Here is a 71456-nt window from a genome sequence, read left to right on the forward strand (position 1 = left end):
GAGAACCAGCTCACGGGGTGCTTTTAATACCGCCACAGTTCCAGTGACGACTGGGCTGTATTGATTGTGCCCATGTGGAACTACGTGCGCCTTCTGGGGAAGGATCTATTTGTGTCACCCTGGGCTGGGATGGGGGCTCCACCGGAGGAGTAGAGAGCTCAGCCAATGGAGGATGCCAAAAACATCAAAACAGCCATGTTTACAGATTACCCAAAGGGAAAGCAAATTACAGCAATTATGCAGGCTGTGGGAATACTGATATCAGCATACCTGCTATTCCACCCAGAGACTACTTTTATGAGGCTAGAACACATACAAAACAGCACACTCAATTTGATTTGATGGCTAAACCCTCAACAAACGATGGGGTTTAAACAAAGCACTGCACATCAGATGCATGCAAAACAATGTCTTTCTAGGGGATCACCCTGTTTGTGTATGTCAAGTCCAAAAAGTCTTTTCACTTGTTTTGAAACTAGATATAATAGCTCACACAAATATCTGTGAGGCTAGCATGTATCTGGCAGGCACAGAGATGAACATGTTATATTGAACATCATCTCTACCATAGTTCTTTTTTTTTTTTTTTTTTCAAACAATGGCAATTAATCATTCTTTGTAAACACTGCAAATTGCTTTACAGAAAACTCATTTACCCTTGCTGCATTTATCTCATATATCAGCGCAGAGACAACATACAGAGGAGTCTTATCCAAATCACGGCCCTTTGTTTGCAGCTGTCGTGACATATTCATGACTGGGGCCATAATAGTCAGATTCCTGTTATATCCCCCAGGGAGAGCAGGGAGAATGGTGTCACATCCAATTACTGCGGCACACTGTAGAGGTAAATCAAAACTCATACCATGAACTCTGGAATCTAAGGTGCCCGGGCGCGCGTGCACACACACACACACGCACACGCACGCACACACACACACACACACACACACACACACAATTCATGAACAAAGCGAGACAACACTTATGCCAACACTGATAGATTATTGGAAAACACATTCTCCTGGTAACTTCGAGGTCATGTATGGATTACACAGGTAAATGGGATTGGCTGGAGGCTGTTGGCTGCAGTCTTCTCAAAATACAAATTGACATAATATAAGATCTAGGAGCAAGTGAGGCAGACTGCGCTTGCTCAAGATTTTATAATTATAGATCTGTTCGCAAGCGTGCGGAAATTGAAATTGCAGATGATGGCAATGATATGCTCTTTATTGGCGGAGGAACAATCGGGTCTCCAAGAGCACCCACACCTGCTCAGCACCACTCAGATGCTTTTCTATGGAGTGAAATGAATGCCTTTGTCTTTTCCTCCACAGTAGTCTTTGGGAGGCCTGGTGGTTTGGTGGTTGGAGAGTATCTCAGTAGTGCATAGCCCAGTTTCACCCTGGAGCGGTGCAAAGCTCCTGCCCAATAAAACAGGCTGCATCCCCAGGGCCCCTCCCTCAAGCCTCCAGTCAGCGCTTGTTTTTGCACCATTTATTTAGTGTGACACATCTCCAATTAAACTGTGGAGGCTGCTGCATTCCCCCCATAACTACCTCTTATACCTCCCCATAGACTTTCTGTCACACTGAGAGTGTGGGTATGAGAGAGAGTGAAAGAAGGGAGAGTTAGTAGAGAGAGAGAGAGAAATCACATCTTGCCTGCCAGCTATGATCACAATGTCATTTTCCCCTCAGTGGTTAGGAGCCTCCTCTGAAAGGTGCCCTGAATTATAATTATCAAAATATTGAACAAGATAATCATCCTCTTAAATGATGTTGCCACTTCACTTTTTGCCTTACCATCATAGAACATGCATAGACTAATGCTGGCTTGTAGCTTTCTTAATAACTCATTTAGAGCTACACAGCTGAAGACATCTTTTGTAAAAGACCACACTTTGTAATATTGACTGACTTAGGTTGGTCATTATAAAAGTATTCAAACTCGGCCAGAATTCCTCCACTGCCTCGCTTTTAGTTATGCGCCCATCAATTTTAATTCCTGAGCATTTAAAGGAAATCTTTCATAGAAGGTAAGACTCTCCTTGCCACCTCTTCATCCTACCCCCACCGGCCCCAGACACAGTCACAGGAGGAGTGACTTTGTCCGACCCCAATACCGTCTGCGAGAGCGCAGCTGAGGGCAGCAGCTGCCAGGGAGGACTGGTGGGGGAGCGCCCAAAACGCCAACTCTGCCAAGCGGAGGGGCCGGGGGGAGCCCCAGTGGCAGCTGGGAAGGGTGGGGCGGCCAGCTGTGGAGCAGCAGGATGGTGGGGTGACTAGGAGATGCCACTAAACCTGAGCAAGGCTACACAAACTCACATATAAATTTTGTACGTAGGCACACTCCAAAAGTTCCCACTTCCTTATTTCTTCCAACACTTCTGCAGCACTCACCCACATTTACACACCTAAACACTCATCATCGGCACCAAGGCAACCCAGGCAGTCTGTGGCCCTCTTAACACCAACACCACTCTCCCATCACGTGCTTCGGCCACACATCTGGTGTACCATCTGTATTACTCCCCCCAATGTGACAGGTAGTCCCTCTCCCTCGCTGGAGGGAGCAGAAGGGGAAAGAGGGACACGGAAGGTAATTTTGGGTGTAAATGTGCTCTGGACCTCTCTGGATGCATCTGGACAAAGCAGACATGCTGCTGAGCGGTGCAGGGTCATTATCAGTTGGAAACCGATTACCAGAAAGCAGATGAAGACAAAACAATTATATCATACTGTCACATTATGACGGCACCAATAGTGCACGTCTTGTTTATGTTGTCGTAACGATGAATGATTTTGTACTTTTGTAGTAATTAATAGCACGTCAGTAAAAGGTCAAATGCTATAAAGAACACACGTCAAAATATATTAAAGATTCTTCCAATTTATTGTAATGTACAGTTATACATTGCCATGACACAAATGTGACCACTTGGATGGGGTGCAGAATGCAAAATATTAAAACAGCCATATAAACAATATCAGAGGGCAATGAAGTCCTCTTCTTTCTGCTGCTGTACATATGGGATCAATAAAGTATGCACCATAAAACAGATATCAAGCCAGTGATATAAAACTGCACAACCAGTCTTTACTGTGAAATTAAGGAATCCATTTCAGAACATTATTTTCACATCTTATGTTACATATTTGACAGTAACAATCTTTATTATTCACACACAACACTATTTGAATGACATCAACTAAGACGTTTATTCAAAAAGGGAAAAAGGAGATTCCAGCATTGTCAAGACTAACAAAACAAAGTACTTGTCGTAAATATGTAATATACCAACTTTGATCTTTCCCATTCACCAGTTTGCAGTCAATGGACAAGATTGAGGTGCTTGTATAGAAAGAAAAGCCTCCAGAGAGAATTAACTTACAGTTTGCAGTGGAATCTGCTACATATCACCTCTCTGGGCACATAAGTCAAATGAAAGCCATTGGCCATTAGTCTGTCAGGTAATGTGGATAAAAGAATCTATTCATGATGCATATTTGATACATATTTTCAGACTTCAATACAGAGCTTAACACAGGATACAATTGTTTCATGTGTTTTCAGACATGTAACATTTTCTAATTGCAGGTTTCGCTGTTTGTATTTGTCCTTCAAGCAATTTCTGTGGATGTTAATTCATTTTCCTTTTTTTTTTTTTTTTTTTTTTTTTTTTTTTTACACAAAGAATTCACGGTGTCCATGTCACTGAAGTAGCAGACCCAATTGAATAGTTATACAATTCAACACAAGAAATAAAAAAAAAATGTGCTGGATGGGCTCGTCAATAAAGATCATAAAAAAACATTGACACGTACACTTCATGAAATAAACAACACAGCTTTAGTACTAGTTTCCAATGTCTTATACAAAGTTAGCTTGATCTAAAAAGCATAAAATATATTTTTACATCATCACATACATCAAGACATGTACCATGGCCTAGCGGGAAGTTTGTCTGGTGCATTATTTCATCTCCAAGCCCCCACACGTTTCCCTACTGCTGGCATTATTGCTTCTTATGAACAAGGAGCTGAGGGATAGAGAAACAATGCACCACAGTAGATTGAAACTGTACATTTAAATCATCTCTGATATCCAAAATTTTGTTAGCCTGTTTCACAATCTGCAATGCTAAAGGATAAGGCAGTTCCATTTTTAAGGCATTGCTGCTTTGAGACATACTGGACCAGAGGAAGAGTCATCGACTTTGACGTTATCAAGTCAATGTACAAGATAAACAGAACACATTTTTTTATAGGCAAAGATATGAGCCCAAACAGAGGGGAAAACGTATCTCGTATTTTTGAGTGTTGTATGTTCGTGTCTGAGGGAATGACACAGTGAGCTACAACCATCATTTAAGTCTGCTTAGCAGTTGAGCAGAGGTCAAAGCTCAGACAGAGATCAGAGCAGAGCTGTGTGGGATGCTGTGACCATCTCTCATTGCTGGTAATTTCCATACTGGCCCTGTGGAGAGAAACGTGACAGCTTCATGTTACCGACCTTCTCACAAATACAGAGTAAAAGCATGTATTCACAAACAGGGTGCAAACAAACATCAGTGGTTTCAACCATATCATACTGCAAACCATGATTTATGACTGCATTTGCTGGTGTTGACCAGCAGGTGGCAGCACGGCCTCACAACTTGTGAGCCCTAAATTCTATCTTGATACCTCAGGTTTGGGCAGCAGCATGGCTGAGGACGATAATCCTTATTTAACAGTGGACACTAGTTTCAAGTGAGACAAATTCAGTGGAAGAACAGTAGTAGTTGATGCATTTCTAAACAGGGGTCGAAGTATTGGTTCTGATGGAAACTACAATGGAAACAAATTTGGAGGCAAACTATGATTTGACAGTCTGATATGCATTGCATTTTAAATTCAAATATATATGAGTGTTATCATGAGCACAAAAGTCATCAACACCAGTGTTGCAAACTGAAAAGATTCAGGATACAGCCAAAGTACTAATGTTTTGGCTGTTCTACTGCAGACTAAGCATGCTGTGTTTCTGGACCTCGTGACTTACATTTCGACCCCTGGTTAATAACAAAATAAGAGTACAAAAAAGGAACAGAAAAAGAAAAAAGGATGGAAGCAAGATAAAGACAAAAGGGAGACAGAAGAAACATAACAAATGCAAATTAAGGCTAGGTGGTCAAACGTCTAGATTGGACGTTGAGGTCTTCACAGCAACCATTACCTTTGCTTCTTACAGAGCTAGTCAGGGGTTCAAATCCCCGGGTCTTTATTTCCTCATGTGCCCCTGAATATTCAAAGATAAAGATATCAAAGTGTAGCTGTGGTCCCCACATTAGACCACAGGAAATACAGGGCAACAAATAGATCTCCTTAAACACTAGAGCAGTCTATTAGAGCATCAAGTTTAAGGAAGAATCCTCTTAAAGCCCTCATATTTCACTTAATTGGTATACCATTTTAGCCAGGATACATAAGACTCAAATTAACAAGTGAAAGACAATAGTAGCACATACACTCTTTTGGGAAGAACACATTTAAACCCCAATATGATGACAGCATGCATAAAATACTACCTTTTAATGTTTACTTCATTCACATTGGTCTCAGGTCTCACTACACAAAATGTTTAAGTAAGTCTGGCAATAAACCTAATAAAGGACAACCTAAGACGAATGTATAAACAAGTCTCTGCAACTGTCCAATGTTGTGGGTATACTCACCTGGTCATAGCCGTAGGGGCGCTGCTGCTGGGCCTGTGGGGGTCCAGGCTGAGGAGGGCGATAACCCCCGTACTGCTGTCCCTGCCCCTGAGGATAGTTGGGATACTGTCCTGGGCCAGTTTGGGATGGACCTGAGACCAAAATTGAGAACTCAATTTAAAATGATGTATGCTTGTTTGAGTTAACTTGAAACAACCCAAAAAAATGCTTTTGGGCACAGTCAACACAAACTCTCTAATCAGGTATTTCTGAACTATTTTATTTATTATTTACTACTAGAAGACAGAAAAAGGGGTTCCCTTCTGCTCAAAGAATGCACCAGCATGCACTGCCTCATGTGCGAAGCCTCGAATATTTGATTCCAACATTAAATTATTGAAAAGGTTTTCTTACAGCAGGCATACAAAATATGTGGAAGTACCATCTGCAGTTCAAACGATAGCTCTAGAGCTGGCAAAACTCCACTGGATGACACAAAACTTCTGCTGGCGGATGAGCAGGGAGCTCTGAGTGCAGGCAACATGGAGGCAAGTTAAACATTGTACATTTGCATATACTAGCCACGTTGTGATGACACAAAGCCCTGTCGAAAAGTGTCCCTTAAACTAAAATCAGCAAGTTTGATGCCAGACTATACTGTAAGGTGCTTCTGATGACTTCCAAAACTGTAAATGGGCTTGCCCCTTCATAGCAGTCTGACCTCATTATACCTGACACACTATGGCACTACACAGGACTCCTGTCTGTCCCCAGAGTTAAAAAAAAAAAAAAAAAAAAAAAGCTGGCTGCAGGGACGTTTTCCCATCGTGTCCCTTTACCTGCTGACATCAGACAATCTGACTCTGTTCGGGCCTTTATAACCAAACTTAAAGCTAATTTTTTCCCCACCTTAACTTTCAATTAGTGCTTTGTCTTGGTTTATTTCAATGAATTTCTTCATTCTAGCACTTAGTCCATGTTTATCCTGCAGACGAGAATAAACTGCAAACTTTCCAGCAGTTTGGCAGCTCATGGGGTTGTTCAGTGTCCTTCTGGATCCACATTCTAAACATATACATTTTATAACATTCATTTATCTGCAATGCTGTCATCATTATTTGTATACACCGATTTTTGTTGCTCTGTTCTGTTCTGAGTTTTTCCTTATTCGCCTTAGTCTTACACTGTACTGATTATAAAGGGTCTCTGAGGCAAATAGTTATTTACAAGTTACTCGACTTCTAACCTTTAATCATCAGCATGCAATAATACCAATGTTAATGGTATTTCAAAAAATGGCAGGTAAAGTACCATACTAATATATGAGCACATTCAAACCAAACTTGATAAAATTTTAAGAGTGAACACTTTTTCCTTTTACTGCAATGCAATCTTTCGGTGTATGACCTGCTTAGAAAGACATGGGATGATCTAACTCAGGTTTGGAGTCAAACAAAGGAGCCCTGTGTCAAAACAGCCCAAGTTTTGCTCATTAACCATTACCATTTCCTACTTGTTACTCTGAGAACTCTAGGGAATCCCTGTTAGTTTACCATCACTAATGGGCTGCAATAAAAAAGCTGATGGATGACAAAGACAGGATGGTGGATGTGTCAGGCCCATTTGTTTAGGCTGCCTCCACAACGCCTGAGTCAGTAATGAATGAGAATGAGCGAGTCAGGTTGGAGCCGGCCAGTGGTTCCCTAATGCAAGGAGACATCAAGGAGATTCTGTTGGTCTTCATTAGAGGAGCAGACTTCATTAAAAAAAAAGGGGGAAAGAAAATCACTTCATCATCCCCCGTACACTGTAGCCATCTATGCAGGTGCTGTGAAGGACCGAGCAAAGCTTGACTGGGGCTGAAGTCAAATGAGGCCCACGCAGCATCGTTAGGCGCTCATAATGCCTTATGCTGTTGAGCATAACCTTGTGGGGGCCTGCGAGAGAAGGCGTGTGTGCGTGCCAGATGGATCTCACCTCACAGCCTCTGCCTCTCTGCTAGCTCATTACTAACATGAGTTCTGGCTCAGACAGGGCGTGAGTGATGGAAAGTTCCACTGAAAAATGGGATGAGGAGGAAGACGACCAAAGAGCTGCAGGAGCCTAAATACTTAAATTGCATGTGGAATCGGTTTTAAACGTCCTTTACTTAATTCATTTTGGTTAAACGGTTAAACCCCAAAGCCACGCGATCATTGTGAATAATCTTAAGAAATATGGAAATATACGCACAGAATAAGTAGAAGTCAATTAAGTGTTCTAACTTAAGTGTCCCAGACTTTTGTTCAAATAGGGTTTTTTCTTTGTACGTTAGATTGCCTTTTCTGTCAGGAGCACCACGATCACTGAATGTTGCAACGATTGATAGCGTCAGGCCATTTCCTGAACATTTATTGTCTACTATCACTTAACTTACACCTATTCTTGAATACGTTTGGTAGTTGTTTGTCACTTTAGGACATTTACAATCAACACATTGCCTAACTATTTATCCAAAATCCTAAATTCCGAGGTTTCAAAATGTTTGGCTGGCAGTCTACACACACTTTGCCCAATGTCTCTACCCATCAGCAAAATCTCCTCTCCCACTCCCTCAGAAGTGTGTCATATCAAACTGGAGTACCAGGAGAAATGCTAATGTGGTGCCAGCCACCACTACTGATTAAATTTCTCTTCCACCAATCCCCTAACCATTCATTAAGGTGGTCCTTTAATTCCTTGCTCTTGATGATGTCTTGACATGCATTTGGCACCGTTACATTTCCAAGGGGCAGTAACCAGCATCTCACTCAGGAGGAATTATTATTCAACAGCTAAAAAAAAAAAAAAGCTAGCTGATAGTGCCTCCTACAGGAGAAAGATGTGGCCCTATTCGAGAGAAGGTAACTCACCATAACCCTGCTGCTGAGGTGGGTAGCCTTGTTGACCTGGGTACTGCTGCTGTGGAGGGTAGCCCTGCTGCTGGGGAGGCCCTTGCTGGTATGCTTCCTGCTGTTGGCCATACTGGGCATTACCTTCAGGGGGTAACAGCAGGCAATGTGAGCAACATGTTGACAACTACAGCGCAACAGCAAAGCAGACATTGAATAAGGGTCTTTTTTCTATGCCATCACTCATGAAATCAATTTTTCCCATCATCAATCCCAGATTATGCACCTCCACTTACAACATGACATTAGCTGGCATATACAGCCATTAAAAAACAATGCAGCATTATGTCATCGGCTACTATTAGCAAGAGTCTAATCATTAGACACTGTCCAACAGTAAATGATAGACATAGTGGCAGTAAAACATTCAAATAAAAGTGGTTAAAGCATCAAGCAATGTATAAAAACAAAGCTGGATAAGATATTAAGTATTTACATATTCAAATTTCAGACACTATTTTTGAACCCAAATGCTAGCTTAAAGAGGCATCCAAAAATTTAAAAAAGACTAAAGGAACTAAACAAACCCATGCAATTATTTTCATGAGCACACTTAGGAGAAGGTATAAAGATCCCTTCCATGATAGCAATGTTGTGAGGAATTCTCATAAAAGGCCTAACAATATCTTGATCAGGACTTAAACTAATTACTATGACCTGCATCAGCTCAATACAAGGACATAAAATGAATTGAAGCAAATATCATTAATTTACTCAGGTAATGCCTGGCGCTTTAAGTTAAGATCTCAGTGGGAAAATATGAAAGCCATTTTTCAACAACTCGTGCTTTTGGTTTTTTTTTTTGTCTTTACTTCAAAAAGGGAAAGGAGTCATGTTTGAAAGGTCAAAAGGAAAAAAAAAGTGTAGTCAGTAGAGAAAACAAACAACAAATAAGTAAATGTTAATTGGACAAAGATAGAGAAGGAGATGTTTATTGTGGATCAATAGTCTTTCAGTGTGGCTGCTAATGTAATAATAACGTCCCTTAACACACCAAGATGGAGAACATCTGCAGTATAAGAAGTGTTACGTTTCGAGAGCAATGCAGTGGGAGCATATTTCACCAAAACAGTCAGTTTAAGAAACACTTCATAAGGATTATTTGCTTTATTAATAAAACCTGGATATTTACTAGGAGTGGCAGTTCGCTTCACATCATTACAGATCGGCACACTGAGACGCACTTAAAGATTACGAGTATTCTGGCTTCTACTCCAAATATGCAAACACGTAGCATGCCATGTGTTCTTTTTAATGAGAGGCTGAAGCATTAATATTTTACTTTAAATGCAGCTGTGAATGTCAAGACTCACACCAGACTCTGCCCCTGACTTTTCTTTCACATCAACATGTGGAGCACCAGCCACGACTTGGGGGGTGGCTTTACAAGCCCGAGAGGGTGCTAACTTGCCCGTGGACTGAATCACCTTTCGAAACAGGGTGCACTCTGGCTTGTGGAGGTTTCCTCAAAATTAGGTGTCATATTTTTTCTTTGTTAGAGCCCAAAGTCACTTTGATTTCCCAGAAAATGAAGAAACTGAAATTTTAGTTTTGTCGCAGTCTCTTTGCATCATTTGTGTTTTAACACAAATCCTGGGTTCAGTTTTGGGTGGTTTTCTCCAAGTGACTGGAGGGTTCTCCTACCTTCTGAGGCTCCCTGTCCTGCGTGACTGTACTGGTCCCCATAGTAGTCTTCCTGCCCTGGGTACTGCTGAGGGGGTCCTACATACACATACACACAACATACACACAAGTAGATTCAAGGTGTTGTTGGATCGGTTGTGTGAGGGGAAGAGTTGAGAGGATGGATTCCTTGCCGCTAGTTCTTGTTAGAAAGCTTTCCTTTGGTCACTTGGCTAATTTTATGATTGGAGGCTTTAGGTTACATGTTTAGTCATCAAGATGTCTGTGAGCTACGGTGGAAATGGAGGAATTGAGAGGAACAAGAGTAGGAAATCCAGGAGGGTGGGTTAGGTAGAAGAAAGGCCAACACTCACAACTTGCACACTTAACAGACACACTCTGAGCAGTATACCTTGCTGTGGGGGTCTGTAGGGTGGCATTGGCCTCTGTCCCATGACATGGTTCCCTTGGCTGACCTGGCCCATCATGCCCATTGGATTCTGCTGTCCTTGATAGTGCTGTCCGCCACCACCAGGAGGCATGTTATACTGCTGAGTGGGAGGCTGCTGGTGCATCATGGGGCCTGTGATATACAGACAAGAAAGTTGACACTCCAGCTGTACTAGGCAGAAAACCCAGCAGAGTATCGCTTATCAAATGCAGGTGAATAATATGCAACAAGCACCAGTATAACAGGTGATTCGGCATTGGAAATCAACACAGTCAAGTAGAAACTAACAAATGAGTTTTTTTTTTTTTTTTACCTTGATTGGGCTGCATGTTCATGTTTGGCCGAGGCCCATAGTTTCCCATGGGCTGGCCCTGGGTCATGTTCATTTGGCTCTGAGCTGGTATGCCCTGGGAAGAAGGGACGGTGTGATTGTAACCACCCATCGAGCCATGGCTGCTGGGGGGCATATTCATAGAGCCACTGGGCATGTTTGGGGGCTGGTTGGGGCCTGGACCCGGACCTTGCATGGGCATGTGATTAGGCCCTGGAACACAACAGGAGAGATGATTCATGACTCTCTTTGAGAAACGCCATAAATATTTAGTATACACACCTTTGTGCAATTTCTTTCACATTGAGATACGAGCACTCTTCTGCTCTGTGAACAACTGGAGCGTGAGGCTGTGTTTCAATGCATCAGTGACATATGAAGAATAAATTACCTTGATGTGTGTTAAGGAGGTTTGTGGTTCAACTGTATTAAATCAATTGCACGTCTGTCTAACCAGCTCACTTGTGTTTGTATCTTCTTTTCATTAATTTCCGTCTTGAAATATTATTTTTCTACCCACAAAAAGCAACTGAATCTTTCAAATTTAAATGTATACAGACTTCTATCAATGAAGAATTAACCAGTTGTCTTTTGTCACGTATCACTAGTGAGCAACCTGTCAAGACAAATTAAGATTATTTTAAGATTTTCAAAAGTATGGATACAGCTATACTTTTTGTTACCACTTGTTTAAAACATTACAATCTCCATTAATTATATATTCAACAGTATTGAAACCAGGAAGAAAACACGCCCACCGCGATTTCAGTTTCAGATCGATAGCTGCTCTTTATCAGTCTCCCTACTTGTTTGTCAGTTTTAATCTGTTCTTTCATTTCTTAGTCTTTAGACTTCTACTGTTACTTTACCAGTGCTAAATTTAATAAGTTACAAGAAACAAGTGGCTTATGATGCTGTAATGCACTGCTGATGAGCTCAGAAACTTTTGCCCGAGTGAGCCACAGAAACATTATACGCTATCGTTAATGTTAATGGCAAGGGAATGGCTAAAGTTAGCTGACTAACCTGCGCATTGGTTAGTTATCATGGCAAACATCTGATGTGTGATTCTAGCATGAGTGTGTGTGTTTGGGGCTTTTCGTTGATCACACAGACCATCAAAAGCAGGCCACAGTTCCATTGATTCCCCTGTATTACTATTCATTATAAACGTGCTAGTACGTGTCAGTTACATTTTCTGCACCAGCACTGTGTAAAAAAAAAATTAAAAATTCCATTTTGTATGGAATACAATACTTACTTACTTTTTTTTGCAGTGGCATTAAGTAGCATTTTTTGTACTAGTATTGTACAGAAGTTTAAAATTCTGTACTTTGACAAAATTACACAGACATATTGAGTATTTCAGATTTGAGCAGGCCCAGCTTATGAGTAGAACCATAATGTGGTCGGCCAGAATGTTTGATTCCTTGATGTGAGATTTCAATAGAAACCCAGAAAAACAGAAAGGCTTAACATGGCACCGCTTAAGTGAACACTACCAAGAAAGTGGAAAAGCATCTTGATGGTAGCAACATTTTCTGATTTCTAATGTGCTTTATGGACTTTTACTCTTTAGAATTCATAATCAGTGTGGTACAGCAATCACTGCATTTTAATACAAAAAAAGTCTTAACTCTTAAACTTATTTTGGAACATGATGAAATACAAATTATAATGTGATAAATTTGCCATAAAAAAACAAAATGGAGTGGAGAGACAACCATAATCAAACAGAGTACAAGTCCAAGATCACCAGAGCTGGCAAATGGGTGACATCATCCTTCAGCAGAGCAACCTCCTTCACAGTTCTGTGGTGTTGCTAAGCAACTCAAGTGAGACAGGGACTGAGAAAAAAAGAAGGGGAAAGAAAAAAGAGAAACACGAGGGAGGGAAGTTTGGAGGGGGGGGTCCACTTACCAGGCATCTGTCCATTCATCTGATTCTGCATGTGTGGGGCTGGGGGGCCACCGCTGACCATACCCTCAGTGGGCATGTTATGACCGTGAGGAGGCTGAGGGGGGGGTCCGCTTTGGTTCATCCCACCAGGGCCCATGGACATGTTTTGAGTGGGCGGCTGCAGGCACACAACATAAGACACAAAAACACACATCAGCTGGCTAGAAACACATCTGAGTCTGAACCTCTCAAAAGAAAAAAACTCAGATTAAAGCCAAGACCTCTGTACAAAATGTCACAAATCAAGTATAACTGTGATGTACCTTAATCAATAAAAGATAACAGTCTTTAAAATATATTGTATATTTGCAATTCTTTTGTCACATAATAATTGAATAAACTGTTCTGAAAGGACCATCAATGACTAAAAAAAGATGTAAAAGAGAAAGGACAGAGCCTATAAGCACAAAGATGTAAAAACTGAACACGTGCCACTATTAATTAATGATTTAATTATCAAATTAATTAACAGTAACTTAAATCTGATCTACAGCAGCTTTACATGTGGTGTGAGATGATGTGATGCTTATAAAAGCAATGGCTTTCTAAGCAAACCCAAATATGTAGCTTTTACAAACTTTGTATTCAATATCCACAAAGTTGGCAGAATCGCAGGACAGATTTAAAAATCAGAATGCTCTCATTGGTGCAGCAGAAGCAAAGATATCCAGAATTTTGACCTATTGTATGGGTCACGCTCCGAAAACACTGAATACTACACTTTTGATAACCTTTGTGACACCACTGGGATCAAGTTATTTTTTTTCAGGCTTTGGAAAGCTCCCTTAAGAACCACAGAAAACATCACACACCTGTTTTCAAGGGCTGAGTAGTACTCCTTGAGACAACTAAACTGTTATTAATGAGCTAAACTGGTGAAATGGAATATATCTGACATATAGACAGGATTATATATTTTCAATCAAACTCTTTATATCAGTCTTTATACATTATTCTGTGTGGGTAATTGTAGATTTGAAATGACAAATATCAGAGGGTCTCTTCCTTGTGTTTCTTGAGTATTGTTTCAGATTACTTACATAAACCAATACCCAAGTGTCTTGCATTGGCCTTCAGCTAATGAAAGAGCTCAACACTGATGGGTGAAGTGAACATTACCTTATGAGGCTGAGAAGTCACACAGTTAAAAAAAAAAACTTCACTCACTCAAACCAAACAGCAAGGACCGATACTCACAGCAGGGAGGAGAGACTGCATGTTCTGATTCGAGTCTGCTATCGTGGCCAGGTACACTAAGTTTCTATGCAGCATCTGTTGATACCTGTGCAGGTGAGAGGAGAGTCATCAATACAAGGTTTGAGCTACTGTGGAAATGAAATGACTGTGATGCAGCCAAGAGATGATTTCTTTATAACTTACTGTGAACATTCTGCTGTTTTGCCTTTACTCTGGAAGTCCATTATACACTGGATCAGCTGGTTGTTTTCGTCAAGTAACTGTAAAAGTAATTGCAGAGACTTGAATGTATCACGTGTTTATATTATGCGCGCTAACACAATTTAAAATTGGTAATACTGAGTAATTTGGTGTGGTTAGTCCTTTGCTTGCTGGTGGTTAAATTTAAAAAAACAAACTAGGAGGATCGAGGGCGGTTTTGTTAAAGTAAGTGTGCGTTTCTAGCTAACAAAAGACGCGTCCTGCTAGCTAACCTAGCTGTCCTTAGCTAACAAAACAGCAGGCCTCCATTCATATGAAATAAAATTATACGTTAGACCGATAAATCGACCTAAGACCCGTCGCCCACATGTGCATCGTGATTCCAGAGAGGTTCATATTCACCGCGCTTTGACCCTGCAGAATTGTTCCCGATCTAATCACGGTCCGTCTCGGATGGGCACTGCTACATGGATTAGCTCAACGGCTAGCAGCATCTGATATCACAGCCTCCATTCTGAGACGCGCTAAAAAAGATGAATTACCTTTTGTATTCCAGCGGGTGTTATATCACCCTTCCCACGCTGCCTGTGAGGTGCAAACGCCACCGACATGGTGATACTCTATGAAATGAAAGTGAACTAGAGCATAAAATCCAAAAGTAGCTAACACATTTAACAAATCGGTAGAACTCAGATCAAACAGTTCAGAATAGGACGCGATTTCGTAATGCAGTGGTCCGTTTTAGGGGTGATTCGGCACATCTGAAAACGTATTCGATGATTATTGTTTATTTTGATTACACAGGGATACGCGACGTCCAAGTTTATTTCAGATACGTTACAATATGTCAACACATATAAATATATATTTAGATACAGTCATATTTTGGCTTAATTGAATTACATTTACCTCCATTTTTCAGGTAATGGAACAGTCTAGCTCTAGTCTAAATGCCACGGGAAATGGACTTGCCCAACAAAAAGGGGAAACAGAGTCGGCGCCTTACTATTTATATTTTTTAAATAAAATGTTAATAACCTTATAAATAATGATAGCGCTTGCGCATTTAGGGCATTATAACTGATAACGATGTTCATCAGTCGTAGTTTTATGTGCTGAAGTTCACCTACAATTTACCCTCATTCCACATTGACAAACCATCGCGAAATGAAATTTGTTATTTAAATATTTAACTTGAGCTGCTTTTTGTTGTAATTTACAAACACAGAGAATATTTGTTTCGCATCGGTCAAATGTGGTGTACTCTACTTATTTTTTTAAATTCCAACTTCACTCTGGCGGCCCCTACTTTTGGTATGGTCCCAGTTCAGAGGTTATGCGCAGTCGCTGTTTTCATCACACGGCGGCTTCACACTCATCGCTAGCTAACTAGCTGAATCATTTGGTTGAAATCTCACCTTTTCTTGTGTTTGTACGCGTAGTGCAAGTGCAATGGCGGCACGATATGACAGAGCTATTACTGTCTTTTCCCCCGATGGTCACCTCTTTCAAGTAGAGTATGCACAAGAAGCAGTAAAGAAAGGATCCACAGCGGTAAGTCCTAAAATCAAACTAATGCTAAAGCTAATGTTAGCAAACGCCAGTTAGCACAGCAGCTAAGCTAGCGACTAGCAGGCAGTCTGTTTATTCTTGTATTTTGCTAATATTCTTCTTTAAAACCATCTGTTGAGCTCAAGTGTTTTGAATTTTTACCACCTTGTTGGACTGCTAATCTATAACTTCCACATACAATGCAACAACGATAGTTACTTAAAAATTAAGCGCATCACTAGCAAGCATTTTGTCGCTGTGTCACTCTCACAATAGTTTCAGTTTCAATGAGATCCTGTTGAGTAGCTAACGCCAGTTCACAGAAACTATATTTCTTTGTTCTGTGGGGAACAAAGTTGAGTTGTACTCTGTGATTAACTCTAAGATCGTCTTATATTTATTAAGCCACTGTGGTTGCATCTATCTGGATTACAATATCAGTAGTACTGTAAATTGTGAGCTTGTATAGATGGGAAGTTCAGGAGGACTTGCATATTACTTTTGGATTGCATCCATCAAAACCTGCCTCCTTTTTTACCATTAACCTTTCAAACCCCTAAAATGTAACAAACAACCAGTGGTTCAGAGTTTATTTGACAATAATCTGATTAACGGCAGAGAAACTTTGTTGAATGAACTTGGATACAAATCTCTGACCTGACTGCAATAAGTGTATTAGACGTGGAAGGTAGCCATCAAAATTCCCTTATTTTTAAAAAAAAATCTTTAAACCCTCAGGACTTTTGTCTTTTGACTCTTTTTAGAATTTGATTTAGATGTTTTTTCTTCTGTGCAGGTGGGAATCAGAGGCAAAGACATTGTCGTTCTTGGTGTTGAGAAGAAATCCGTGGCAAAGTTGCAGGAGGAGAGGACTGTCCGCAAGATATGTGCCCTGGACGAGCATGTCTGCATGGCGTTCGCAGGTACCTCATACATCAAAACTTTTTTTAGTAATGAATAATACATTTAGTATGTAACGTGGCAGAGAGGACCAAGATCACTTGGTCACACTGTGTCATTACAGATATTTATACCACATGTTTTTGTTACTTACATTTCATATTTTGGCAGTATGTAGCATAACCACATCATTTCATGCATGTTTTTAAGGTCTGACAGCAGATGCCCGTATAGTGATAAATAGAGCTCGGGTTGAGTGCCAGAGCCACAGGCTAACTGTTGAGGATCCAGTCACAGTGGAATACATCACACGCTACATAGCTACCCTGAAACAGGTACTTAAACTTTTTACCATTAATTTTTTGTTTCGGCTTTTGCTATGTAATATTCTATTTCCCATAAGAATTTGTGAGAATGTCAATTTACATCATTCTGTATATTTGTCATATTTGTAGCGCTACACTCAAAGCAATGGGCGCAGGCCATTTGGCATCTCGGCACTTATTGTTGGCTTTGACTACGATGGGACTCCCAGGCTGTACCAGACAGACCCGTCAGGAACCTACCATGCCTGGAAGGTGAGTGAGTTCAGTTTCCGTGCACAATTTTGTTTTCTTGTTATACTTGCTCAACAAGAACCCCGTCACTGTATATTTGATTATTAATAGAAATTTTTTTGTTATCCTGTGAAAAAATCCAGGCAAATGCAATCGGCCGCAGCGCAAAAACCGTGAGGGAGTTCCTGGAGAAGAATTACACAGATGAAGCCATTGCTGGGGACAATGAGGCAATCAAGTTGGCTATCAAAGCTTTGCTCGAGGTAAGGTCACATTTAGTTTTTGTAGTGACTTACTTATTGAATAATTCACACACATTGTCATTAGCTACATACATTGAAAAAAACAAATACTATATGACTAACTATATACCATATACTACTAAATTGCTTCACAATAGTTACCCCCACTGCCATACTGCAATACTTTAAAATGCCTTCTTACATAGAGCTGTTGCCAGATGTAAAAGTGCTTTGCCGTAATTGCTGGGTTTTCATGCATCATGAGCATGGTGCTTTAGCTCAGGCAAAACAAGAGAACATTGTGAAATCTTGCTTTGTTTGTGTATTTGTTACATCCGGTGATAAATTGGCCCTTGAACAGTTAATAAGCTGTTGAAGCAACGTATTGCTGAATTATTCCCATAGTCACGGACTCTTCAAATTATTTAAATGCAATTAAGTACTCCCAAATCACTCTCGTCTCACAGCCTCTCAACATGAAGCTGAGTCAGAGGCTACAGTAATTAATATATGCTCATATATTGGGATTTGTCACTTTTATTGTTTGTTTCATCACAGGTTGTCCAGTCAGGAGGCAAAAATATCGAACTTGCTGTTATCAGACGGAATCAGCCACTGAAGGTGATTTGCTGCAAATTATGTTCATATCTTGTATGTTATTTTACCTTTTGTGTACAGGCTAATAATTGCTTTTCTTGGCTGTTTGTAGATTTTGGAATCCAAGGAAATTGAGACTCTGGTGGCTGAGATTGAGAAGGAAAAAGAGGAAGAGGCAGAGAAGAAGAAGCAGAAAAAATCCACTTGAAATAGTTAACCAAGATTTTTTTTTTTTTCCTGTATTGCACTTGGATAACAATAGCATATTTCGGTTCCAAATATTAAGTGTCGGAGGGTTTGCTCTCTTCATTTCTGTCATTGTAAAGAACTAAATCTTAACTTGAGATCTGTTGTTCAAATGTTTTGAGCACAGCTTTGACTGATACTGTACCATTTGCAAAGAATAGTAAGATTCTTTACTTCTAGCTGTTAAGTTAGCTGATGTTTAAAAGCAAAAGCAGAGATCTCGAGTTAAAATTTAGATCTTAAACTACGCTTACAAGATGTTTTTATATAATTCATCAGACGGCTCTGATAGTGATCAATCTCAAATGTTGGATTAAACTGTTTGTGACATTCAGACCCTATGAAACTAAATACTCAATTAAAGCTGACTTGTTTATAACATGTCTTTACTCCTTTTTATAACTAGTCAGTTGTGTCCAATGGTTTTCGGGGCCATTCAGATGTTGTGTTTTTAGCATGTGCAAAGTTATAGTGTGTGTGTGTGTGTGTGTGTATAAGACAGTAATTTTGTCTTTGCTAGTGGTGAACTGACTAGTTTCTTAAACATAAGGGCAGAGAGACTTGAAAAAACAGCGTTTTATCGATTATCCTACTGCAAAGCAAGTACTGTGATAAAGATAACCGCAGTTTAAAACACCACCAGAGGCTGTATAGTGTGTGGCTATAAAGTGCAATGGTTTTCATTTATCAGCATTTTGTCACACAGACCTAGAATTGGGGAGGGGGGGGCGGCGGCAAGGTATCTCTGATTGCTTTATAAAGTCCTCACCTCTCCCTCAGTCATTTAAAACAAATTAGTGATGAGCGAATGAAGTGTCTAATGGTGGCCCAGCGAGACCCCTTTTTGCCTTTCCTTTTTTATTTCACCCTAAATTCGCTTATCAAGCAACCGCTGCTCTGAATTCTCAACGACACAATTATGGCCGGCGGTGTGGTAGGGCTGCTTAATGGGATCCTGGCCTCAGACCCCAGTGGGAACTTTCAGTGACTTTAATCTGGAGCCCTTTGAAAAGTTGTGCCGTGCTGTGCTGAAGAGCCCCGGGGGTTCCCTCTGACTCTCACCAAAGACATAATGGTGAATGGTAAAGTCCTTCATTTAGAGTCATCTCCCCAAGCCAGGATTTCCTGAGTGGGTGCCCCGGCTGCCTTGACTAGAGCAATTGCACTTTGTCTGCAATTTGTCTTGTTTGTGAGTCTTAAAGGTTGGTGTTCGGGCTGATGTCAGAGGATCAATTAAGCTTCTGATATTACTTCCCATATAATGTCATTAAATTCAAGGCGGACATAAAAGTAGGGTTTGTATGACTAACTCTCAGCTGATTTGTCCATACGGTAATTGCCACAAACTCATGTGTTTCAAGTTAGAGTTGCTAAAAATCATTTGCCGTCACAGTCTCTTTTGAACTGCAGGCATAGGGGCTGAATTCACAGGATGACAAAAAAAGCTATAGGTAAAGTTTAATAAAGTTTATTGTGGATAATCCTGTAGCTACAGAGGTTATCTGATCCATCTTGTCAATAGAGCTGGAGCAGCTTATTTGGCGCTGCCGCTAAGACTCCTAGTTTTTTGAACTGCTTGTGGGAAGAGTTTTCTTTTTTCTTTCTTTTTTTTTTTTTTTTTTGCCAGCATTGTTGTTGCCCATAATCAGCGCTACGGTGCCTCAGGACAAAGTCCATCTCTCTCATCGCTGGCTGCTGCTCATCATTAATGCAGAAAATAATGGCTTCACCAGAGGTCATCGACGGAGGAACAAGGCCCGAGGACATGTACTCTCCAAGCAAGAATGCACACTGCTGCGGGCTGTCGACTGAGTGCATTGTTTGTATGCACACACACACAGAGCTTACAGGCCAATTGCACATACACACAGCAAACACTGTATTAATGTGAACACACAACAGATTTTTTTTAAAAACAGTGCCCACATCTCTTTTTCTCTTGATCTGTCATGCACATACTCTTTAGGCAAAGTGTGTTCTCATGTTGTAGTTAATATAGAACAAACACTGAAAAGAAACATTGCATGTATTCACATCTGTTTTTAGCATTTGGCTGTATCTTACACCAACAGTCTGACCCTCTTCTAACACTTCTATGTAGCTGATTTGAAGTCACATGCAGATTTCACTTTGAGGAGCTACATTTTTGTCATTCTAATGTGCCACCCTGTGGCCATATTTCAAAGTATGCTCCTCCTGGGATGCTTAAATTTTGTCAGTGCAGAATGTCCTTAGGTCCAAATAAAGCAACCGCTTCAAGGGTAAAAGCACACAGACATTTCCATCCCTGGGGAACTAAGGTTACATTAGTCTTCCATTAAGACTGTCTCGCTCCTGCTGCTGAATTACTCAAGGTTTTATCACCTTCTACCAGCAGAGCGCAGTGTTGCATAAAAGCAGCATCCTCATCAGATCACTTTCACTTTCATCTCACTTTTTGTCTTATGGATTGACAGTATGACTCCTCTGGCTAACAGCGAGCAGAATCTATGGGCCACTGACATGTTTTTGTCTCTGTGCTTTAACACACAGCCACAAAGGCTCTCTGAACAATTGAATCCATCGAGGGAGAGTTGTTTTGCTTAAAATTGTCAGATGAAAAAGCAACATTGCTTGTGTCCTCAAGCGATGGCCAAGCTGTCAAAGTGTGTTGGGTCATAAAAGGCTACGCTCTCAACACTGTCCCTTTTCTGCTTGTCACATGTCGACAGTTACACACATACACTATTTGTGTATAGCGGATTGGTCCGCCTCCACTTATGCCCTTCAGGGCTCTGCAGCAGTATGAAGTAAAGTTTGGGCATATTGGTGTGCTGGCTTACATATCCATAAGCGATCAAAATATGTTCTCTTTTAATGTTCTTTTTAAACTTCTTGCTCCAGGGATACATTTTGAATATCATTCTATTATCTCATATCACACATCTCATCTGCTCTGTCCTTAAATCTCTTTTTTCTCTCTCTCTCTCTCTCCCTCTCTCTCATTCCCTCTCTTACTCTCTCTCTCTCTCTCTCTCACACACACCACACACACATGCACAACACAGCACATCTTGATTTTCAACTGTTTTTTTTCATGAACACACCCTCCCCCCTTATCATCATCACACAGAGCAACATATACAGTTGAGTAACAGATACCACCGACAGCTTTGGTAGTTTTTTTTTTTACCTTTGTGTCCTGTGAAAGGTGCTGGAATACTAACAGTTTGTGTGGAGGGACTAAAGGCATGGTTTTGAGTTACCCCTCAAGAGTCACCTGTCAGGGGTTTTGTCTCACAGAAGAATACAAGTGCATCCTCTTCTAATTGAAAGTAGACACCACTGGGCCAGGAAAAGAAACAGAGAGAACAGGAGAGATGAGGAAGGAGAAAGCAAAATGAGAGGCAAAAAGGAGCAGACAGAACTAAAATAAACAATTCCCAGGATGCTGCAGGCCAAAAGCAAATGGCCCTGGGGTTCCATGGCCTCTCAGGGCCGTGGCAGAAGCCAGTCACACACATCACATAGCATTACTCGGGATGGGGTTACAGGAAAATGTCAGCCGACGCATAAGGAGGAACCATCAGCCCATAGGATAATTCGATTGCCTGAGGGAGGTGCAATCTTGCATTCCCACGATTCCTCTCTTTCCACCCACACCCTCTTTTCATTGTATTTTTGAATCCATTTTCTTTCTTTATTTAATGTTTTCAATTCTGTTGTTTGCTCTGGTAGCCATGTCAATTTGCGAATGTACTATTGTATTATTTTAAATGGAGGCTAGTGAGTTCTTGCAGCGGGTTAGCCACAGTACATTTTCTGTGCATCCCTATGGCGATTTTACGGGCCATTGGTTTGTAGTGTAGCCTTTGATATCTTGATTTACAACCTGATGTTTGTCAAAAATGTCTCCCCAACTCATCCTCTTGCTCCCTCACAGTGTTTTGGGTTGGATGTTGTATGACTTGTCATGGAACAAATCATGCCCCCCCCAGTCTTGCTCTTGTGGCAAATATGGTTAAGATGCAATAATTAAAAAAACAAAACAAAAAAATGAATCAGTGCATGCTGTGTAACTAAAGCAGATACTGATTTACATTACCTCTATGATAGAAGTGCTGGTCTACCTTGTTACTGTATGCTACCTAGAGCACAAAATTGTTGTGTATGCTAGCGCATGAACATGCAGCTGCAAACATGCGCGTGCATTAGATAAAGACGGAGAGAAGGCTGGAGAGAGCAAAAGAAAAAGAGACAGCGAGAGAGTTCAGCGCAGATATCTGAGTGCGTCTGACAGAGAGGACAGCCCTGGAGGCAGGTCCCAGCCCTTCAGCACCGAAAATGACACATGACTGCTTTGACTTTTGTCATCCCCTGTCTCCCTCCGCCCCCAAACCCAAGCCTCCAACAAACACTGAGGCTAGCATAGATGCACACACTCACACACACTCAAAGACACACAGTCACACACTGTATACTGCTTAGATTACATTATCTTTATCCCCAGGACATGAGCCCTCCTTGTTGGATGACATTTGGGCTTGTGCAGCACTAAGGTTACCTTTCTTTGCCCCTGAGTTAAAGATGCCTGTCTGCAGCATGCATTTGAAATGAAGGACAGGAAAAAAATCAGATGAGAAAGATTTCCAAAAGCACTTTGATCAGAGGCATCAACAGTCACGCACAAACTTGTTAAGCAGTATGTAAATTTGGGCTGATACTGAATAAAGTTGCCAGAATGGCATGAATCCATTGTGCTGCGATGATCAAAATAAAAGAGGGCTTCATACGCTGGAGGGCAAGAAAGTCACAGACATGAAGGTTTTTTTCCTTCCTCTTTTTTTCTACAAAGGGGCTGATGGGATGCAGAGAGGAGAGAAGGAGGGGAGGGAAATGAAAGATAGGGGAAAGCCTGGAAGGATCTCAATCTAAATTAGCCGAGTAGAAGGAAGACTGTGCTGAGTGAGACATATAATTAAAACCAAAGTGATGAAAACATCAGTGCTCATTCAGTCACTCGCCAGATGAATTTCTGAAATTGCTACCATGATGATCTGAAGATGTTTCAAAGCTAAGGTAAATCTGGCCCATTGTTAAAACACACCAATCTCCCATTTACTTCTCGCTGGGCTTTCTCCCAGGATCTCTCTTCATCCGCCTCCTCTATCTGTTTCTTTATCCCTCCTTCGTTCCCTCTTTTTCTCTGTCTGACACCCTGGGATGAATAGATGCTGTCACCGAGACTCTTGTAGCCTGTCAGCTTTTAAACAAACAGTTAGTCACTTTCACAGGAAACCTCCCAGTCTGAGGTGAGGTTATCAGCGTTCCCGTCCGTACGGGGACACCCACCCTGTCACCGAAGTAAGGAATATGACCTCACACGTGCACTGGTCTCACGCCTCGTCACATTGTAGTACATATTCCAACTAAGTGCTGCTTTGAACCACTGAATTCATAAGATTGTTTTAGTAGCAGTTATAATGCTGTCCTGCATTTTGTCCTCAATGCTGGAAATTGTATTTATTCTGGCAGCCTGCATCTGTAACCAAATGTCTCTGGCAGTTAGAGAGGAAGCATTTTAACTGAGGGCCTTTTCCCTCCCTCCAGTATAGTGTACCTCCAGTAAATCTGTCCTCCCGACAACAAATGTCCCTGCAACCTAAAAGGCCCCTCAAAAAACAAGCCTGACTTTTGTGAGAGAGAGAGAGAGAGTGAGAGAGAGAGAGAGAAAAAAAGCAGCCCCCTCAGGTGTGTTCCCTCTCACTCTTCCTCTCTGCACCTGCACTGAGTCTCTCAAGTCCTCCATGTGTCTCTCCACACAATGGAGACAGTGCATAGCCTCTGGCGCCTCTCTCCAGCTGAGAGCCACCTCTCTCCAGAGGACAGGAGAGGAAAACTGCCAGCACTAACAACTGATCCTGGCAGATAAAGGTGCAGATAGGCGAGGAGAGAGTGCCTTGGACAATACTTGCCTCGCCCTGGTCCTCAGCACTGCTTCCTTTTCGCTCTGAGACAATGACGATAACAACTGTTAGGACAAAATGCTGCTGATGATGAGGAGGTTGAGCATGCAGTGAGAAAGCTGATATTCTGCTGCAAACAAACAAAAAGCTATGTTTTTGATACAACTTGTCAGCAACATTCTTTCGCTTCACATAGAGATGTTTTACGCCGCGCAGGATTCAGAAAACCCCCTCATATTGGTTCAGTTTCTGACCTAAACAGTATCCGTCACCATCAATAGTGTCAGCTCCAACACTGGGCTGTTTTTAATGTGCTGTAATGTAGTTGTGCCAGCAAGGCCAGATGACCCAGCACCAGATCAGTGTACCACTCACACTCCTGAGGGCAGCTGACTGGAACAGCAGTTAGGCGAGACGACGGTCGCAGGTCGCCCAGGCCACAGCTGGGAAGCCCCAAGCCAAAGTGTTGACCTGATGTGATTAAGTGTACATGCAGCTGCACAGAGAAAGAAGACATGGAAATTGTGTTACACCTGGTGAATGATTTCTTTGCTAACCATGTAAACCACGTTTTGTGTTGGAATCCACAAAGAAAATTGGCTGTTTGACAGATTTATAAGAGCTGGCTTGGATGGATTTACATATCTTTCCTCTCCCAGTCTCTCTTGCTGATTCAGTCCAGTGTGTGTGGTCTATAAGAGCCAAGCTCCCGGTATTTGTCCTGAGAAAGACCTTGATAGGAATGGGGTCTGAATGAGAGTGCTTATTTTATTCTCTTCCATGCTGCTGCAGGCTATGGCTGTATTAATGCAATGGCAGGGATCTTTGAAGTTGTGACTTTATGAGACAAAAGCTAATTTCCTTTCCTTTGTTCATTATCGAGAGAGACTTCCAGCCGGGCGGAAAGCATGCTGTGCTAATTATTCCATTCATGAGTCGTCTCTAAAGTATGTAATGGATTTCACTGGGCTTTTCACAGGTAAGTAGGGTGATACAGAGTATACACTTCTGTCAACACGCTGTTTTACAGCAATTATATGTTTTAAATGTATTTAATCCTCACGGGACAAAGATGAACAAATTGTTATATCTTCAAATACAAAATCTACTGTAAGCAGAGTTAAATGACTTAAAATGGAATAGAAACATAATGTTTCCAAGTTGACAATTGGTTATAAAGTTAACTTCAAATCAGGACTGATTCATAGTCATATATTCACTTACGTCTGAACAAATATATCCTATGCAGACTTACGAGACCAAAACCACTTTGCAACTCATTAAGACCTGAACCCAATTTCACAAATGAGTTTCAGAGTTTGTAGGGCCAAGTTAGGCATGTGATATAATGGGATTTCCAGCTTTCCCTGAAACACAACTTGGCAGAGCATGAAGGGAAATGCAACATTTCACATTCCATCTTCACAGCGTACCAGGATGCCACCCACAACACCTGAGCACTCCCAATCAGAGAGATGTGTGTGTCGCGCCGCGGATGTGGCGGTGTGTGTATCCTGCCACTCAGGCTCAGATCAGACAGCAACAAAAAAGGGGTGTTGTGGTGATACAAGTAAAGCCATATACCTCCTCCACTGCTGCCTGACACCCCACCTCCTCCTCTTCCTCCTCCTCCTCCTCCTCTCTCTCCCGCTTTGTTTGTGCTCATTTCATTCTGCGTGCAGCCTCCTGGCAGGCAGGTCAAGGTTTACCCTCGCACCACACACCATTTCCCTCACATGCCGCCTGGGGGAGGAACACTAGAGGCCTGAGGCAAGGGCAAGCCCAAACAGCTCACACAACATTGCCGCCATCACCACCTCTAACCATACTGATAGGAGGACAGAAATACTCAGCTCAGAATCATGCAGCTGGATCTTTGTCTTTCTTTTTCCCTTTCTGTAACCAATTATACCTTCCTTGTTTTTTTCTTCCTTTCTTCCCTGCCCTTTATCTCATTGTACATTATTGATTCCTGTCAGTAGTAAGGTATATGTCTATTAACCGACAGATTTAATAGAGCGACAATAGAAAGCTACTCATTTGTTCCCCCTGTAGTGTAAGTGTTCATTTTGAGAGTCTGATACTAACCCTGGCTAGGAGCTAGTGCTGGATTTTTAGCTGTAAATGGAAAACGCCTGTGGGCTTTTCATTTTCTGGGCCCAGACGTTCCCTTCATGGTGTCGGAGCCCTTGTGTTCACAGAGTTCATGTTTTGCTGCAGGGCATTTTTTTATTTTGTTTTATCTCATAGCTTAGACTAGCAGGGCTTTAACTCCCAGAGGACTCCTGCGTAGCAACAGCAGAGATCAACAAAGTAAGTTTGTTTATGTTGGCTGTGTCCGCATGTTGTCGACTTATACATTTCTCAGTCTCCATTTCCTGCCTCTCCTTGCCCCAGGGGAAAGGAGCCCTCTAATTGGATCTTGTTCTAATTGAGCCTAATACTGGAGCTAACCGGAGTTGGGCCCTGTGGCTAATGAAGAGCTGAATCAAAACTAGGCACTAAAACTTTGACTGTGTGTGTGTGTGTGTGTGTGTATGCCTGTATTTTTGCTCCACATTCTATCATGAATGCATCATTACCCATTTCGGTTTTATCCTCTTCTTTTTACCTTATATTTTGTGCAGCAAATATGCATTTTTACAGTTTGTGTACAGCGAGTGATGATAGTTTTTCAGGTAATCATCTTTTTTTTTGTGAATCACGCAATAAAAATTGCATTTAACTCACCCCAAAACTCACATTCACGCTCAGCAGGCTGCAGATTCTCCACAAGAGGAAGCTGTTCAGTCATTGTCTGGTCAGTTTTATGCATACCATCTTGTGCCACCATCAGCAAGTTAGACACACATGTAGACACACTGAGGTCGCCATCTACAGGCAAAGAAAACTATGCAATTTTAACATTAGCACCACCTACAGTCAGTGGGTGTTACACTTTTTCCCTGTTTTTCCTTATGCTGTCTTTGTTTTCCCAAATGTTAGCTAAGATTAAGTCATTGATCCGAATATAAAATGTGTCATACTAACCTCCAGTGGATATCAAATGCTGTAAACATGTCTGAACAGTGACACAAATTAGTTTGTGGCTCTGAAACACCAAATGTTAGTAACTAAGTCGTTGTCAGCGGAAGTTTCCTTTCATCAACTGCACATCATCGGCATCAGAGAAGATGCAACAGAAGATTTTGTCATTTTAAGATTGTGCCTGACATTGTGTATTTATGTTAACTAGAGTTAACATAGTTACACGTACATACAGGCTACTCAACCAAAAATAGCAGATATTAATATCAATATCAGTCAATATCGATATTGAAAACCGTTATCAGCAGTTAAACAAAAAAGTAAAAAAAGATAACACTGCCTTTGCCAGTAAGCCTTTTTATTTGAATGCATTTTGTACATGTCACTGTGGTAAAGCACAGGTACAAATAATAAGTAATAAGCTGAGTTCCATTTAGCTGCTGCTGTTTCAAGCTCCTGGCATTTTATATGTTGGGTCAAATGTCACACTGTTGTGAGTTCCTGAAACACTTTTAAAAAAATCAGATCTATTGTTAACAGTATTAGGAACACTTTCCTACCATGATACTGCAGTTCAAAAATTGCTGTCAGTTTTGTTGCCTATAGGTGGCACCGGCTGGGCTCACACTGCAGGACTGAGACTGAACCACTGTCTCAGTTGTCACTGCAGCTCTGTAGTTGGATGATAATGTCTGGTCCTGGTTGCTGGTGCTTTGCATCAATGCCATTGTCTACCCTTGTTCTTAAATCACCACAACATCAGACACTGTAGCCCTGATGAAAGCCCATTTTCAAAGGATTGATTTTTTTTCACTTATTCTCTTTTCCTCTGTCACACTAAATGGCAGTCCATTGGTTATAAAATGAGAAAAGCCAAGCACATGCTTCAGTTTCAACAGTTGCGTAGGCAACAGAGAAATGGTAATGAATGATGCCAGGTTCGCTGCTAGAGGGCTAGAAAAGAAATGACTTCTCTCTTGCCTTTGGCTACGAGACTGTCTTTTGTGTATCTTTTATATTTTTTCCAAACTGCAAATCATCTCTCCTCTTTACCCAAGAACAGACACATGCATGCACTGTGTAAATATACCAAATAGTCATCATGCATCTGTGTCCCTAATGTATCATTTAATCACATTCTTCAATAGGAACATTCATATCTTTGTATTCTATAGGTTTTGATTTAGCTGTCACAGTTCAAGTCTTACCTAAGGACAAGATGGTTGATCTGACTTTTCTAGTAGCTTGACATCACCACAGATTCAAAACCCCACAACAGGCTCCATATGGGTAGTTTTGTTTTATCAGGTTCAGACACAAAGTAAATCACACACAGAAAGCACATGCCATGAGATATTTATTGGACAGACTTTTAGACAAGGAGGGGCATATCCTCCAATTAATGGTTTTTTCTTTTTTTTTCAAATTTGGAAACTATTTAGATTTACAGGTTTTCTGGTACAACATAAATAGTTTTTAGCCTATGCAGAATTTGGCACTTCGTGGCACCCTAACCACATATGGCTCAACTTAAGGCTTACTTTTTAATGAGGAATCTACTTGGCTGTCTCAGTTATCATGGTTACAAGTCCATTTTACACCTTCTTTGCATGGATCTTGAGGGATATTTTTGGGAATATTCGCTGGCAAGAAGTGTGAGCTTCAGGTGTTGCTGCTGTGAAGCTAACTGTTAGCCAGTTGTTACCAGAAATAAACACGAAAGCAGTACAATGTGCACATACAGCGTATAGTTCAACTTTTTACTCATGCATCTCATCTCTGCTTTTAAAAGTTTGGCTTGTAAATGGTAACCGGCGCTACCATAACATAGCTGCGGTCAAGCTTTCAATTGGCGACATGTGCTTCAAATCTATTCTCTCATCTTTGGACCATACAAAGCGGTGTTTGGAGGCTGGCTTTATTCAGTCTTGATGTCCAGATTGTGATGTCTTTCCAAGCCATTACTGTAGATGGAGGCCTGCTAGGCACAAATCAATGCGGCACAGTGTTGGTGACTACCACCAGAGGGGGGTTGGGTGGAGACACAGCACTCCAGGTGGGCCGAGTTGCAGCCCCCTCCGGCACTCTGCCATGTCTCGAGAAGGAGGAGGGTTCAGTAAATGGTTCCAGAGCAAATACAGCCTTCCAAACCTCCTGCCTCAAGGATGTAGCCCAAAGGCCAAAAGCAAGATTGGAAACAGATGAAAGAAAGAAACTTTGGTGGGGCTCTCGGTTGCTCTTACGAAACCCGGCTGGATGAAAGCGTTTTCTTTAGAATGTAAGAAATATCCTCGTTTAAGACCTCAATAGGCAAAAGCTCCCCTTTTTTCGAGTGTCAACACTTGGACATGAATAGACCTGAGAGTAAACGTATGTGAATGTCATGTGCTCATACTCATTCAAGAGTGGGATTGCATTGCCTGAGTAGCCCTCCAGCGCTTGTCTTGTTTGTTGACAGTATTAAACAAATGGTCAGAAAGCCCATTACTCGGGAGGGGGGGGGGGTGAAGTGGAAACCATGTGTGTGTGGATATGTGTGTGCTCTTGTTTGCATGGTCCCTCCCTGGCCCTGCAGGTTTCTCTGGGGTTTCTTGTCACCCTATGTCTTGGAGGTGAGAGGGCGGGTGATAATTGAACACTCCCTGGCACTTTTAACAAATGTATTGAAAGGAGGAATCGAAAAACCTGTTAATGAGATTTCCCTCCCCGGGCACTGCTCAGGGTTATTATTCTTATAATTTTCTTAATCTAAAAGTTACTCAAAGTTTATTTTTAAATGTATTTCTCCTACTGATCCTATGGGGCTCGTGCTTTATTAACCTCTGTTCCTAAGCTGCACACAAACTTTACTAATAAACCAATTCACAATGCTTGTTGTGACTTAAGCAGTCGAGATCTTTCAAACCAAACAAATGTGGAGACAACGACTGAAAGAGCACAGTGTGGATGATGGAACAGCACTAGCCCCGTACCAAGGTACACATCTTTGTACTTGGGTTTGTTTACCTCACAAGATGGCTCCTGGCTTAGGGAATGGACCATGAAAATGGCTGCTCCCTTGTGCCTACAGCACTCTATATAGATTGGAGTTTTTCATGTGGCAGTTAGGCTGCTGGGATATACACCCCAGGGGATGCGCTCTCATTAAGGACAGTAGCTCTGGGCACTTTTGCACTGCTTCCTGTGGCCACTGACCTCGTTTTCACCCGTGGGCTTGCAGCTACACCACAGCTCTGCTTCTTGGTCTCCCTGTCACTCCCAACAACACCCTGGGGTTGTCACATGACTTGAGTGACTCCTGACCTGCCCGGCCTCCTGAGACCCCTCCCCTCCTGTTGGCGAGTCAGTTAGAATGATCACAGACCGCGCAAGGGTCACATTTGCCCCCCCAAAATGGCGGTTATGTCCTTGGGCTTTTGAAGGAAGAATTTTCCGAGTTGACAGTGTCAAAACATCATGTCAGAAATGGCCAGCCTTATGTGTCATCTTAAAGCGGTACAGCTGCAATATTACTCACGTGGAAAAAGTTTGTGTGCTACAGTAAAACTAAGCAAGTCATCTATCATTTCTACACGAGTCACTGAGAGCAAATTAGTGATAGAAAGCACCTGTCTTATTGGACCTTTACCTTGAGTTCAAACAAATACTTGAGCCGTGCTGCTTGAATGGACACAAGCAGGATAATGACATTGCTTCGTCACCGTCCTCCCTAAGCTATTTCTGCAGCCATTTCCTCCATGTTGTGGTTCATTTTAGCCATAAGACATACTAACTTGTGAGGTACACCTAAAGGTAATCTAAGATCCCGACAAAGGTAGTTAATCATTGATCAAAAAACATTACTATGGACTTGGGGCATTATAGTTCTGTGCCTGAAGTGTGCAGAGAAATATCAATAAAAATCGCCCTGATCTTCTTTTTTTTTTTTAAATTAAAGGCTAAAAGCTTAATGCTCTGTGTTGCTTTGCACTTGAACACAGACTTAAAACTACCCCGATCTTCATTGTCCATTTTAGGAAAAGAATGAACAACAAATAACCAAATTTTGTTAGAAAAAAAGGAAATGCTCACATACACAGTGTTAGTACATGAAAGATTTTAAGAGCTAGGCTGTGGGGTGGCCCTGCATTGCTGATTGGTGGATTGAGATATCAGACCAGTTCTCATCAGCACCACCCATACTTATACCTGCAGGCAAAACAATTTTGTCCTCCACTAGTAAGCAATTAGATTATATTCAAACACACATACACACAGAGAGCCTCCACAAACTGGATTCTCCCTATGCAGCACTCAGTATGACACTTGCTTCCTCCATATGTGTTTGTGTTAACACAAGGATGCAAGCAGACACACACACACACACACACACACACACACGCACACACCCTGTAGGTATAAGGTTCCAGTTGGTATATCTCTGTCTCTAAGCCCCAGTATGATGCCCTAGTCTCATGGTATCCAACCCCCACTCTCTTTCTGCATCCCCTCAGGCTTCTGTGTGTGTGTAAGATGGCTACTGAACCAAGAGGGCATTGTTTCTCTCCAGCGGGGTTTCATAATTGAACGTTCACATTTATGCACTCATTCAAATGGATTCTAAAAGTAGAAGTGAAGCACGTAACCGTGTTCTACACTTCCATTATCCATGGCAAAAGTGAAACTCCAGATTAAACTCAAGATTATTGTTGTGAGGTATCATGCACGACTCACACATGCTGGACACATTTTGGTGGATGCACATGCAGCAGATAATTACACGTGCACTGATTTGGAGGCTTTCCACAGGAGGTGCAAACTCCAGTCAGCCTGCATCAGGTTGTGTGTTTCTTAGGCACATGTGTGAGTGAGGCAGGGAAGAGAAAAGACAGCGGGCAGCAGGGACAAACCCGTCAGCCACTCAGATCACATCAGGTCTGTCGGGACACATTGGAGCACAGCGAGCCTGATGGGATATGCCCCCCAGGGGTGCGAAGCAGGCCAGATGACATACAGACACAGGGGCAGGCAAAGAAGGAAGGAAGAATAGAGGATGGCGCATCCTGCCTTTAATGCACAATATGTTCCAGTAACAGGCATGCAATTATGAATGGTAAACCTGACTACATTATGTACTAATTAAGTAGTAACAGCATACCATGACAGACGCCCATACAATCACACACACTCCTACCCCCAACACACATTCACAAACACAGACATGCATGCATGCTCAGTGATGTTGCCATAAACATGTAGCCTCGATCTCACACCAGATAACCTACATTTTAAACAACATGGCACATATGCTAATGTGAAACGTGAAGGCATGATGTTTATGAGCTGCACATGATGCATATGCTTCTGCGTGTGGGTAAATGTACAGACACGCTTGGGTACATATGTCCGCGGGGGCAAAATAGGAAATAGACACTTCTCTTCATGCCTGTTCTTTAATTGGGGCATTTATTGTTTTGCGGTGGTGTTTACTTCATTAAATTAAGGCACATTTCAAAAAAATGCAGCATGTTTCAAGGTTTATATAAGCAAAAATTATGCTTTCAGCCATTAAGTTGCAAATTAACATATCTTTATGACTGTGGGATATGCCAGTTGAAGATGCTTTTACATTTTCACACTAATCAACTTGACTTTAACATGTTGGATTTCAGTTTGATTTGCTTTCATCGCAAATATTGTTTCCGCCCTCGGCTGTGTGTGTCTGCACGTGTATTTGAGTGGAGCTGTGTTAGTGTGTGTGTGTGCATGTGAGTGTGTATACGCTTGTGCGCTTCTGTTAGCTGTCCATGGCACCTTCATGTCAGCCCAACTGTTCTCTTTCTTAGTAAATCACAAGATGTGAGTGTGCGTGTGTGTGTGTGTGTGTGTGTGTGCAGAGGGGGGTGTTACAAGGACAAAATGAACTAATGTTGAATATTCCGTATTGGTTTTACTGTAATTCTTTTCTAATTCTTAGTTTATTCAATTTCATCTCCTTGAGGCAGGTAGGTATGGAAATGAGGTCTGTTCTTTTTTTTTCTTCTTTTTTTTTGCCTGTGTAAATTGCAGCTATCACCTCAAGCCTTTTGAACAAGATTACCCAGATGGCCTTGCGTGGTGTGCCTGAAGTTTTATTTTCCTCCTTTGCCTGCTTTTCCTTCTTGGCTGCAGGGGAAAGGAGAGGGAGCTGGGAAGCCTCCTGAAGGCTCTGGGCGAGGCCAGGAGGAAGCAGCTGTGGCAAAGAGAGATCTGGGGGTAGAAGAAGAAGAAGAAGAAGAAGGAGAGTGAGTTGGGGAGGGAGTGCTGGGGGGTGGATGAGACTGGTGCAGGGGGCCTTGTTGTGTGCATGTGTGTGTGTGTAAAGGGAGGGGCACTAAAATCTAAAGCTGAGAACACCAGCCATTATGAACACTACTCCCTACCTGGCTTGGCTGTCAAGGGGACCAGAATAACCCTTGGAGTACTCAAAGAGGGGGCTGGTGGAGTGGGTACGCTCTGGATGGGAATAGGAAGAAGTTGGGCGGTGTATGTTAACATGTGTTTGGAGTAAGGTGTTGTTTGCAGATACAGCAACGTGTGTCCCAGTGTAAACATGGGATTGCCACATCATCAGTCACATTAGCAATACTTACAATTCAGACAGCTAAAATCCTAACCTTAAATGCCAAGATTTGGCGAAAAGCATGATGAAGAGCAACCTCCTGCCCAGGTGTTCATTGTTGTGCGAGCGGTGAGATTCATCATTGGGTTTCCACTCACCATGCCCTGGACATAATCTGCTGCTGGTTTTCTGCCCCGAGGAAGAATATGATTTTAATACATTAAGGTGGCACAGAGATAGAGAATTATTCAGAGTTAAAGTGCTCACCTGTTTATTATTCTAACATGCAACAGCCTCCATCCACACTAATCTCCAAAAGAACACACCCAACTCCCAGATTGCTGATCTTAGCTTGGAGGCAACAGTGAAAGGAGATTCTCACCTGAGATAAGGTGAGGAGAGGAGCGGGAGGAGCTGCATATATCACTTAAAAACATAATATTAGAGAAAAAGCTGATGAGAGACAGAGATCTGTTTCCCTTCCTCTAAGCTGACATCCATCCTAAAGACATTTCTTTTATTTAGTGCACGCACTTGCATGTGTAGTGCTGCTCATCAGAATTCAGAATAAAGCTGTTCGTAGCGGTGATATACCAAAACCAGTGTCTCAGCATCTAACCTGTACGGTCAGCCTTTTTCCCGATACTGAAGTCTGTTGTTGGATCAAAATCCCCCCCATGTTATGTCAGCAACAGCTTTTCAGATGCTACTGCCAATGAGTCAATAGTAAGCTTTCACTGTTTGTTTTCACCACCTCCATTTGTTTGTTTTGTTAAGGTTTTGCCCTCCATCATAATGAATCACTTTTTTCATCTTGTTCTTATTTATTCTCATGGCTGGAGGTAGAATGTGGTGGTTGATGAGGGGCTGAAATGAACTGAGCCTTAGCCTTAGCCTGGGGGCTGGCGCATATCTTAGCATAAGTGATGGCCAACCGGAGGGCTAGAGCCTAGCTGAGAGCGCCCTCAGGACAGCAACTCTGACAGATCATGTATTTATAGGTCTGTTGAAAGACCTCTATTGTGTCCCACATAGCCTCAGAGCATGTCTGTCCTCTGTATTATAATAAAGCCGCTGGCCTTACCACTATGATGGATGGGTGGCCCTCGAATGGCAAGCTCCAAAATCATTAGAGCACTCCTAACATGCAGGTCTACCCATGTGAAAGTGCTGGTGCAGGGAGGGGTGCTACCGGTGAGCAATACAGTACAGTTGAGACCTTTTAATCAAGGATAGGTAGTCCTTATTAATTCTCAACCAAGAGAGGGAGGGAGTGAGAGAAAAGAGAAATGGAAGTGAGGGAGGGGCCAAGTTTGCTGATGTATTTTTTGTTGCCAACGGATACATTTGCAATTATCTCAGTGGCATAAAACGCCCCGCAGGCTTTTTCAATACAGGTTAGAATGTGGCACCTATAGCATTTACAGGCGGCTTCGCTGGTCAGATTTCATTGCTGCTGAAAATTTCACCAAAGCCAGCATTCCATCACACCTCCACTGAGCCATATAGCGTCAGTATAAAATGAGTGAGCATGAAGGTATAACTGAGCACAGCATAAATATTAGGAGATTTTTGGAGAAACTATTTAAAAAAATAGAAAAGAAACAGAACTTGCTTGAATATGCTCTGCAGCCCAAAAAAAAAAAAAAACCCAGCTTGACTTTTCGGTGCCTAAAGCCTCACAAGCAGAGTGGTGTTTGAGCTGTTTCCCAATCTCATGTTCTTCTGTTACCTCTGGAGTAGAATATAAATGATTCCCTCTCAGTGTACAGTGTATGCCAAGGGGCCTGCAGCGACCATAGTCCGGTCTAAAATTCCTCACTGCAAGCGTACCATAACTCAAGGCCTGACTGATAAATAAACAATGGAAAGCGCGGCATGCTGTAGAGCACTACCTCAAATCCTCCACTTGGAGCACTGTTACATATTACAGTTCAGACATCATGAGGTGAGCTGAGGGTCTGATGAAGGTTTGTTTATAAAATCTACTGTTTTTGACAAAGGAGGAAAGTGTTGCCCTTCTGTAGCATGGTGCAGGATACAAGTGGACATGTACACTTTCAGGAGCAGCATGGCTGTAATGATGGCAATGATCAACTTTGGACCTCAACTTTGGTCCAATATCTCATCGACAACACAAGGGATCGCAATACATGTTTCTACAGACATTCATTTGGCATCCATTGACACTTTCGGCTTTAAGAAAATATCTCGACAACTATAGGATAGATAGATTGCCATTAAATTTGTACAGCTATCCACAGTACCCAGATGATGAATCATAGAGAATTTGCTGAGCCCCGTGCCTTTCATGTAATGCCACTTACAGGTCAAAGTTTTCACTTATCCTGTCAAATATCTCATCATCTAGTATTGGCACACAATTTTGTACAGACCTTCACAGTTTCATGAAAATATTCCGTGACAATGTTTGTGATCCATTCACTGACTGATGGATTGCCATCAGATTTCATAGAGACATACATATCCACCTAAAGATGAATTAGAACTAATGACATTCCCATCAGCCTCAGCTGTACTTGGTGGTAAATGCTAAACATCAGCATGTTAGCATTATCATTGTGAGCATGTTAGCTTACTGACATTAGCATTTAGCTCAAAGCAAGTACAGCCTCGCAGAGCCACTAGTGCAGCTATAGACTTGTGTTGACATCATGGGAAGTGTAACATCCACTATTTTTACAGCTGGACCCTTACAAGGGATTAAAAGTTAGAATATCTCAAGTTCTGCTGTTTTGATTTTGACAGTAACTTTATTTTCTAAATTTGTTTCTCACAAGTCTGCCAGTTTTATGAAGTGAAACACTTCATCACTGGAGTAATTTATGTTTGAAAAAAATATATTTTTGAGGAGTCACAGACACTGTTAGAAAATTAGAAAATAGAAGCTCTTATGGATGAAAACTCACCATCAAGCTCCATTGCTGCACTACCATCCAATAAACCATGCTGCTGTTGAAATATCTTGTATGATGCTGACAAAACCACCATAGAGGTTATCAAAGCTTACTGGTTTAAAATCTGTTATACATTAGAAGTGGATTATTACACGTTGCCTTTGGCTAGCAAAATAGAAAACTTGGGAGACGTTAAGGATTATGTGTTAATATGGTACAAAAGAAACATGGATTTCTATTTTGCATGCAGCCTTCTTATCAAACAAGTTCGACTCCAAGAACCCATGAGTACAGGTGCTGAACTCTACTTTATGTATTTAGACTGGCTCCACTTTACACCAAGACTTTTCTATAACTCAAGCAAAGTCACTGTGACATATTATTCTACTAGCGAGTGTCCATTTGAGATATTATCCTACCAGCGATTGTCCATCTAAGAACATTTAAAGCCCCAAAGACTGTGCAGGCATTCATCACACAGATGAAGTAATTTTTTCACTAGAAATAATTGCTAGAAATATGTGGCCATTATATTATAATAAAGGTATTTATGAGCCTTCAATCTCACAGCCTCACTATGAGATGTCTTTGAAAATTTGAAATCAGCTCCTCGAGGCTTAGGGAGGGGGAAGATGGGAGGGAGAGAGGGTGAGAGTGCGAGAGAGAGAGTGCGAGAGAGAGAGTGAGTGAGTGAGAGAGAGAGAGAGAGAGAAAGAGAGAGAGAGAGAAATGGCAAGGGAGAGATGTGGGAGTTGTGTTTTGCTTTTTTGCCAGGGGTTACATTTATAATTATCTTGCTGGCATAAAATGGCCAAGAGGCTTTTTCAATAAAGGTAGGAGGCACCTACAGTACAGAATATTACCTACAGATCAACACAGAACAAGAGAGAGAACTGCAATAGAATAAGACTAAATCCAGAGTACAAAGTATATCATCTAATAAGTGTATTTAGTCAGGAACAGTCATTAGGAACAGTGGCCACTGCTTGCACGGTGCTGCAGAACTGAGCACTGTGAGGGCTGATGATTTGAAGATGAGGTGAATGAGTCTATCCACTGACCTTCACTAGTGTTGAGTAAGCAGAGCCTGGGGAGCGGGGAAAAGATGGCCACGGCCACTTTCTCCAGGCCCTACTCTGCCTTTTGATGACTGGAAATAATCACTAGAAAGAAAGCGAGTGAGAGAGACATGATCACAGACACACCACAGAAGAGAGGGGGATCTCAAATTACTTTATTCTCCTCAAAACCCCTGTCCTCTAAAGGACTGGAAGTCAGTTCTTTAATGCCATTCATCTTTTCTCCAACAGGCTGTGTCCGGAGAGGAGGATATCTCTAATTCCTTTTCAAGTTAGTGTGAATCCAGGAAGTGAGAAGAGATAGGGCTGGACAGGGTCTCATTATACTCTGGCTGCCCCACAGGTAGCAAACTTGAAAATCACACAGGGTGCACAAAAAGTACAGCTGAATTTTAAACTAAACACTTGTTCGTTCTCTCTCTTACACAACCCATAACAATGTTTTATTCAGGGAAATAGCCATCTATTGGGGTTCGTGGGGCTAAACAAACTTGCTACCCAGATATGTCAGTCACTTCTATTCTAAAAATTATATGTCACAGGGATAGTTCAAGATTTGGGGAAATTTAAACACTTTTTTGCAGAGAATTAAATGAAAAAATACAATCACTTTTATGTCTGTATGATAAATATATGATATATAAGCTATAACCAGCAGCTAGTCAGCTTAGTTTAGCACAAAGACTGAAAACTGAGCTCTGACCAAAGTTTTTGCGTTAAGCTATGCTAAGGTGCCGCTGGCTATAGTGTGCTGTTTATTGTACAGACATGAGAATGATATTGATCTTATTTAACTGTTGGCAAGAATGCGAATTCTGCAATTTCAGAATGTCCGACTATTCCTATAAAATCTTTGCAAGTTAATGAAAATGACGTTTTTCAGGTGATATTTTGTTCTTTTGAAATTTCCAGTACTGAGAATTTGTGGAAAATTTGCTCATGATGCCGGTTGAGTATCGGCGGATTATATGTACGATTATATTTGAATTTGTTACAATATATAATCCATCAGTGACATAATCCCTCTAACACTTAAAAGCTCAGTTTAACTCTGTAAGTCTGTAACAGTTTGAGTGTTGATGTGTGTGATGCTTGTTAATCACAAAGGAGCTGAAAATTTGAATTTATGATTGAGAGCAAAGCATCGCTGTGTACCACTCACAGTTGCACCTCTAGCCTATGAGAATAGCAGTCAGTCAAACGGGAATCTAGGGCAAAGAGGCCTGAAAGGGAGACATATAGCATAAACCGTAGATAGCCAAAGAAAGTGGAGATTCTGCCAAAAGGGATGAAGACAAGACGACAGGGCTCCGTGTGGGATTTCACTTTGGATTTTGGCCCTGCAGGGATATGTGGAAGCACAACTGACAGGACTTGCGTGGAGAAGTCGGCTCTATTCAATATAACTAAGTAAAGAATGCCCCATGTAGTCACTGATGCACCAGCATAAATCCTCCAAGGTACAATATTGCCTTGCTAAAGTTAGCTTTACTTCTGGTTGTAGAGCACTAAATAACTGCACAATGTAGAAGATTTTGGTTCTTGTTTGCCACTGAACACAATCAGGATGTTCGAAAAGATTCCTAAAAGGTAGGATAGATGTGGTAAATTCAAATTTAAGGACTTACTGTTTATCCACTGTGCTTCAAATGCAACACTGGGCAGACATGTGAGAGCAGTCCCTACAGCAACGTAAAAACAGCCAGCAGACACCATGACAACTTTAGTTGAGATTTATTTCACATTTTTTTGCTACATTCCTCTTTACTCAAATCTAGGGAGCGTAGGTGGGTCAGTCATCTGAGAAATACTTTATATCCAACTTCATATCAATATGTGCTACAAGTAAAAGTGATCCTGGAGTGGGTAGTACAATGAGCTTTAATCTGTTCAGTCACGTCTGAGGCAACAAATTTGCTTTAAAAAGATTCAATGTAAAAAACACAAACACATTTACAATGAAATAAAATGTACAAGTCATGACTCAGAGGAATATTATGATCCAATTCAATGATTCCCAAAGTAGAACATGGTTCATGGGTAGCAGTTCATACCCCTCAATGAGGCAAATGGTGCGACATAATAATTTACTAAATATTTTTCTTTACTGCGTATAAAATGGTCAGTCTTTAATTGTACTGGTACTAATGACAACTATATCTTATGGCATAACCCAATAAAATCATTTCCATTAAAGTAAAAGAAACACTTCATTGGTATCACAATATTCAACATCATGTTAATTGTGAAAAAAGATGCTTTGTTGAAACTAAATGTTTAAGACAACTGAGACATTCTGTACTGTAAGCAACACATTAGTGACCTTTTTACAGCGAGGGATAAAAACAGACTCAGCCAATTTGCCAGTGAGACAACAAAATCAAGTCACTGGTGACAAGCTATGCAACATACTACATCAATAAAAGCCTTTTTGATTTATATGGGTATAATAGAAATCATATTCAACCTAATGTAGGCTCTAAGTTTTAAAACAAACTTTGTTTGGGGATCCAGCGTATATAAATCCTTTTTAAATTGGTTTATGGGGGCTAGACAATCACAAATGTCCTTGCAATCTCAAACTTATCAAATGTCTTGTATCTTCTTATGGCAAAAAATCTCCTGTTGCACCTCATTTTTATTCTCTAGATGGTTCTCAAGTTTAAGAAAACAAAAACATCAACAAGGAAACGAAGAAAAACAGAGTCCACAGAGCTCTGCAGCATCGAGCATTTGGCTGCCACAGAAAAGTCTAGCACCTCCTACTGCTCGGGAGGTTTCTAGTCCAGCTGCTCCTGCTTTATCCTGTTTGAATTGGGTCCTCGCTGACTTGTCCTCCTCAGTTCCCTCCTCAGGACGTACTCGCTGAATTGGGATGAGTCCACGCCTCCGCCGCAGGAGCCGGCGATCTCGAAGCCTCGTTGTTGGAGGCGCTCTAGAACCTGGAGAAGGAGGAGCGGCACAGAAGATCGAAGACGTCAGTGGTAATACAGGACATTGTTCACAGAAAGAGAAGCATCGTTATCGTCCTTTATTAGCACTTCGGTGACAGGGAGGGTTCGCTCATATATCTTTGATCATCACTGTCAACCTGGTAATCAAGATCCCTGATAAATCATTTGTGAAAGTCTACCAGTGCCCATAAGCTATGATACTAAAATATTAATGTAACCTCTAACCTTTTGTTTACTTCTGCAGAGCTGGAAAGCACAGAAACTCTTCTAGTTATATGCTGCCGAGTTAGTGCTAAGTCTAGCATTGGAAACAGCTCTGGGAGTAAGCTGCAGCAACATACGGCCTGTGACGGGAATTTGGATGAGACTTTCACAAGATTTTCACAAAACCAAGAGCCTCTCATTTTGCCTCATGCCTCATTTTCATTGTTTTCTGGTGTACATGTGAGTATGTCTGCGTGTGTGTGTGTAGCTGTTCCTGATCTCATAGCCTTGCAGACATCTACAGACGTGTCCGGGGGGGCTGTAGGATCACATTCCATCGAAGAGGCCCCAGGGAGCACTGAGGCTTTCTCTCTGCCACTTGGCTCAGTGTGGACTGCTCAGCAAAACCCCCTCTCCCCATTTCTCCCCCAGCCCCCAGGCCCAAGCCTCCGCCAAAACTACAAAGGTCCCCCTACTGCTGGCAGCTCTCTCTGCCCCCCTTCCTTCTCTCAAAACCCCCGCCCTGCCTCCATTAGCCGCAGATACAGCATCCACCGCCGGCGTGCTTTAATAACCAAACAGGATTATGGGCCCTGCCTGGGGACAACCTGCCAGGGAGCATGCTCACTCTCTTGCTTGCTCTCCACGACACACACTTCAGAGACGGGTTTGTTTGTGTGTTTTTGGGAGGAAGATGGAGATTTGACTTCCTCAGATGGAGACACAGTCCAAATCATTGTGAAATCTTTTCAAATATGCCTCTCCTCGCTCATTTATTGATGCGTATCTGAGGATTTTACTATCAATGAATTAGTGCAATATCAATATATAATCAGGGAAATACAATATTGCCAAATGCATGCTGAATAAAAAAGATGAATTCAACACATTTTTCTGAATGTGGAAGCTTTCTTTTTAAAGCCTTGTTTTAGTCTAAGTATGTTTTTTTTTTCTAGAATCCTTAAGCATAATAGTTAAGCCTTTCTTTACAGTATAAATGTAACAGCAAGTGTTACGACTACACTTCTTTAAAGGAACTTATTTATGGATCCACCTTTGGATAATAAAAGACTGCAAGTCATAGTTTGCTCCCCAAAAAATCACAACTTTCCTAACAACCTTAAAAGTGGTAATTAAGACAACAGTAAGGTTTATATTTGATGAACAAAAATAACCTCTTATAAAAAGGCTACTTTTCTAACTTTGCTTTATTCTGGTGTAAAACTAGCACTAGCCTGTAAAGCCTCAAAAAATTGCTAGTATTCATGCACCCATGCATGGAGTCTTGTGGACGTTTGGTAAGAAATCTGAATACAAATGTGCTCTACTGATTTCTTTGTTGGATGCTACAAACTAAAGTCTCTTGGTTTTATTTTTTATTTTAAATTGAGCATCGACCCTCTAAAAGACTCAGCAGAATCATCTCACACCACTGTAGTATTTCACTGCATCCTGAATTGCTCACTTCCTCTTGCTGTCAGTTAGTTTCCCCTCAGTTTGCCCACTCATGTGACTGTCATGATTCAAGATGTCAGCCATTCCTTCGCTTAATGGGTTGAAATCCACCATTAACCCATTTACGGTCCCTTCTCTGCAGGTTGGTATTGATGCCCACAATTGAAGTGACTTATGGGTTTAATTGTAAAGGTTTTGCCTCTGCATCGAACACAGTGGCACAACTGGAGATGTGAAGATCATATTATGAGTGTTGCATAGGGATGCATGATATTAAAGCTGACCATTCACCAGATCCAGAGCCAAAGTCGAAATCATTATTCTGGTCAGATCACAGACAAGTGAAGATGGTGGTAGACTTGTGTAATGATGGCTTGCTAAATTGATGCTTTGATGGACTCATCAAAGAACTCATTTTTCTGCAAGGCTGTTCTTGTGATTTGATTAGATAAAAAAGATAAGATTTTGCAACCAGACTGCAGTAAAATCCTTAAAGTCCACAGTATAACAGCAGATGAAAAGAAGTTGAATGAACAGATCATCACCTCAGTCTCTTCCTTGGGTATTCAAGTGAATGGAAAACTATAGAAAAACATTACTTTATCTAACCTTTGAGTGTTACTTTGAGGAATGCTGAATGAAATGCTCAATATAGAAGAAAATACATCGACAGCAGTCAGATGTTCCCATTACCTGGACAGAATTGAGGTGGCAGTACCCATTAAGTGGGAACCGGATGACGTGCGTGGAGTCATGGTTCCAGCCGGCATTGACAGAGTTGCACATGACATCACCGATTTCTGGAAACACGTCTTCAATCAGGGCCTTGTCACCGCTGAGCGTGATCCTCTCGCCCAGGTCAGGCGCAACACGCACCACCAAACACTCACAGGGGCGCGACACCCGGCCCAGCTCCTGGTCCTGGCGCCAGCGCTCCAGCTCAGCAAGCATGGGCTGCAACTGGAAGTATCGCGCCTCCTCATACAGCAGACTGTAGTCCTGTAGGAGACAGCACAAAGGATGGTGACGTCTTCAGATACATTTAAAGTCTGCATTGCAAATATTGTATTGTGTTTTACTACATATTGTTTTAAATGTTTTGCTTGATGTGGTGGTTTTGTTTATGGAAGTTATATTCTAGCACCATAACTATCACCGTGTCTCATCATCAATACCAATTGTTTTTCAGAAATGAATGTTGGGCCATCCTGATGGCTTACAGGTTTAGGACACTGACCATGTAACCCCTCATCTATCATTCCCCATCAGCTCTTTACTGTCTCCCATCTAGTTGTACTACTTCAAATGATTTAAGTACTGGTTAACAATAATAACAGTATTGGTTAGCAAAAGATATAATATTTTGGATGTGATACTTAACTGAGTTTGTGGAGCAACACATTGAATAACTTGATATATTTAGCTTGCAAAAACTGCTTTTACAGGCTGTCAAAATATTGCATAGTGTATAAAATTACAGAATAACAGTGAGAACAGGATGTGACTCGTGCTGGGTCATGAGGTCAACGGTTGAAATTATAATTAGATAAAAACTTGTTGTGTCAGTATCATCTATCTAATGTGTATATCAAGTAAGAGCAGGAAAACTTAATTAAACAAATACGTGTGTCTCCTATACTCATATATACATACATATATATATATATATATATATATATAGTACAAAGATACGTTCCCTGTATTTTAACGTAGACTTAACTGAACTGAAAGAGGCTGGTAGCCTCAATGCCGCACACAGTATATCTTTCTATACTAGAGAGCAAAGAAAACAAATTAAAACAGAATAAGATATTCAGTTTACGGTTATGATTTTCTTTTTCACTGTGGATCCAAACCAAAACAACAAAGACGTTTGAAAACCACTGTTCTACATGAACGAGCAATAAACCATGGCGAAGACACCATTCAGCAAAAATTACAAAAGATCCAGAGCGGAGGAGATGCAGTGCGACATGTAACACAGGGTTGTGTGGGGTAGGGGAGCAGATCCTTTACCCGCAGGACTGCAGGGCCTAAATCGCGCCATATTCAAGTTTTCTCATGCTCCTCTAAAAATCTACTCAATGTGAATGTGGCCTTAGCCTGAACTTGAGCCTGTCTTTTGTCTTTGCTTATTTTAGCTGACTTTATAATTTCCACTGATTGAGTCACACTGTGGACAGTCCATCAGATAATGTGGTTATTTGTTTTCTCCCAGGGCAAGTTAAGTAATTACTGACTAAATGACACATAAGAGTAAAAAAAACCAAGGAATGCTAATGTGTCACATACAGTGAGACTCACCCTGGATGGACACTTGGCATGAGAACATAGTGCTGAGCAAATCTAACGCACGCAATGTGGTCGTAGGCGCCAGAGCATTTATTTATTTCTATTGATGCAGGCTTATTGTTTTCCTTAGATATCTCAAAAGAATCTTTGACCACTAATATCTGGAGGGGACCCAAGTACATCTCATGATGAATAAACGCATTATGTGAGCTTTGTTTGTCCTGATATTTGAACTTCATCATGGGAACCATTTCCAGCAATTCGAGGAGGACCAGTGACCAAAGGCATTCCATGGCCTTAACATTCATTGTGTGTGCTAAGTTGTAGGACTGCTGACTGGCTGATAGGACTTTACAGTTTCTAGGATGGACATCAACTCACTTTGAAGTCGTCTGGGATGAGGAGCTTGGACGTCCTGAGGAAGTTGAGGATGTAGCGGAACATGTGTCCATCCCTGTCAATGAAGTAGTGCTGCTTCAGGCTGTCCAGGACTATAGGCTCTGTGCCATCAAAGAGACGACCAATTCTACCCACAGAGAAGGGAGGGGTGGTGGGGTAGGCAGAGAGGGAGGGAAGGAGGGAGGGGGACAACATGTCAACATTAACAATCTTGTATTTCTTTATTTTTGCATTCCAAAGTTCACATACCACACTACTTATCTATGTACTTTTGAGTTTATGTTTTTGTTTCTTTGTGTAGTGGGAGACAAGGAATAGGAGAGACAAAGACCACGTGCAAAGGGATGTGACTCGCTCATTTTCTCAAGCTCTGAAATGTTGTTCACACCTTCGCACAAACATGCACACATTACCGTGCTCAATACAGACATTCACCATGACGGAAGAAAGAAAAAGATTAAAAACAGAGGTGGTCTGATAAGGTCAGGGCCAGCTGGTAGCTGATTGCCTGAGGCAGGGTGCCAGTCACCCTAAGGCCTGGGCTCGGAGCGACAACGTGGCCTCCCAGCCTCCAGATGGCCCCATGCCCTTTGGCCCTTTACTGCTGCTGTGACATCTGTCAGAATAACCAAGTTGCTTTTGTCTGTGCTCTGCGTTCTGCTCTTGAAGCTCCTACAAATTGTTTACCGCTCGAAATAACTGTGGACTTTAGTTCAAAAGGACACATTTTGTGATCCTACTTGATAAATCTTAAAGCAACTGATGCTGCTGATGTTTGAGGATAGAAGGAGCAGACATTTCCTGAATACCCACTTCCTCCAACAAGTGCATCCATGAGATATTTCTGTGATTTGAAGAGATGTGACATTTGACAGTTTAATGTCACAGGATGACATTCTGACGTTGATAAACACATGTGGCTTGAACTGAAACTATAAGGCACTGAATCTTCCACAATCTCCCTCTTTGTTTTTCAAGCGAAATACTAGACACCAACATTCACGTCTGGCCAGAAACACCAACTTTGTCTCCATCACACACTTAAAATGCAGACGCATGCTGGAGCAGACTCACCGGGATTCTGGGAATTTGGTTAAGGTGGCCAGACTGCTGGTGTACATGTGTCCGCCCACATCAATGTGCACAGGGGCGTTGGATTTGGTGAGCTGTGCAGGTGTTGGGATGCCCTGGTTACTCAAGGGAGACACCGGTGACCGTGTGATCATGGGCCTGGACATGCTGGAGCGATTATCCTGTAAAACACAACGCAAGGGAGAAAATATTATAAAACAGGCACAGATGAGACGGATAGGAAGGTGTCTTCACTTCTGTTTTTATTCTGCAGATCAAGATGTGTTAATAAAGCTGAAAGTGCATAACCACAACCATTACAACCACAGGGGACTTGACTATTAAGATTTAGAATATCTAAATTTGGAAAAAGAATAATCAGACGCAAAAACAGTGGTGTTTTCGGTAATATAACACACTCTGCAGTCAGGAGAGAAAGGGGAGATTTTCTTCTCGGCAAGTTAGAGCAGCCTGACCTTGACCTGAATGTTGCCACAATCCACAAGCAGCCACTCCTGTGGGCCATAATCTGCAAAACCAAATTAATTTGGAGCATCAATCTTGTAGTCTTGGAAATGAGTAATAATGACTCTTGATTTGAATACTGTAATAGGATTTGGAGAAATTGCCTCCTGCTAACCTACAAACACCATTAGCAGACAATTTCTGTTGAGCTCTCAGAAGAAAATTACTTTACCCCCAAAAGTTTCAGACCCCCTGAGTGAGGATGGGAGAAAAAAAACACTAGTGTCTGTGACAGCTCACTCACTGAGGATCCCGGTGCCACAAACAATCTCTGCAAACGATTAAAACTGGTGAATTAAAGCAGGAAAGCAGCAATCAGAGGTGTGTGCGTGCGTGATGTTCAAATAACGTGACAATAGGGCGCACTCTACATTTAAGGACAGCAGGAAGACAATCTATTCACACGCTGCCTTCAATAAAACCTAAGTGTCTGTCACTGCGCTCCTCCTAAAGCAAAAGTATTAGTTCTTACAGTCACCCTGTTTTTTTTTTTTGTTTTTTTTTTGTTTTTTTATTCAACTCCAGACAAAATCGGACTTTACGCGTTTACCTGCGCCGGCATCACTGTGTTTGGAGAGGAAGTCACCGAATGGTCATTTTGCTTGAGAGATGCAGCGGGGACAGGCTCTCCTCTGACTGCGAACATCAGCGAGGGCTCCCTGCACTCCGCCGCTCGCATCGGGAGCCGTTTGAGGGAAGCGTGCACCGACTCATCCACGGAACTGATTGGACGCGGTCGCTTTCTCGCTTTCTGATGCGTTAAGTCCATGATGTCCGTTTCGTCCATTACGACGCAGACTTTAAGGTTAGCAGAGAGGACGCGCTCGGCTTTTTCCGACGCACCTGCCAAATGTGGAGAGGCGTGAAAAGCGGGGAAGCGAACACCGGGGGAAGAGCGGCGCCGTGGCTGTCACACGGAGCAGCTTCTTTGCAATGGCTGGGAGAAGTCAAAGCCCCCGACAACATTAGCATTGTAGCGCCCGCGGCTCTTTTGGGCTGTCGCTGTTTCAGTGGCAGGTATGTGTGTCGCATTTTCAGAATAAAACCAATCCTGCCTGGCGAAAAAAAAAAAAAAAAAAGATCGTCTGGCTATGCGAGTCAGGTCAACGCACACATCTGGACCTGTCACAGCTGGCCTTTGCCCTTTTTGGAGCAGTGTTTCTGCGCGCGGTCACCCTCCTCCTGATGCTGATGCTGCTGATGCCCATTGTTCAGCAGCAGTTTCGATCAGCGGGGTCAAACCCTCCTTCAACACAACAGACCCACAAAGTTCAGTGAAAGGACCCAAACGGTGACCAACCCACTCAGCCACCTGGACAAAAATGCCCCCGTGACACCCTCCACCCACAAACACACACATCTGGCTGATCATGACGGTTCCAGTCACACAAAAGCAGCCGGCAATAACACTTGCACACTCCCAAGATGCATTGTTAAAATCTTTCATCATTTTGTAGAGAGTATCACTGATAAACTAAGTGGCATTTATGTGCACAAAGAAGCATCACAACTCAAGTGCCACATCAAATGTCTCCAAAATGCCTCATGTCTTGACAGGATCATCTTCTTATCAGTTTCTCACTGGCTATACGTCTGGCAAATATCAAACTGTGCTGTATGGGTTCTGCAGTGTGTGAACACCACCCCTGATGACCACATCAGCATTGCAAAAACGCCACACTAATGACATCATGGAGTATAAAACCAGACCACAACATGTCCAATTGCTGTTAAAAGTACTGCCACAGCACTCTCCTGGGCTGTTTTTTTTCATAGAAAATGCACGGAATCCACAAATTTTAATAACATTCAGATTAAAATTAATTAGTTCAACCACTGGCCTTAAAACATCCACATTCCTGCTTCTCATTGGCAATGTGAGTTTCACACCTAGATACCCAATTAGCAATTAAGCTTGCCTTTGAGTGTAGGCCTCCAATGCGGTGTGTGATCCTGGTCTGATTTGCATGCCGCTTGTGCACGCGCTGATAAGCGCAGGCAGCAGCCATACATAGTTTTAAAATTCAACTCCAGAATCCCTCGCAGAAGGCAAAGGGGCCTGCGGGGCAAAAGAGAGAGAAATCACATGGCTGCTCTTCAAAAGGGGACCTGTGTAAGGCAGCCGGCAAAGTGCGTGGGATCACACTCAGAATGCAGGTAATTTGTTCCCTGACTAATTTGTGGAGATGGTGGTGTGTGTGTGTGTGTGTGTGTGTGTGTGTGTGTGTGTATGTGTGTGTGTGTGAGTGAGTGTGAGAGCGACTGTGTGCCTGTGGAGTAAGTTCTGAAAACAGCTTGGTGGAATTGGATTTCCTCAAAGCCTTGTCATCGCAAAGGTGGATTGAGTGTAAAATCTGTAAGGCATTATGGAAAATTGCAGGGGAAAGAGAAGAGAGAGTGAAAGAGAACGGGTGGCTGGGTGGGTGGGAGGTGGAAGGGGTAGCGGGTTGTGGGAATGAGCTCTTATATCATAAAATCACTCTGAACTGTTGGAAATAAAGATACAAGAGTTGCGGATCTTCCACATCACGTTTCTGTCGTTTGCACTCTTCTCCCAAGGACAGTTCAAAGGTCACGACAAATGCTCGCAATGCCTCGGTGAGCGTGTGGTGGAGGGCTGATCATTGACGCTCGTGTACCAGCCATTAGGTCCAGATGTGCACTGCAGATCTTCCACACCAGCACTTTTCCTACCTGTTGCCATTTTGAGTTGGCACAGTGCTACAAAAGTCTCCCAAGTCCTCGTGTTTGTAGATGTGTTCCCAAAGTTTCCAGCCATTGTGAAACAAGTCAAACACGTATGTTTCTAGGGAATTTGTTCGTTTACCCAGTTTGTGTAATTTTGTTGCACCACAGTATGCACAAACAAATCTGAAACAGGCACAGTGCATCAAAGCTTGGAGTACTGGACCTGCTCCAGTTACTCCTGTTGTTTTCCATCACTGGTCTGAAGTCTTTCAAGCCTTTTATGCAAAATCAGCATTTTAACATCTTCTTTACATCTTAAGGAACAAACACTAAAGCAGTATTACCCTAAAATCCTCCTAAAACTTGGGAAGGAAGTACCTATCTGCTATTGCAATAATCAAAGGCCCTGCTGGGATCAACATCAGCAACAAACTAGCTTTCAATTTTCCATCCCACAATGCAGCTTTTCAGTGTTTCGACATATCGCAGAAGACACAATTAGCATTTCAGATCAGAGCATTAACATTCAGTTCAAGGCAGGCAGACTGGTATTTACATAATCTGGATGGGTTGTCTCTGCTTTCTTGCCCGTGGCCATTTGTTTCAAATGTCCACACACAGACAACTGCAGACTTTAGGTGAACTTCAGCCACTGCCGGCTGTAAAGGCAGCAAAATAACAGATAATGAGACTGTCATAACAGAAAGGTCTGGATAAAAAGGCCAGTTGTCTGGACAGGTGTGTGCCACTTTGGATTTTAGAAATGGACATTAAGGCATTATAAAGGTAACGACTCACAGCTCCCGAGCAATACCACGTCCGCTGTAGTTTGCTAACATAAGTTAATAAAACATCTGACATCATCTTTTCTCTCTCGTTCATGACATGTTAACATAAATCCTAAATTGAGGCAGTACTGGTGTTTTGTTTGCGCTTGTCTGACGAGTACAGAGACGTGTACAACATTATCTGTGGTTTGCATCATGTCAGCCTCACAAGGTATGACTTAAAGCTGCAGTGAAAGCAGAGGCTGTCTAAGTTTGTAGCTGAAAATTTCAAACATGTGTGTTCATTGCAAAGAAAAAATAATACTTCCACTGAAAGGATGAGATGAAAGCAGTTGTGTGGCATAAAAAAAAAAAAAGTTACCAGAGGAAAGAGACCTTCCTGGCCTATGACTTGTAAAGAGAAATGGGATTTTCTGGGATCATTATCCTTTCTCTGCATTTGAGGATTGGCAGAATCAACAGTGTCACAGAACATGAGCCACCCTGTTAACAAAAACTAAAAGGCAATCTGAGCTGATCCAAAGTTTCAGATTGTATCCGTCCGAGCGAGTTACATATCACAGAAATGCTCCAGTATCTATCAAACAGAAACATAATTATTCCCTGACTTTTAGCACTCTACTTCAACACTATTCTTTGTGGAGTTACTGGAGCACACATCAGCATGACATCACAGATAAGGAAGTGTGATCAGTGCTCGGTTGCTGCAGGCTGTTGCAGACAGTGGTGTGTGTTCACTGGCACAAACCGATCTGTCCCAAGGCACAGGAGTGGTGGAGTCATAATATGAAATATAATAACAGTATTTCTCTCCAAGGAGCTCTAATTTAGCGAGTAAAGCACCTCTAACTTTGAACTGATGATGCTGTCTGACAAACATGTCATGTGAACTAGGTGACTTGCCTTTTAAATATTTGTCTTGAAGCTGGCAGATGAGAGTCTGTTTGTTAGGGGTGATTTTTTTTACTGGGAAACAGATGTACAGATGCTGCACATACAGTAAAGTAGTATGGTTTTGTTATTACAGCGCCATCAAGTGATCGGACCTGACAACCCAACATCTCAATCTCATTCTGTTTATTCATGCGCCCTCTGTAACTGGTGTATTGGCTTTCATTACAGGTGACCTAAACTTGCAGGGTTTTGTTTGCAATGTTACGTTTAATAAATGTAATTTAAGGCCTCGTCCTCTCTGCAGTACGGTGAGAAATACTTTAGTAACCAGATACACAATTCTTTTTTTCTTTTTTGTCATACATAATCGTACAGTATAAACTTTATGGACCCTAGTAGATGTTAATCAACACAACATATGGTCCCACGGGTGAAATAGGTCCAGATTATCACTTAGAGAACTATATTTGCCGATTCGTATTCGGACCTTGGAGTTGATTACGCACGGCGCGGTCACAGAGCCAAGAGAGCAGAGGAGAGGACAAAATTCGCTTCTATTTTTGACTTCTTTCACGTACATATGATTTTCTTAACACGACCACGGCTTGCAATAATGGCTAATTCACAGATTCTGCATTGACGTGTGTAAAAGGTACATCCTGTTATACAGAATACGAAAAACGCCTGCGGCAAAATTACTCCACAATGGCGTCTTTCATTAGAAGATCTGGGGCAGCCAGGAAATAGAACTGTTTCACGACAATACTGACTTGAACAAATCCTCGTGGAAACGACAAAAAAACGCGGGGTTGAGTAAGTTATCAGTAAGTTATACAGCAGCAGCGACACGGAGACGGTGATGTGTTCGGAGCTGAAACGCGCCAGGAGCGAATTCACACGGTGGACAAGTAGAGTGTTTGCTCGACAAGATCGCAGTCTAATCCGCTGTTCGTTTAGACCAGATGTACCAAAGCCTCGCACACTGTAGCCACGCGTATACATTTGTACAGTAACTAAGGAACAATAGCCAGGAAGTGGTTAAATATTTTTAAGAACTGTACCGCTCGAATCGCTTGGCACATGCGTAAAAGCTGCTGCGCCTCAATGTCCCAGTCCATCCAGCCACGGAAATAATAGCAAAGCAAATAAATCTCCGCTTACCTGAAACATAGAGCGGCATAAAGTATCTTTTTGTGCACCTTTTCCCTCCGATTTGGCCCACGATCTGCTTCTCTTCCTACACCAGAGAGAAATGCAATAGCTTGGCTAAGGTAGACAGAACAAAATACAGAGAATACTTGCTCCAGGGCTCCGAAACCCCTCAAGGCAAAGATCAGGATACAATTAGCTCATGTCTCTGCCCCAGTCTAAACCAATCTGCAGAATAAAACTCAGAGCAAAGGAAGAGATCACAGCAGCAGTGCCTCAGTCTTTGTTGAGTTTATGTTTTTATAAAATCAAATAAAGAAATCTTTTTTTTCCTTTTTTTTTTTTTTTTTTTGCATTTACAACACCCTCACTCCTCCTGCCTCCAACTTGCCTATTGCCTCCCTCTCGCAGAGAAGCTGATTTTAATCGTTATGATTAGTTTTGATGTAACGTTCCCCCGGGCGATTGCTACAAATGGATGGAGTGTTTCTTTGCCAGGGAGGAAAAGCAGCAGATGATGATAATTATATAGATTGTTGGTGGAGTCCTTTGATTTTTTCCCCTAACCTCTCAAACATCTAACCTATCTAGTCTGCTTCTATAACACATGCCATACACGCTGCATGTGCATCAGACAACTTGTTGATTACCCTGGAATCAACTTATTAAATTAATGGAATGTGGTTAATGAAATTCTCACTCTGTAGTCTCTCCTTTGTAATCTTTTCAGTCTCTTTCCTCCCTTTGGACAACCTCCAAATGACGTAGTTGTATAAATAAGCACTTGCAGCTTGCCTTGCCCCAATCAAGTCTGAATCAGTGCCTGGGGGTGATGTGCGAGCTCATTTCAAATGTTCAACCATGCATGATTTCAGGAAGATTGAGGCACTTCAGAGGGTTTTAGATTTACTTGGGGGATGCAGTCAGCAAAGGAATTACATGTTTAAAGTCGATTCTTTTGTAAGATTCCTTCATGTGAACACGCATACTTACTCTGTCTGAGAGTGTGATTTGGTGCACATCTGGACCCAGAATTGACACAGTTATTTCTTTACATTCTCAGCAGTTATTCTCAGGCCATAGACGGTGGAATAAGGCTGAATAACCTGCTCTTGCTCCCCCTACTGTTGAGAGCATCAACTTTTTTTTTTTTTTTTTTTTTTAGCAGCAACTATGAAAGCAAATCAGATTGGCCATGCTACTGTAACATCACCCAACTTTAAAAGCAGAGAAAGCGTAAGAAAAGTACAGAGAAAACATCAATTTGAAGAGCATATTTACTAATCGGCTGTGTGTTTTAATGTTCATCCAGGGGGAAAACTGAAGCTAAGTTGATTCTGAAGTTTGAGCAACAGTGGAATAAGAACGTCATGTTAAGACTGATGGATTCAAGAATACAAACAAAAGCATTTTCCAGTTCCTTTCATCAAAGGAGGAGCTTTTTGTGGATGATAAACAGAATTGCTTTTAGGGAAAGGCCAGCTATCCCTTTCCTATCCCATCCAGAGACCATTAAACTTTCCACTTTTTGACCAGCATGTCCCAGAGGAAAACAAACACAGGATTAAAGTGTTATGATGAAATTATTTGCCCCAGAGGTTACTGGCTGGCGCAAGCCTCGGCTATCATCCTACACACACTAACACACACATTTTTATGTCATTAGTCTGACAACCCTGAATGAACGAAGAACACCAGGCCTTAAAATCCCAGACGTTATCCATTTTCCACACAAGTCCGACCCAGCCTTGATGGGATCCTCTCACTTAAGTATTCAAAATATGCATCAGATGTTGTTGAAACTAACCAGCAGAGATCTTTAAATACATGTGGTGGTTGATACCAAAAAACGAAGCCATTGTTCTAATGGCGCTGTGGACGGATTGCATTTTCCTTGGATTTAGACCTAACTGTTACAGCAGCAACAGCAGGCAGGCACTGGATGGCTGCACCATATTTTAGTGGACAAATTATTCCGATTGGTTGCAGATGTGAGTTTGCCCCAAACATAAACTGCCTAGCCTGAATGACATCATAGGGTTATAAATGCATACACTGGAAAAAGCAGAGGGGAATTCTGGAAAACTTCTTCTCCCCACTGGACAAACTAACTGTATTCATTTCCCCAAATCAATAAAAAAGAAAAAACAAAGTAGTCTAGTTATGTGTCTTTACTGTCACAACTCAAACGCTTACAACAAGTCTATATAACACATTCTTCTTCTTACATCAAAAGCTACATGCATAAGCAATAATAATTCTCACTACAATCAAGGGTTCAACAGCTAGGGCCTAACGTGGTCTGGTATGACCAGTAGCTTATGGTAGCTAACGTTAGAAAACATCAAATAGACACTGGTTTGTAATGAACATCATTTGATTCTGCTTGTGCTACTGCTAGAATTCATTTTAATATTATCCTTTACTTACTCCTTGTGGCCTAAGTGGCTGCTGTTTAGCAAAAGTTAGATCATTTTACTTTCACGTAAGCACTAAAAGGAAGTCTCTGTTTTACGAAGTGGGATTTTAAAATCTACTGCAGAAGCAAGGATACTGCTTTGACATTCATTTTCAGTGTCAGGTTATGTTTGAGTAGGAGCATCCATCACACTCATTGACTGACACTGACCTTCCTGCTCCTTGCAGACCAGTCAGCGTGGACCGAGAGAGATGCTGGTTTAGCCTCAGACTATGTTAATAACTGCTGCTAAACTCACCACACCCCTATGATGGCCTGTGGTTATGTAAGGGAGTGGGATGGATAAGGGAAAGTGCTGAAGCTGCTCCAGAGCCTGACTCAATCTGCCCTGCAGGGTTGCACAGTTTTAGGCCAAAACTGTTCATCAAATATTATCTTTGGCACAATGAAATTTTAGCTCTGGAGAATGACTCTGTTGCTACAATGTAGTCCAAGCCATGCTATCAGGCATAGCTCTGGACAGCTAAACATTAACAGTAGTAATTATATGAGCGAGGGGCTCCTTTGTTCACTCAGTAATAGCAAACAGTCAAGACAGCTAACAAGCCTGCACAATATAATTGTCTTTGTTCATGCTCTATTGCAGAGACATCCAATATGCAAACTCTGTGGAGTCTGCGTGTACATGAGTCCGCCTCTCTGTTACAGTGGGGTTATTACAGCTTACAAAGCCATATGTGGCACACACGACTGTCAGAGTCTGTTCTGCTTGTGAAACAGTTTCAGTTTCAGAGGAAAAATAAAGAATTTATATTGACAAGTTCATTTTTCTGTAACTAAGAAGAGATGAGGACAGTGTGGGGTGACTTGCAGCCCTATTCACTGGCTTCCCTTACAGCCCTAAATGCACCCATCCCACCAACAGTGGACGGAGGAGTCAGTGACACTACTATGAGGGGAAGAGAGACAAGAGGAGGGGGCTGCTTGGGTAATGCTGGGAGGCTCTAATAAAATGTAATCCTATTATATGGTTCCCACTAGAGGGCAACAATAATAAAGGTTTCCCTAATAACACGAGCAGACCAAACCCAAATGGAAAACAGCTCCTCCGGTCAAGTCCCACACTTGTACATATATCCTCTCATTAACCCAATTGCTGTTGGGCCACATTACACCAACAGGCCTTCGAGATTCAGACGTGATGGCGAGGCAAGAGTTAAGTCAAACAAATGTGTTTCATCAAACTGCAGTTTGGGCTGCTCTGCATAAAGGAATTGAAGGGGGGGGGGGGGGGGGCGGGGGGGAGTGAGGGAATGTGTGCGGGTGGGAAGTTGGAAGCAGAGCCCCGAGGAAACCAATCAGAACTTCTCCACCCTCCCTTCCTGTGTCAAAGCCACCGGGGTCTCAGGTGTGTGTTACATGAGCTAATACCTCACAAACTTGATTGTTTGTGTTTGAGTAATCAGAGTTTTGTAAATTACCATTTTGGAAATGATAGTCCCATCACTGGTAAACAAAATCACAGTATAGTAGAGGAACACCACAAAGTAGAAATCAAGAGATAAGACTTAATAGCTTAGTAAACCTCCAAATGATTATGAAGTTTAATTCTTCCTCGTGGGCCAACTGAAATGAAATATTTCTTAGTGGTAAAGTTACAAACGGCTTGGATTTCATCAGATCAGCTTCTTTGCAAACAAACTCTTTGCACAGAAACAGTGGGAATGGCTTTCTTTGACTAACAAGAAATGGCGATGTCTCCACTGGAAAAAGACATGAACAAAAACTCTCATATTTATATGATTTGATAATGTAATGAATGACTTATTCCACTTCCTGGCTGTCTCACATAAATGCAGTAAAATATTCATCATAAGTGACAAGGTGAGTGAGAATATCAATCATTTTCTCAAGACAGCTTGAGTTATTAAGTGAGCCAATGTAACACTATTACAAAACCCAGAATAACAAAGTTATTTATCTCTCTCTCTCTCTCTCTGCATTTGTGTATGTGTGAGTACTTGGAGTTGTGTGCGTGTGTGTGTGTGTGTGTTTCCGTGTTTATGTGTCTGACAGCATCAGACAGAGAGAGAGAAAGAGAGAGAGTGAGTGTCGCATGCCTTCCTGTTCCTGTACCACCCTCCAACCCCAGAGCCGCAGACTCAAGGCAGTTTCCAGAATCAAACAATTTCACGCAGCTACTGGAGGAGGAAATGAACTGAGCCCAGAGCAATAATAAAATTATACAAATGTTATTACAGACTCGCCTGCTACTGTCCTACTTTAATTCAAATTTGGGCACTCCAGGCAGTGCTGGTGGCAGAGACCTTCCTGAATAAATCAACATTAGCTTACGTCTAAATTATTAAGGAAGTGGGAGACTTTCTTGTTTATAGTATGAATTATTAAACAACTGTTTAACGCTGTTTTTCTTCATGAATCCCCAAATATTATTTGCTAATGATCTTTAAGGTGTGTGTTTTATCTTTTGCCCCTTCTGTTGTATGCTGGGAATTGAGAATCTGAATTTTCAAGTCGCAAGAAATCTGCCTGTTCTCAGTTAGATAAGCATGAGATGCACTTGGAGATACAGGATACTTTGCTGGCATCTGTATGATGTGCAAATGAAGCTCTAGTCATAACAATATTCCCATCATATAGCCATTGTTGGTATTTGCAATGAATGTGAATGTAAATTAATGAATTATGGGGGCAGCCAGTGCAAAGGCTATCCATGCATTATCAGTTTTCTGCACATTTGCTGATAAGCCGTGATGTTAACAAACAGACAACTAAAAAAGTGTTTTCTATTATTTGCTGTCACTTTTTATTTGCCCACACACAGAAACAACATTCTGCTAATGGAATTTTCGGATTCTTTAACAGAAACTGCTAATCTATATAAGAGCACAATATCTCGGTCTGTACACACAAAGAAGCCTCTTCTAAATACTTTTTAGTATGTCACTCTCTTGCCAATGTGAAATTCATAATAAAAATTTCCACTCCAAAAGAGTCTGTTCTCCTCACCTGTCTCCATCTATTTAATCTTCAGATGGGCAAGAGCCAATAAATCAAAACCGAGTGAGCCCATTCCTCATCGTCTGTCCCAAGAGGAAATAGCCAATGCATGAGACATCAGATTTATGTACTCATTTATTTAGGCTATAAAGATGATTAAAGGAAGCTGAGAGGGTGTTGGCCTGGAGCCACTGAAGCCTTAAGGGATACAGGCAGCATGCCTGCAGGTAAAGGATAGGGCTGCTGAGAAATTCAGTGCTGTCCATTTTTAACTCCAGTCGGCCTTGAAGAACAGCATTCGTTAACATCAACACCTCCACGCTACTAGTTTTTAAGAGCTGAATCAATGACTGTCTTCAACCTTTTGATACAGAAAAGTATTGAGAATGCAGTTCAGTTTAGACAGCTTTGGTAAATATAAGAATCCTCTTCCAAAACTGTAAAAATGCTATGAATACCAAGGTTAAATAATGTACTTTAGTATTAACTCATATAAGCTCCTATTCCAGGTCTGGGTTAAAGGGCTATGCAACACTTAATCCTCCTGTGTCTGGCCCAATTTCAAATGAAATGCAGCTCAGACTTGTGAATAAAACTGACTTGTATCTATCCATGTTTGCAGTGTAACCTGTACATCCAAGGCTCGTGGCTGCCCTCCCCTGGAGAAATACAAACGGGAGCACTGTTGCACATCAGGTCATTCACATTGTGGCCAGTAGGTGATGCTGTTGTCACATATAAAGACAGCACATAACTTAGGGAGGCACCTGATATGTGGGGGGTGGGGGGTGGGGAGGGGGTTAGTCCATGTAAGAGTGAAAACAATTTTGATTTAGTGCCTGAATTATACTGGCGTTCTTACCTTGCAAAAGCAATATAGTTGCAGCATGTAGACAACTTAGGTTGATGCAGCAGGATCAGTTGGGCGGATCATTTTTTGTGCACATAAAAGAAAAAAAAACTGAATTGCACCTGTTCTTTCCGAAAAGGAAATAAAGAGTAGACATAACAGATCACCTCTATTTCATATCACCAAAGCGGTATCATTTCCTGTGCTCTCTGCTGATGGAATGAGATTACATGAAGCTATTCTCAGAGACTTATCTCACATGGAGCCCACATCATGGACATTTATCTGGCCATAGGGAGACATAATCTAAAGGAAGATGAGCCAATCCATCATTGATCCGAACCTTTCCTCTCACAGTTAGCAGGTCCTACTACCAGAAACAAGTGATTCAAGTGAAAAGCCTGGTCACTAGATTTCCTATGACTGTGAGGAAGATGCAAATTTGTGCAGCTGTCCTGTTTGCATATCTAAAAACATATTAATAAGGCAAAGAGAAATAATTAATGATGAAATAGAAAAGCACACTTTATTATTATAACGTAATATATTTTACCACGTCCAGTTTGTGAACATAAAACAAGAACTGAGCAATATTAGAACACAAAAGCATCAAGACAGCAGCCAAATACCTGGTCAATAAGTTAAATACTTAAGTATGAAATACAGCAAATCATACAGAGCAATAACAGATGTGTTACAAGAACCAGACCTAGATCTATAGAATAAAAACAGCAAAGAATCACAATTTTATGAAATAGAAAAAATAAAATCATTATGTTGTAATAGACATAATAAAAGTCAAAAACTGGAGATAGACTTTCACAGAAACACAGTGTTTCCATAAAGATGAGCTGGTTGTTTCCCTGATTGATGCACTGAAAATCGAGAGCAATGTAACACAACTCTGATGATAAAGCTCGTCAGAGCTGTCTTACAATGCTTGGGATCTGTAATGTGCTTAATGATCACAAGAAAAATTCTCTCCTGTTATTAGATATACAAAACATGGACCAAATGTGACACTAATCCAAAAATAACAAGGCTGCATTTTCTTCTTCACTTCTCCAATTCAGTGTAATGACCCCAAATAATTGGTTGACCCGACACATATTTCCTTAACGCAATATATTGCGGGCTGTTCACCGTACAATGTTCACCGCAACCCACCACTGCTACAAAATTGTTCATCGAGGGCCTCGGGAGTAGTATTGAACAAGAAGTAGATGCTTGTAGGATTGAGCCATAACATCATATTAGCTTTATGACAACGAGAGTAATTCAGCATTGATGTGAAGCCTCATGGGCAGAAACCATATTCTGCTTTGAGGATCGAGTCTTTGGAGGGGGACAGGCTCAAAAGTTTAGCTGTCATTCTGCTCTACAGATTGGTCTCCATTTCCAGTGCACGTGATAGTCATACTGAAGAAAGCACTTCTCCTGTCGAGTCCTGGAAAGGATCTTTTTTCTCCACTTTCTCCAGGTCAGAGATGGTGTGGATAGAGCCCTGTTTGATTGCAATATCCTCTGCCTCCACCTCCCTGTATTTTCCAGACAGATCCTTCTGAAAGACCTGCTTCAGCCTCTTTTTAATCTCAGGGTCAGGGCAGTACAGGTACTCATAGAGACCAGCAGCCAGGATGCCCCCCAGAATGGGTCCCACCCAGTACACCTACCGTAAAGAGCATAAACAGACATTCGTCAGCTGGTTAATCAATGCCTGTGGGAGATGTTTTATCACTACAGATTGGAAAAAGAAGTCAGTCTTCATCAGAGGCAGGTAGATCAGTCATCAAGCATTTGCCTCCAAGAGGAGACACTTCTGAATATGATACCAGCCACAGAGACAGTTACTGACAGTGTTATAAGTCAAGCACATCACCCAACACACACACACACACACACACACACACACCATGACACCATGCTGTCTGCAAATAGCTCAGTGGAAATAATTGCCTGGCTACAAAAATTCAGCGCTAATGCTATTTTACACCTTGTTCAGTGACATCTCATTATGTAGCTAGAGGTGACAAAGCTGTAAATGTGAATATTGTGAAATTTGTACTTCTTTTGTTTGATGAAGTCATAAATTCATGGGTCATATGTAAGGTTTTAAGATACTTAAAAAAAAAAAAAACTCATCTAGGTTTTCACCTTGCATTAAGTGACATAAGTGTTAGACTATTCTTATGTCTTTAGGTCGCAGCTGTTTTTGCTGTTCTGGCAACGGTGCTCAAAATGTGACCTTACCAGGTTTCAGCGTGCAACACTACCTTAGTGTAGCAGAGCTCGTCCTCAACACCACGTTAAAATAAATTTGCAACTGCAAATGATTTCAGGGCATTTTGAAACAGTTCTATGACACTTCTTACCCAGTGGTTCTCAAAGTTGAGTGTGACCATTGCAGGCCCAAAAGACCGAGCAGGGTTCATGCTTGCTCCTGTATAAGGAATCTAGAAGACACATAACAGCACAGTTTTCAGTCTAAATGATAAAATATAATGGTTTCATACAACATTATCATCAGAGATGTGTTTTTTTTTTAATTTGTTCTCACTTTGACTCACACGTCATATGCTGTAAAATATATCAAATGCAAGTCACACTCATAATATATGCATGTATATGAATTTGCTAAACAGACCTAGGGAGAAATCAGTTGAGCAATGCAAGGGATAACATCTATTTCCCTGTGCATTCATTTGCTCTGCAGGGTTCGGGGAGCCCCGAGAGATTGGTTGCTATGCGATGGCAGCCTCAGATGAAGATGTGCACGTGGGTGTGAATCAGTGAGAAGTGCACAATATCACATGTTGAAGAATAGAGGTTTTAATGCACCTGCTCTTTCTCAAAAAGCATCAGTGCTCCAGCTCTCAGTGCATGCTGAGGAGGCTCGCGCCTGAAACTAGTCTTGTTAGACAATTTTTTAATATGGTCTGTTGAATTTCTTAAGAATTTAAAATGAATCTTTGTTTGGATTGTGTCGGGAAACAGGTGGTCTCAGCTGGTATATAGATGGGGTTGCACAAGATTTCAAAGGCTGATGGATTGTAGTTGGATTTTTGAATATGTATTTACTGTAAATAGTTTATTGTTTTGTAATTATTTAGTTAGCCATCCTTTAGCTGGAGCAATGAAAATTTTGGAACGTGTCCACAGGGTTAGAGGCCAAAGATTATTGCTATAAATATTCTCCTTGCCTTCATACCCAAGCTGCCATTTCATATCTATCTCTTATCTAATTTCCTGGAGGGTACTTACTGCAAATAAGTGACCAATAGCTACGGCAAAGCCGATGGCAAGGCCAGCAGAGCCTCCCAGGTCTGTGCGTTTGGGATCACAGGTGGCGAAGACGGTGAAGACCAGTTCGAATGTGATAAGGAGCTCCACAAGAAGGCCGTGTCCTAATGAGATTTTGGAGTTCACCTGGGGAAGAAAGGATTTTCTTGATGAACTTCACCTGACTGGAAGAAAACTTATCACGCACACAAGTCAAAATTAATATGGGCAGCTTCTTACCGTGGTCACACCTAAGGAGTCTCTAACAGCAGCAGGTGTGACTAGGTAGAGGATCCCAGCTCCCGTAATAGCTCCCAGGCACTGAGCCACCACATAAAACAATGCCTTTGCCAGGCTCAGCTTTCTAGTTACCACCATGGCTGCAGTGACCGCGGGGTTAATGTGTCCACCACTTATGTGCCCAAAACATTGCACCATAGTGGCGATGCTCAGGCCAAAGCACAGGGAGATAAGCACTAGGTCAGCTGGGGGAGGCTTTTCCTGCTCGGCAGCCCAGTTGATGGTGGAGCCCAGACCGAGAAGGACAAAGATGAGAGTGGCCAGGTATTCTCCAGACACAGCCCTCCAGAAGTCCTTGGTCCAGATCCCTTTAAAAGCCACCATTATGCTCTGACAGTTACACCAGGACAGGAACCTCCTGGCAAAAAGAATAATGAGCAAAATGATTAGCCTACTTGTGTATTCCTGGTGTGTGCATGTGGCTGAAAATGCACTGAACCCTATCAGGATGGCTGCCTCTGGGCACAACATTTATAACTCCACTAGGGAGTTAAGCCAGTGACTTTCCATCACAAAATGCCATACAGAGCATTCTTTAAACATTGTGTATCGGGGCAAATTATCACACTTACAGTCAAAGCATACAATGTCTAATTGCCATCCCTCACTGAACTTTAACCAGGATGGAAAATGTACATCTTTTGAGTATTAATGGCTAAAATTACATGATTAACATGAATGAAAATATCTGTAAATTACAGTGCATTAAGAAAAAAATGCATTAGATTCTCCTCAGCAAACCTCCAAGGCAGCAAAATTGCTAGTTATCTCATTTCCCAGGTCAAAAAGGCAAAAAAACTTACCAAAAGCAATAACAGGTTCTCCCTCTCTCTGTCCCCGCTGTGTGTGCTGTGTTTTCATTCATAGGTCCTGGTGAGTTATTTAACCAACAGAGACATCGCTCCCTTCCCCACGTCTAAAAGTTGAAATAGCTGTGACCTGTAGTACTTACTGGAAAGCAGCAGGCTGTCTGAGCACAGGAGTAGAGCAGAGAGCAGGTCTGTCAGACAAACATGATCCACACATTGTGCCCCGGGATTGCATCCAGCAGCTTTATTAAGTTACTAACCAGGCATCACCTCATGGGAATTAAACAGCCTGCTCAGGGGGAGGAGTCATGAGATATGCTTGCTGTGCAAGTAGTGTTGCCCAACGTGCTACTGCACAGCGACTCAGCAGTCAGCCTCAGCATCTTAGTCATATCAGAGCTTTGAAAACATGTTGGAGAAGTCATAATATTTATAAGACTGCAGAACTACACGTTAAATTACCATTTTGTCCATTTAAAGATGTATTGGTCGTATTAAAAAAAAAGAAAAAAAACTCAAATATACTTAACTATGGTCATCCTAAAGTTATTTTAGAATGTACAGATAGCAAAAGCAATATTATTGTGATAGCATGAGATGCAACATAGCATGTGGTAAATACCAGTGGTCTGGCGCTGGGAAGTCCATTAAATCACATATTGTATATTATATAAGAGCACAATATCTCATGTATGAATGTATACTTTTTAGGAATTTGTACTTAACAGGAGCATTTTGCCACTTTATACTTCTACTCCACCACATTTCTAAGGGAAATATTGTACTTTTTACCCTATTACATAAAAGTTTTTATACTTAGGATGCACTGATATTGTTGTGAGAAATTAGATGCTACTTACATGTGCATCTCTGAATAATAACAATGCAACAATCTGTTATATATAGCATAAACCTCAGAAAGGGAATGAGCTAAATAAAAAGCACATGTACGTTTGATACTTAAAGAAGATTTTGTCATCAGTACCAATTGGTTGAAGAGTGCCAGTGCCTAACTCTCTCACTCTCGTTCTCTCTCAGACACACACTCACACACACACACACACAAAATATTATATTAGTTTTTATTATTTTGGCAGCTAGAATAAGGTGGGCAGATTAATAAAATAAGGGGGAAAAAAAACACGTTTTAGTTTTGGCCTTTTGCCTAAAGTCATCTCATAGTTGAAAAAAAGCCAAGAGTTTTGTTATTGTGTAACAGGTAGGATCTGCGGTGTAATCTCAAAAAAGGCCTGGTTTACTGATCTATTGGTTAGAGGTCCAGGTTCAAAGCATGTGCAACAGCCCTAAAAACCATAAACCGCAAGTTTACGTCTGTGTTAAGAAAGACGCAAATAAAATTCCACATTTCTATTTTATCTGGATCAAGTGCTCAAGTGTTTGAACATTAGCAAACACACGTACGCATGTTGTCTTTCTTCGCCGTGTGTTCAATGATAAGCCTCGAGGAACAAACATGGCCTATTTGATATGAACAGGAAGATAATAATGTTATCTGTATATTGATCAAATGGTATCCTTGTAGTATGATGCAAAAATCTCTGTAAGAAAAGATCCTTCCTCCTTTTTTACATTTACCTGTTTCCATCGGAAGAGTTTCCTTTCAGAAATTACTGTGACCTCTCCATAGGTATGGGAATAAGTACATATATAAATGCGATGAAAGAACCATAACTTATGTTACAAATGTTTCAAGGCTTACAGTAACTGAAAAAAAAATCTTGATAACTTAAACATAAATCCTTGGCACTTACAGAGGTTTTCTTGCTATTAATCAAGGTATATTCAAGGCTCTTACAAGATGGAACTCAAAATTCATCAGATGACTAAAAATAAAGTAAAGTGCTTTGCTCTTTTGTCAGTTCAAGGACCAAACGGGGAAACTGTAGCTGCCCATTTTGGCTGAACATCTGATATTGATCTACAGGAAATAAGGATTGCGAACATATGAAAAGTAATATGACTTACACTTTAAGAAATGTCTGCTATTTTTCCTTCATCCTGACCCAATGAACAAATTATATCGACCTGCCTCCAGTATATCTACAATTACATCCACTTTCTAGCTACATTTCTAGTTTTGTTATCTTTTACTGTAGACGTTTATCACTGTGATGATTATATGAACAAAGAACAAAGAAGTAGCACAGGATATTTGGTCCAGATAAACCTACATTGTCACAGAAAGAAAACAGTCATCATTTTTCAAACCCAATTGTGTCTCTACTTCAAGTAAAATTTATGTAGCACAGTGCTCTAGCTTCCTCTTCATATCAAGTATTTATAAAAAAGCACATATTCTGTCGTGATAACTGCAGGATCATTCAAAAAATATATTAGATTTTGTACAGCTCTGGGCATTGTTGTGAAAAACACACCATGAATCTGCTGAACCGCTGTGACCTTGTTATGCTGCTTAAAATAAACCAGATTCAAAGTTTTTATACTTGATGGTCTGAAGGTTTGCAGTTGCATTTTATGTATTGCATTACCATGACTTGTATCCACATACAAAACAAATAAATACAGTATTTACTGGACACTGAGTGGTGCTTTAAGTGCTTATTACGATGAAGGTCATCTGTCTTGTCATTGTTGGGGATCTTCTGTGAGAAAACTAGACAAAATGTTCTCCCATTGTTCCCTTAATAATCAATATTACCATACCATAGGAAAACAGCTCATTTAAAACCCACTGTCAGACCCATGTGACAATTTCAAATCATGACAGGAGCCACAGGTGGCTGATCTTCCCCGATTAGATACTCCAGGTACAATAAACCATTACGTACTGCAGTAGCACCGCATTAAATCAAGATTTGTGCCGAGCACCCATCACAGCTCCATTTTTCTCAATATGCATTTGTGATGGAGAGGTAGATTTAGCTCTGCAGACGTTAGGGCCCTTTGTTCTGATTTTTTTGTGATGCAAACAGGACGTGTTAAAATATAAAACCACCAAATGAAGCAATTAAATGGATATCATTAATTGAATTGTCATTTAGAGAGAAAACAATAATAGATCATGTAAAATCTAAAATCCTGGCCAAAAATGGCAGAATCAGTCTTAATCTCATATGTGAACTACATGCTAGTGGGTCTGATACGATACGTTTAAATCTGTCATTGTAATGTAATTCTGTCATCAAACTTAATGATGCATTCAATGACAATATGCGACCTTGCTCTGAGAAGACATTCCCCGGAGTTTTCATGCGTTAATGTTTCTTGTGTTAATATTTGTCTTAAAGATCCTTCATGCTCCCTTCGGCTAACATAATAGTTCACTATTAAGGAACAAGAAGGTCAAGAGGAAAGTTAAGGTGATTTTAGATTTTGAGATAATATCCGGCACCATTGGATTGAAAAATAAATTGCTAAATATACTTTTGCCAGTACATCTTTCACAGTAATATGAACTAGTTTTTTCTTAAGTAGATGCATTTTTATTAAAATAGAAAACAAATAAAATCAATTGTTACAATATTTTCACATATGTATATAATATTCACTTTTTCCATCTCTCTTATCTGCGTTAATTTGACATTGAGGTGCCAGTGCTCTAGTATAAAGTCAGTGGCGATGACGTAAATAAAACATGGTGACCTACGTTTGTCCTCCATGTGAGCACCAAAATATTCCACCCATATACACACTCACACTCCACACATGTAAGCAATAACATCCATAGAGGCAAGAACAGATTAGTGAGCTTATGGAGTTGTCCAGGGGGAAATATACTGTACATTAAAATTTAAAACTACTCTATGCCTCGAATCAAACATGGTGCCTGGAAACTTTAAGCCTTTAACATGTGTAAATTACCATCACATTTCTTTAAATAAATTGATGGCTGGATGATTTGATGAAATGCAATATCAAAAGTCGGTTGAAACGTAACCTTTGCTCTGGATATTTGCTTGGGGTGGGCATGAAGGTGGTAGACGTTAACGTCTAGAATTTCAACATGTGGAGGTGCTGCAAGGATACTGTGAATGCATACTGCAAACAACTGCGCATCAGTCTTGGAGGAACATGATCCATCCTGCGATTGCATAAATTACAGGAGTGCAATATGTTTGTCATTTAAAGAGGAGATTTATCAGGCTCAATTTGGATGTAAAGCCACGCTACTCTGGAAGAGGAGGAAGATATATATTGGCGTCACTCGTCACTCCTCACCAGTGCCAACTTGTGTCCTCTTACACCTCCTGTCAAAAACAAGAGCACAAAGGTGCGCATTTCCATAATTCTCATTCACTTCAGTAGGACACTTAAAGCTTTGCAGGATAAAAGTAATAAAAAAAAAAAAACAACCTTAACACCATGAATGAGACAGCAAACAGTACCTTGGATTCACAACACAATGAGATAAAATCTGCAAAATATGCATAATTTGACACTTAAGCATGCACTTTATTTACAGTAGTAAATATGGCCACTAGGCTTGCTCATTTTACACTGAAATTTAAATTTGCACACTATACAAACTTGAATATTAATGAGCGACATAAAACAGTTTCTCAGTATCACGTGGAGGATCCTGTTTCTATAGTTCCTCCAGGCGTCACGCACATCAGAGGAGTCCCTTCATTACTAATTAAAAGCTTGCCTTAATTCTTCAGATTTGCATGTGTTTAAATTACATTTAAATCAATTAATGTTTGTTGATACAGTATGAGCACTGTTTGATTAGAGAGCTGTCCTCCAGATCAGGTTGTTTGGTTTCAAGTGAAGTAATTTGCTCAAAGGGAATGTGCTGTGAGGAGTAATTTGTTAATGTGGCACTGCTCTTTTGGAGAACTTATCAAGATAATGGACTTACAAGCCACTGACAAGACTGGCAGTAATGGATAACTGCTACATAACATATTTTAAATTGTGCTTTACAACACATACAATAAGTGAACTGGATCATAACATTAACTTGCCACTATCTAAGTACATCAGTGCATTTGTGCCTCTTTTACACATACTAGTTCTCATAGAATCAAACCATAACATTACATTAATACATAAAACCATGACAAATACTCAAAATATACAGTGATAATACATAATCAAACTGTCAATGATAGTAATATATTACTAGTATGCCAATTCTGGCTTTAACCCTGGGGATTTACCAAAAGCAGTATAAGCAGACCCACTCTGGTAACAAACATGTTTTCCTTGCCGAATAATACTGGCATGCTTCGTTAGGCACAAGCTACCGCCTTTGTTAGCGCCGCACCATGCCAAGTTTTCTACATGCCACAGTGAAGAGAATCCCAACCCTGTTATGTAATCTATAGGCTTGACAGGGAGCCAAATCAGTGGCCTCTTCTTGAAAGACAGGACTTGTTAAAGGGTTGATTCTTATTGAAGTAAATGAAGCAAATGGGAACAATCTGCCCGTGAAAGCTCATTTAACCTCTGACACGGAGAGAAAAACAGGCTGCGAACTGTACGATCTGGTAATCATGCAGTCATGCAAGAGGATGGCACAGCTAGCACATGTATGTATCTAACATGCATGCGACCAAAGTTTTCAAGGGATGATTTTTTTTCTTATATGGCATGAGGAGAAAAATGTCTAGCAACAAAACAATGTATAAGTACAGTATAGTTATAATAATATAGCTTTAAAGCTCCGTGGCCTATACATGGAACCGGAGTTACAGTATTTATCATTCTGCTTGTGCCCTCATTGACATGACACAATAATTACATTTGGAAAAAGTTTGTTTTTGACTTTCTGACTGCAGACTGCATATTATGCTGAGGGTCTTTTTCATGTCCTGTCTACAGGCTAATTTTAAGCCCCAATATCAGTGTCAGTGACTATGCCAAAGCTAGCAGCAGGGCAGACAGAACCTCTATTTGAATGTATTCTAATGTAGAGAATCACAACTAATTACAACAAATTTGAGGTTGTGTGTAAAAGTTAAAGTGTGGGGACAGCTTTGTCAGAGCCACTTTGTTTGGTTTAATGACAGAAGTTGGACAACAGAACACTGACAGCAGATGTCATATATCACTCAGTTATCTGCTGTTATATCACTCTGCCACCCTAAAAATGACAAAAAGGTCACTATGAAGTGTAATATGTAGTCTCCATCAAAACACATCATTACACCAATAATCATCAGCAAAGTCACTCTCAATAATAAATCAATACATTGCAACTTAATGGGGAGAGGCAGCAGATCATTAATTCGTCCAAGCAGGATCTTGCAGAGTATCCTTATAATCACTGCAGCCCAATATTAATTCCAAGTGGGTTGTCTGGTTTTTTGTGACCTTTTGTGTGCGTGTGACTCACTGCAACATATATTCAATGTACTCTTCCAAATGGAGTGAGCTATCAATGCTCGGCTCACTCTTCCCTCCGCCAATACACTTTGCAGTGCAAGCATCACTGCATCATGCTGCTGCTACAGTATTTAATCAGCCCCATCTTTAGGCCCTGACTCTATAGTCAGTACTGTTATAGTCGTTCCCAGCCTGTGTGCAGCCTGAAGTGTGTGCTGCAGGGCGTAATGCCACTAAAGCCGAAAATGTTAAACATTAACCGCATACACTCTGTTTTCACATATCAATAAAACTTCTCCCTGTGAGTCAGCTGACCAGAATGTAATTAGTTCCAGCAGCTGGCTGTCTGCGCAAATCCTATGGTCAGATAAACATGCAATTTCTCTTTCTTTCACTCTCCCTTTCTCTCTCTCTCTCTCTCTATCTCTATCTCTTTGTCTGTCTCGCAGAAGCACTCGAAAGACCTTGAGATTATAGTGCTGTTGGACAAAAACAACTTGACAAGATCCCAATGTTTTCTGCTGTGAGGAGAGGGCACATTCCATGTAAGCTTCATTACTCCTATTCAATCATCCAGAGAGTATGCTGAGATTTTCTACTTGGGCTAACTTCAGCAAAAGGCATCATTGCTGTGGTAGAAACGTAGAGCTGAAAAGCAGTGCATCGCTTTTTTTTTTTTATCTGTCATGTTGGTTTTTTTTTACCTTAAAAAAGGCAAATATTTATTATTTTTTTCAACATGAAACCTTTAAAAAACAAAAACAGGAGAGTTGCTTCAAGGGCGAGCAACACAACAGGCACCGCAGTGTGATCTGCTTATTAATAACAATGATAAAAATGTTACAGTGACCTGGAGCTCCTTTAAGTGAAGGCGCCCAACTTTGCCCTCTTCATCTTCATCACAGTGCCAGGGAGTCCGCCGTAGTGGAGAATCCTGGTCCAAAATCATCCAGCCATTCACTGGATATTTAACTCTTAGTGACTGAGGAACAGTGTGACCATTGTGGCCTTTCAGTAGCAGCCACCATGGGGTTTAGAGAGACAAAAACCAATTATATTAACATGCAACTACGGATGGCTTAGGCTGTAACCCCAGGACAAGATTGAACAGATAATATTGTCCTTTGTCCAGTGTCTTACTGGACTGGAGTCTTGCACTCTCCACTGTGTTCCTAATATGCAGGACAGGAAATGTTTTAGCTTGATACAAAATTACAGAAAATGTCCCTGGTGGAAAGGGAAGCAGAACTTCCCATCTCTGGAAAATGAATTTCAAAGTATCAAGTGTTATTTGGATTCTCAGTCATGCTCAGCTTGGATAACACTGCACACTCATGTCATGTGACAGTACCTCATGTCATGAGGGGCCTTTATAGGGAAAGAAAATCGCATCATTTTCAGCACAAGTTATCATCACCTGCTGGGGATTTAATTTTAAGACCCCATTTCTTTTTCTGTCTCAGTTTCTGTCTCACTCATTTTGACTTCAAAGAGATTCAGTGGCTTTGTAAGAATTTTCCATTGCTAATACTGTTAGAGCTAGAGAAAAAAAATTATAAAAACATTAAGACAACAAATGGAGGGCTCCAGATATACAAAGGCTATCAGCAGAGCTGCAATCACTTGGAACACAGTGACATTTCAGCACGATCACTCAGTTGGAAAATGGCAAACAAGCAACTGAACTCTCTAACACAAAATACACACACACTTTCACAGCCTGTTTCACCCCTGTGTTGCATATTTTACAGAAGTGACAAACATGCACAGTGGCGTTCTAAGTTTTTAATACCCTGTCAGACAGACATTGCATTGAGGAGTCACTTTAAACTGAAGGACGACCTGTCTAAGTCAGTGTGACATGTCTTCATTTTAGCCCACTTGTGAGCTGAGAGTGCTGCTTGGCCCCCGCTCTTCCCGGAAAAACCAGTCTCACCAAGCCTGCCCCTGTTCTCTCTCATACGATCAGTTTGTGATCTACTGCCCAGCGAGCAAAGGTCATAAATATCTTG

General features: G+C 41.3%; 4 protein-coding genes across 7 annotated transcripts; 1 reads left to right on the top strand and 3 right to left on the bottom strand.

Annotated features, from left to right (window-relative positions):
* Positions 1-2879: 2879 nt before the first annotated feature.
* ss18 (SS18 subunit of BAF chromatin remodeling complex) lies at positions 2880-15131 on the bottom strand. Of its 3 annotated transcripts, XM_070845124.1 has the most exons (11): positions 14936-15131; positions 14376-14452; positions 14193-14277; positions 12957-13113; positions 11019-11249; positions 10667-10837; positions 10276-10353; positions 8593-8715; positions 5723-5853; positions 5224-5286; positions 4380-4482 (listed from the first exon to the last, which is right to left on the bottom strand). In XM_070845124.1, exons 1-10 carry the CDS (start codon positions 15002-15004, stop codon positions 5269-5271), a joined length of 1140 nt encoding a protein of 379 aa, XP_070701225.1. In that variant the 5' UTR covers positions 15005-15131; the 3' UTR covers positions 4380-4482; positions 5224-5268. The 3 variants fall into 3 exon arrangements, with proteins under 3 accessions (XP_070701224.1, XP_070701226.1, XP_070701225.1); XM_070845123.1 differs by lacking the exon at positions 5224-5286 and having other exon boundaries at positions 2880-4482; XM_070845125.1 differs by lacking the exons at positions 5224-5286; positions 10276-10353 and having other exon boundaries at positions 2880-4482; positions 14936-15130.
* A 617-nt stretch (positions 15132-15748) lies between these two features.
* psma8 (proteasome 20S subunit alpha 8) lies at positions 15749-18865 on the top strand. The gene is made up of 7 exons (XM_070844642.1): positions 15749-15947; positions 16741-16867; positions 17055-17179; positions 17300-17422; positions 17545-17664; positions 18202-18264; positions 18353-18865. Exons 1-7 carry the CDS (start codon positions 15846-15848, stop codon positions 18446-18448), a joined length of 756 nt encoding a protein of 251 aa, XP_070700743.1. The 5' UTR covers positions 15749-15845; the 3' UTR covers positions 18449-18865.
* A 20889-nt stretch (positions 18866-39754) lies between these two features.
* On the bottom strand, positions 39755-47722 carry LOC139214561 (BTB/POZ domain-containing protein KCTD1-like). Its single transcript, XM_070845441.1, has 5 exons — positions 47486-47722; positions 46414-46592; positions 45322-45466; positions 43342-43647; positions 39755-40977 (listed from the first exon to the last, which is right to left on the bottom strand). The coding sequence occupies exons 1-5, from the start codon at positions 47720-47722 to the stop codon at positions 40816-40818; spliced, it is 1029 nt and encodes a 342-aa protein (XP_070701542.1). The 3' UTR covers positions 39755-40815.
* An 11580-nt stretch (positions 47723-59302) lies between these two features.
* Positions 59303-63367, bottom strand: LOC139213878 (aquaporin-4-like). 2 transcript variants are annotated; one of them, XM_070844558.1, is made up of 5 exons: positions 63276-63367; positions 62264-62681; positions 62006-62170; positions 61117-61197; positions 59303-60413 (listed from the first exon to the last, which is right to left on the bottom strand). In XM_070844558.1, exons 1-5 carry the CDS (start codon positions 63365-63367, stop codon positions 60159-60161), a joined length of 1011 nt encoding a protein of 336 aa, XP_070700659.1. In that variant the 3' UTR covers positions 59303-60158. The 2 variants fall into 2 exon arrangements, with proteins under 2 accessions (XP_070700659.1, XP_070700660.1); XM_070844559.1 differs by lacking the exon at positions 63276-63367 and adding an exon at positions 63127-63224.
* Between the last annotated feature and the right edge of the window lie 8089 nt (positions 63368-71456).

Source organism: Pempheris klunzingeri, chromosome 15 (genome assembly GCF_042242105.1).
Source record: "Pempheris klunzingeri isolate RE-2024b chromosome 15, fPemKlu1.hap1, whole genome shotgun sequence".
In the NCBI taxonomy this organism is placed as follows: Eukaryota; Metazoa; Chordata; class Actinopteri; order Acropomatiformes; family Pempheridae; genus Pempheris; species Pempheris klunzingeri.

What these genes read in the sequence shown, in the direction of transcription:
- ss18 (XM_070845123.1), bottom strand. Translation starts at nt 15,004, where the DNA reads ATGTCGGTGGCGTTTGCACCTCACAGGCAGCGTGGGAAGGGTGATATA. An exon ending in CACCCGCTGGAATACAAAAG is followed by an intron (nt 14,453 to 14,935) that starts GTAATTCATCTT and finishes TTACTTTTACAG; the next exon opens with TTACTTGACGAAAACAACCA. An exon ending in AAAACAGCAGAATGTTCACA is followed by an intron (nt 14,278 to 14,375) that starts GTAAGTTATAAA and finishes TCACCTGCACAG; the next exon opens with GTATCAACAGATGCTGCATA.
- psma8 (XM_070844642.1), top strand. Translation starts at nt 15,846, where the DNA reads ATGGCGGCACGATATGACAGAGCTATTACTGTCTTTTCCCCCGATGGT. An exon ending in TGTCTGCATGGCGTTCGCAG is followed by an intron (nt 16,868 to 17,054) that starts GTACCTCATACA and finishes CATGTTTTTAAG; the next exon opens with GTCTGACAGCAGATGCCCGT. An exon ending in CTATCAAAGCTTTGCTCGAG is followed by an intron (nt 17,665 to 18,201) that starts GTAAGGTCACAT and finishes GTTTCATCACAG; the next exon opens with GTTGTCCAGTCAGGAGGCAA.
- LOC139214561 (XM_070845441.1), bottom strand. Translation starts at nt 47,722, where the DNA reads ATGGACGAAACGGACATCATGGACTTAACGCATCAGAAAGCGAGAAAG. An exon ending in ACCAAATTCCCAGAATCCCG is followed by an intron (nt 45,467 to 46,413) that starts GTGAGTCTGCTC and finishes CTCTGTGGGTAG; the next exon opens with AATTGGTCGTCTCTTTGATG. An exon ending in GCCACCTCAATTCTGTCCAG is followed by an intron (nt 40,978 to 43,341) that starts GTAATGGGAACA and finishes CTCCTTCTCCAG; the next exon opens with GTTCTAGAGCGCCTCCAACA.
- LOC139213878 (XM_070844558.1), bottom strand. Translation starts at nt 63,367, where the DNA reads ATGCAATCCCGGGGCACAATGTGTGGATCATGTTTGTCTGACAGACCT. An exon ending in AGACAGCCTGCTGCTTTCCA is followed by an intron (nt 62,682 to 63,275) that starts GTAAGTACTACA and finishes TCTTTTTGCCAG; the next exon opens with GAGGTTCCTGTCCTGGTGTA. An exon ending in CTATTGGTCACTTATTTGCA is followed by an intron (nt 61,198 to 62,005) that starts GTAAGTACCCTC and finishes TGTGTCTTCTAG; the next exon opens with ATTCCTTATACAGGAGCAAG.